Raw genomic sequence first — 72,089 nt, 5'->3', positions numbered from 1 at the left:
TGGGTCATATGATCAATCACCAATGTGAACTCACTCTTTGATAGATAGTAATTTAAAAGACAATTATATAGATTATATTGTTACAGACTGCCACTTTAGGTGTCAAACTTTCAGTGTGTTATTGTTGATTAATGAACATGAAAGCAACATGTTCATGTGGTAGCTGATGGATGAGGAACGACTTTCTACACATTTTATATGAGTATAAAGCAGCAATGCACATCAAGTCTCCATTACCTGGCAACTGTCTACTGTAAGCCCTGCAACCTCCACACACTGCACTGACTCAAGATAAAGAGATGCGTAACTAGGACACACCACACTCTTCATTTACTCACCATCATACAGAGAGAGATGGAACAATCTCACTAATGTAGGAGTCCTAGTGGAGGGGAGTGGTGGGGCTGGACATGTACCTATGCAGGACTACCTTGTCGCTAAGTCCACTGGTCTCGCTCATATCTGTCTATATATAAGATGTGAACTATTAGTTTATGGACTACGGTTTTGAAGCCTCGAATTAGGTTGGCCGTCACCATTTTGTATTTTGGCCATCGCCATCTTGGAATTATTGCAATCAGTGGTAGGAAGCGACAGTATTGAGACTGCAGTGGCGGCCTGTCAATCACAAAGGAGCCACGCCCTAAAGCATACCCTGCTTTATGCTCTATTTGATTCTTATTGGGACCATAGTTTACTTAACGAACATTATGCTCTATGTCAGACATCAGGGGTCCGTTTCACAAAGCAGGTTTAGTGAAAACCTTGAGTTGGTTTACCCTGAGATGAGTGAAACTCTGGTTTTTCGGTTTCACAAAGCCAGTTCAGCATAAATCTGAATGCTGTCAGTTACCCGGGAAAATACTCCGTGAACCTAACCTGCTCGCTAGCAGGTTTGCTTCAACAAACCGTGAGTTTCTCCCTACATGTCTCTGCCTTTTTCCGGAATCTAAACCAACTCTGAAAAAATGTGCTGTCCTTTCCTCGTCAACCTAATCGATATGGAAATAAAAGTGATTCTAGCAGCTTTGCGTCAGGAGAGAATTTTGATTACCTTTCCTTCCAATCAGAGTAGATATTATCTAAACAATATTTGCCGACATTTTCAACATTTCATAGCGCGGACATAATCCGCAACCAGATTCTTTGCAGAGCTAGTTTTTTTGCGAACAGGAGATTTATGAAATGTTTAAGTACATTTCTGTGTTGAAATACCTGCTAATATTTACTGTTTAATATGTGAAATATGATTAAAATCATATGACTTCATCAACGTATTTGCGCAATATTCTTATGCTTAATTTTCAACTGAAGCCACTTTCTTTCTGTGCCTGGGGGCATTACACCCAATGAAAATGTGTTTGTTCATTGCACTACTTTGTGAACTACGGGAGCTGAACCACTGTCGCCTGCACCGTGGGCGGCATTGCTAACCATTACACCACAGTGTTGCGTTGCAAAGCCAAAAATAAAGAGTTATTACCTTTAGATCAATCGACTATTTCATTCAGTTATACACATTAGATCAGGCAGTAATTGTCTGCCACGCCAACTATCGCTACTTTGCTGCAGTTACGTTGCTCCGCTTCCTCAGAATGAGCTCGTTTTCTCCATAAACACCCAATAATATCTAATAACGCTCTCCCGGTTGCCACCATGGTGAATCGTAGTATCAGAGCTCCATTGATGATGGCTTTGTAGAGTCGTCAGGGACGCGCGTAACTCAGAGTTTACATACTCAGAGTTGACTGAACTAATTCAAAACCACTGTTCTGAAACCGAAAACACAGAGTTGCCCATCTCAGAGTTGGTCAACTCAGAGTTCAGGGGCCTGTACTACGAAGCAGGATTTGTGCTTAGCGAGGTAACTTAAGCGTTAACTCTGGGTTTTCCATCCTACGACGCTGGTTCACTTCTTACCGGGGTAGATCGCCATGGTAACTTACGCTGTGGAGCTAACCTGCTCCGGAGCAGGTTATGTTCCTGATAAGAGATCAACGTGGAGAAACACACCGCCTACTGACCAATCAGCTGTCTTGGTGCGCGTATATAAAAAAAAAAAGAAGCTCGTGGATCGTGAGAGGGTCTCGTAGGAGAACTATAGAGTGTACAGAGACCGGCAAAACCCTTTTTCTATCCCTGACGATGTTTTATATGAGAGATACAGATTCTCATTGGAGGGAAAGACTTTTCTGTGTCAGCGTACAGCCTACTTACCACTTTGAATTATGTTTTTATATTTATTTGATTTGCTCCCAAGTCCGTTTTACACCGCCGGGATTACAGCTGAAAGAATGAGGCTGATATTGTCATAAACCACGTTATAAGAATACATCCAAGCAACCCATTCATCATTTTAAAGTTATATGTTTGGCCTTTTATTGCGGAAGGACATCGTAAGAGTTAAAGGGACGAGAGAGAGCGACGACATGATTTAAAAGACGGCCACAGGGCAGATTCGAACCAGGGAGCCTGCAGGGAGCCTCATCACACGGGGCGGTAACTCTACCACTAAGCTATCAGCGAAGTTATTATTTTATCAGTCAGATCTAGTAGTGTCCTTATGATGGGGCAGTCATATTATACTACTACTAATACTATTAATACGACTTCCGCATTCACACAGTCGGCGAGTTTTTGCCAGCTGTCCTTCCTGCATTTGGCAGATGAAACTGTTGCCTTTTGCCTGTATTATATGTTTAACTTCTTCGTATTTCTGTAAGATTATGGTTTGCTCCTCGTACGTGAAATACGCCGCTCTGCTGCCGTAGACTGATCCATGTATGTGATTGGTCAAATGCTTCCAACGCCTCTTTCATGTGCACGCGCTCATAGCTGGACAGGTAAACCCTGGGTTGAGTTAACGAGTTGATAACCAGCTTTGTGTGACCGCTTATCTCCGATTGCCTTTGTTAGGGTTACTTAAGCTGGATCTCTGAAAGATACCCTGGGTATGTTGAACTCGCTTCATAGTACAGGCCCCAGGGTTAGGTTCAGAGTTTGTTGAACCTGCTTTGTGAAACGGGCCCCAGATCTTCCTGTCGAGTTCATGGTGTGTTCTTCTGCTGGACTGATAACTGGATGGTTGGAGCCCATTGCTTTCACTCAGTCAGGATGTGGCTTGAGAACTGACATGTCTTCTGCTAGAGGATTTGAATGCATGCACTCATTTAGTCTTTTCATTTGTTTGAAGTAAACATCCTGTGTTGACAAACCACAGCTCATGGCAACGAGTTGCCGGAAGAGCACCTGTGTCAACGGTTTATTTCAAAAAGGGCTTGATTTTGACCTTGTGCGAGTATTCATCCATCTATGTCTCAGTTTGACTGAATATAATTTCCAAATGTAAATTTGTCAAATTTGTCATTTGTGTTATGAAGGCTAACAGCAAATTTGTTCATGTAATTTGCAATGTATCTCAACAATGTCTTTTCACAACAGATACACATATAAAAAGGCACTAAAATACATAATTGACTCTCTAACCCTCACCCTTCTCTATAGCTGCTCCCTCCCACCGGATCTCTCTCCTTAAACACATCCCAAACTGTCCACACACCAAGCTGTCCATGTTCATACACAAAACAGAGATAACTGTTCTACTGCTTTGAAAGTGTGATTAATGTTGTCAGGGTCGCAGGGGGGCTGGAGCCGATCCCAGCTGTCATTGGGCGAAGGCGGGGTACACCCTGGACAGGTCGCCAATCTATCACAGGGCTAACATATAGAGACAAACAACCATTCACGCTCACATTCACACCTACGGGCAATTTAGAGTCATCAATGAACCTATCCCCATCCTGCATGTCTTTGGACTGTGGGAGGAAGCCGGAGAACCTGGAGAGAACCCACGCTCACACGGGGAGAACATGCAAACTCCACACAGAAGGAATCTGAACCTACCCAGGCACGGACGTAATTTAGGGGGGGGACACAGGGGACATGTCCCCTGCACTTTTTCAAAAGGCCGTTTTGGTCCCCTGCACTTTTTACCGTCCAAAAACAATGTTACGCTATATTATACAGAGACGCGTCAAGCACTAGGACCAAGCGGAAAATGGCCACTCAAACTGAAGCCTGTTTCCCTTAGTCTAGACCGCCCACAAGCTCCTCGATTGGCTCTGCCGTTTCTTGTGTGATTGGCCGTCCCCGCTGTCACGCCATCTTGCTTGCACACCGACGGTCTGCTAGTCTGCGGTCAGGAGTCCTACAGGAGTCCGCTACTGGAAGTTGGGAGTTTGTTCTGCCTGGTTCACGTCTGCTAGAAGGATTGTAATATCAGAGGTTTTATTTACATTAACGTTTGAATCGGTGTCCATGTGCGTATGTGCGCGCGTGCGTGTGTGTTTGGTAAAAAGACGCAGCCGGGATGTCTAAAAAAAGAAAAGTGGACATAAGAGACTTCTTTAGAAGTCAAAGTGTAAGTTACTCAAATGCGTTACACCCATCCTGCAACACCTTCAATGGCTCCAAATAAAGCAGCATATCCACTTCAAGATCCTCCTCATCATCTACAAAGCTCTCAATAATCTGATCAATAAATGTATTATTATTATTGTTGTTACTATTGGATTCGAATTTGGTGATAATGTTTTGCTACATGATTTACAACCAGTCAAACCAAAAAAGGGAACAGTAAACTTAAAACTAGAAAATTCCCCCGCCGGGAAATTTTGAAAGGGCCACGGGGGCTACTGCCGGAGTGTATATACATTACGATGAGATTATTCGAGATTTCAAACGAGACGGAGTTGTTTTAGAGGCAAATACAGAGACTGCTTGCTGACTGAGCTGTCAGAGTAGTCCGTTTTGAGTATTGTGATGTACTTCAAAAACTGTCCACCAATCAGAGCACACCACTCGTGTCTCCATTTTAAAGTTTAAATGGAGTTTCTAGGTGAAAGTATGACTGAGCAGAAGACGTTTGACTAAAAAAAACTACATTTCCCACCGACTGCTCCTTCCTGTCCACCAATCAGAGCCCACCACTCGTGTCTCCATTTTAAAGTTTAAATGGGGTTTCTAGGTGAAAGTATGACTGAGCAGAAGACGTTTGACTAAAAAAACTACATTTCCCACTGACTGCTCCTTCCTGTCCACCAATCAGAGCCCACCATTTGTGTCTCCATTTTAAAGTTTAAATGGAGTTTCTAGGTGAAAGTATAGGCTTGTTCGGGATGGTCTTGGCCTGACTTGACTTGACTTATCACGCCGACGAGAGCTGCAGGTGTCTGAGGGGGCGGGCTCTAAAAGAGACGGCAGCCAAACGCCGTCAAGTCGGACAACAAAGTCAACGTGACTATAGTGCTCAAGCGATAGAACACAGCAGCAAACCAAAGAGGATATGTTTTATTTATATATATATATATATATATATATATATATATATAACACACACACACACATACATATATACATAAATACATACACACACACACACACACGCAAGGCAACATGTGGAAGGCATTATTTTTTCCCAGTATATTTGTATTATCATTCTATGTTTGTATTAACCAGACCTCACATATAATAGGCCTATACTCACAACACAATCCACGGAACTTTAGATCAAGCCATGAGATCAATGCGACCAAAATAAAAAGTATCATTTCACCACAAGGTGGCCGCCGAGTGCGGACCTGAACACACGTCATTGAACTTTTAACCAATGAGAACCATTCCACTGTAGCGGAGGTGTGGACAAGCCAGTTGCAGCCACCGTGGACCGCGCTGCCAAGCGCTGCAAGAAGCGCCTCTTAAAAACTTGTTCCTGCGATGTTTTGGGTCACGTGATATGGTCGCGACCCTGTGACGTCTTTGCAGTCGGCTGCTAAGTCGGACACAATTCTAGCCATCATGCATCGCTTTCAACCCACAATACATCACGTTAGGTAGCGCGCTGCAGGCGGCTACATCAAGTTGAATTCGCCTTATGACTGAGCAGAAGAAATTGACTAAAAAAACTACATTTCCCACTGACTGCTCCTTCCTGTCCACCAATCAGAGCCCACCACTCGTATCTCCATTTTAAAGTTTAAATGGAGTTTCTAGGTGAAAGTATGGCTGAGCTGAAGACGTTTGACTAAAAAAACTACATTTCCCACTACTAAATGTAGTTTTTAGTACATTCCTGTCCACCAATCAGAGCACACCACTCGTCTCTCCATTTTAAAGTTTAAATGGAGTTTCTAGGTGAAAGTATGGCTGAGCTGAAGACGTTTGACTAAAAAAAACTACATTTCCCACTACTAAATGTAGTTTTTAGTACATTCCTGTCCACCAATCAGAGCACACCACTCGTGTCTCCATTTTAAAGTTTAAATGGAGTTTCTAGGTGAAAGTATGGCTGAGCTGAAGACGTTTGACTAAAAAAACTACATTTCCCACTTTTTAGTACATTCCTGTCCACCAATCAGAGCACACCTGCTGTCAGTTATGAAGATTAGAGCTCCAGAGTGCTGTCACCATAGCAACGGCCCTTGGTGCGTGTGTGTAACTGTCTTTAAGCCTCTCTCTGCCTCTCACTATCGCTCCATTCCGGCTTTGCGGTCGCTCCGAACAAAAGCTTGCCACGCTCACATCGAAACTCCTATCGCCAAGATTTTCGCACCGTTAGCGCCACGAGACTCTGATGAAGACACTGATGACTTTTATTTTTTCCTAGTCTCAGAAATGTGGACGCTAGGGCGAGTTAGAAATGGAGCTGCTTTCAGGTTTCTTTGAAAATCTGCTTCTCGATTTGCATTGGAGCGGATGAGGAGAAAAACAGACTTGGCCGCGCTTAGAGGTTGCTAGTTCAAATTCTGTAAATCTCACAGAGTTTTTGAGCACATTGTGAGAGACAGGACAAGTTTGTCTACAAAATTGGAAAATATTACGTCTGTAGAGTGAAGATTGTGGCCGGGAGGAGTTTGGAAAGGAAAAAAATCTGAGAAGCCCTCACACTCTAAGCGATGATGTCATCCACTCTAGCCCAGAAGGTTCCGCGCAATACACACCCATTATAAACTCATGATTTCTCCCAAAACGATCATGGTCGTTGAACAGTGATTGGTCAAAAACTATATGACCTATTGAAACGTGGATTGACACACCAGGACACAAGTTTAAATGGGGTTTCTAGGTGAAAGTATGCCTGAGTAGCAGGCGTTTGAAAAGCTACGATTTCTGCTTTTTTTTTTTCGCTCGTCCCATTCAAGTCAATGGGAAAATTTTGTTGGTTTTTCGTGACTTACGTCGCGAAAAATTCGTGTTCGGCTAAGAAAAGTAATGGCACGTCGATCCCGATGGAACTTTCAATCAATGACATAACGTTGGCGAGTGTCCGTTGGAGAGAGAGAGAGAGAGTGTGACGGTGAGTATGAAGTCAGCATCTCCTTACAGAGAGCAGCTGTGACGGCGTTACAGCTGTGAATGTAGCAGTTAGCCCCTACATTATCAACAGAGAGAGTTTAAGGATGTTAAAACAGTGCATGTAGTAGTTAGCCCCGACATTAATAACTGCCTCAGGGATAGTTTTTTTTTTTTATTCAAAAACTCTGGCTCAGCAACACTTAAGGTTGGCTGACCTTTGAAGCTGGGCTGACATTTAAGGTGGACCAGCACTATTCTCCTTTCAGTGACAAGCTGCTCCTCTGAATGGCTGAGCTTTTTGAGCTTTAATATTTATTTTAACTGTGTCACTGACAGCAGGTTAAACAGTTAATTATTAATATCCCTACTGCAAAATCTGCAGTGTCTATCTCAGGAAAACACAAAGCTGAATGTTTTATTTATTGATCGGGCAGTTTGGCTAAGATGCTAGCGGTAGTTTTCACTTGTTAGCCCAACCGCCCTATCAATAAACATCCATAAGATGACAATTTGGCCAATATAAATATAACTAACATAACCACCAACAGCCATCACCCTAAGGACCTTAACGAGGCTTTATCACATGATATGATGTATTATTTAGACAAATAAATGCGTAGATTCATGGGAAGGTAGCTAGCTGTTGTTAGCATTATAATAAACTTGCAAATTTGCGACTTTTTTCTCTGAATATTGCCCTCCTCTCAGATCAGTTTTTTTTCTTCAGTGCCCCTAATATGCCATCGTAAAAAAGACTAACTAAAATATATTATTAGTAGTCTCAGCACTGTAGCTGACACTCTTATGGAACATAGCCTATTTGTGTCAAAGTTCAGTTGAACCCAATTATGTGCGTACATGTTCAGTGCTCCTTGATGTCTGACAACGACATTTGTTTGTGATGCATCCAACCACTGTAGTCCATAAAGTGAGGGAGGGAGGGAGAGGAGGTGGAAAAGACATTATGCACATGTCACTGACACCTCACCCTGGAGGGGAACATAGTCTGACATAGTTTGAAGCTTTGGAGCTCTGACCAAGCTTTGTAATGTGAACTGGTGGCAAATATACTGATCGAAGTGGTTCCACAGAAGTTGCTTGATATGCACTGTGCCTTAGAGATCTTAACTGAAAATAAATGTTTAGGTTAATAGCCGTTTAATAGCACATTGAAATAAATGTTTAGGTTAATAGCCGTTTAATAGCACATTGATTATATCAAACAACCAAACCTTCAATGGTGAATACCTCACACAGGCTATTATCTATACGTGCTTGTGCACATGGGGCTGGAGCATATCCCAGTTGATATGAATTAGCATACATCCAGAAGTCACTAGTCTTTCACTGAAAGAGAGATAATAAAAATATTTACACCTATCGGCAGATTTATCATTGCAAGTGGCTAGCAGCCTGCATGTCTATGGATTATGTAAGGAAACTGCAAACATATCTGAACAACTGTATTGGCTGCCTACTTGATTCACTTATAACACCTGTATCGGAAACCAAACCATATGACTCCAATTGCTGCAGATGAAAATGTAAATCTTCATTTGACCTGAGGTTCAACAGACTTCTCTGAAAACTCCTCACCTGTTTTGACACAACGATAATCCAAATGAGACATAAATAATCCTCATACGATTAATGACGCTGAACGTGAAAGAATAGTGAGGCAGCTCTAACTCACATATCAGCTTGTGCTCATCCAGCCCTCTCTGGTATTTACTATATGCAAATGACACATCCAATAAATCCATCAGCTGATCATCTCCATGCACTGCATTGTGGCTCGATGAAGTTCCTCTATAAAACTTTGTGTGTAACCTAAGGAAACAGCTAGCTGGCTGCTGATGTTCTGGAATGAATTTCATGATAAAGCCTCGCTAATCTTCCATTCCAATCTGATTCTCAGTAGGATATATCTCTTATTTCTATACTTAGGTGACCCAAGCCGCTTCCTTTGTGGATGTTCGGTTCCGCTGGATCAGTGGGAAATTGGAAAGAGATGTAGTGTGCGTGTGCCACCTCAAATTGGATTGCATAGCGTCTTAAATGAAAGCAAATCATTTCACGGCTAATGGGCTTAATTTCAGGAAATAATTCCACGTTTCCACAGTTGGTTATTTTGCATGTGATTTCTGCAGAGGGCTTGCCACTTTTGGAGATGCTGCAGTGGAAGGGGGGTTGGGTGTGTGTGTGTGTGTTCATAGAATGTACAGGAATTAGAGAGCAGAATAACGTTCTGATCAGTTTTGGTGCATCCAAAGTTGATCAAATGTCTACCACTTTCCTTTGAGCTGCCACCAGTTGTAGGTGGTGACAGGAGCAGCACTGCTGTTTTCTCCCCGCTTTCATTCACTGAGGACAGAACAGACGGACAAAGTTGTTACTAAAAAAAAGGATAAAAGAATGGGAAAAAAACCCTGACATAAACAAGAAGTAAAAATGTGATTGCCAACAAAGACGTGATTAAGCCTCACAAAAAAAGTCTTCAGTGGTTAAATAAATAAAGAAATTGCGGTTATTTAATAATGAATGAAGGAATCAGTCCATAAAGTGTTGATTGATGTCCAGGAAAGACGGTCTTTCTAATGGTGGCTGGCTGACAGTGATTGCGAAGGCCCATTTACCAGCTGATGTTTTGTTATGATTGGACATGTCACTCTTCCTCCTCTGATTAAAAAGAGAGGGGGAGGGGGGATGCCCAAAAGTGTCCCGCATCCCTTCCTTTATGCTTTTGTTTTTGTGCTTTTTTCCCCCTTGTTTCTCTATTCTCTTTCCATCTGCAGGAATGAAGCCATGGGTGCATATTATTTTGTCAATCTGCTGAAACTGGTGACATTCAGGGGTTTGTAAAGATCCAACTGCCCTTTACCTTGCGTTACCTTGAAGATGCCAGATTCTCAGAAGAACTTAGTCATGTAATAGGTGTTTGTGCTGTTCAGAGAATACGGGTGATATTATGTCAGCGACCCTCAGCGACCCTCATGCGGGCCGTTTTGCACTAGTTTCGCTTCATTCCGTTTAATCGCATATTATTTTAAATGCGTCTGCGTCTTATTACACATCATTTGAAAGCTACGAGTCTTGCGAATCGAACAAAGTAAGCCGTTTTAGGCTCACGGAAAACACATCAAAAGCAAACACAGCATGTGTGCAAGGAGTGCACAGAAACAAGACCAGCGTTCCCTACCTTTCGAGCTGTCTGGAAGTCCAAAAACAACATGTAGCATGCTAATCCTTATATCCAGAGAACGGTAAGAGTCCAACGAACAAAAGTAGCCACTTTGTTTAGTCCCACGAGCACGCTAACTCCGGTAGTCATCCATAACACGTCATGTGTTGACGTTGTGAGTTTCTGAACAAAATATTGTTTATAGCTAGTTATCGCTCTTCGATGACGGGCGAACAACAAAGCTTCAATATCCCCGTACAGCGGCTTCTTGGCGACAAAACAAGCCCCCTTCCACGATTCTGCGATCCGAATTGGCTGAACAATCTGTCCATCAAGAGAGCCAGTGCTTCACTGGCTCTCGGCTGACCAACCACGAGAATCCCCAGGCAGAGAGCCAATAGGCAGAGGAGTACATTTTCTCCTCCAGACTCCAACAGGTCTTATAGCCAATGAGCTTACGATTCCAGCGGTATGTTACATGGGGGGAGGGGGCTTGAGGGTGAGAGCGCAGCAGCTCAGAAAGGTCAGACTGTGACCTGCAGATATGATAGTTATGCAGCGTCTCATTACAGAAGGCTGTTATGTAAAAAAACATTAAAAAAATGTTCGTTTTATTAGTAGTAGTTGTAGAACTGGTGGAATAAACAAAAAAAAGTAGAATTATATACCTAAAAATACCCATAATCTCATCTGGAACACTTGTTCCAGATGCAGCTCCGTCTGACATTGCCCTACAACACTGCACTTGCAAAGCTCATTTTTGGGTGTCTTTTTATCTACTTTCTACCAGTTGTTGGTCAGGCTTGTGGCTGTGTCTTCATTCAACTTTTAGGCCTATATATAACAGCCACAGCTAACTTGTTTCATTCAAAAAGAAAAATAATTTAGGCGAGGCAAATTGCAATTTCCACTATGTTTGAGCTGCAGTAACTCAGTGTCAGTAACACTTAGAGTAAATCTGACACTTGCAGAAGAAAAGTCAAAGGGTTATCTTTCAGTAATGCTCAGCTTTGTGCCTGTAGTCATATGGGTTCAAAAACAGTAACCATTTTACTTTGGGTATGTCGTTTTCAGCCTTTTCTTCAAAAATAGGACGGCCAAGTAACAATGGATTGTCTTGTTTTCATACTCAACATATTGAACAGCTTCCTGTGAACAGGTTTTTGTAGTATAGTGTAAAGTGTCCTGAGATAACTTCTGTTGTGATGATACTATATATAAAAATTATATTTATTTAAATGTATCAATTTTGTCCTTTTGACACATGACAAGTTATTGAGACATTGACATTTGTTGTGGTAATGTGGTATACACACCACTATTGGTTGGGGAGATTTAGCTCAGGAAAGAGCGGGTTGGCTGGTAACCGCAAGATTGCCGGTTCGATCCCCGGCTCCTCCTAGCTGAGTGCCTGGTGTCCCTGAGCAAGACACCTCATCCCAATTGCTCCTGATGAGCTGGCTGTTGCCCTGTGTGGTTGACTCCGCCGTCAGTGTGTGAATGTGTGTATGTACATTTACATTTTCCATAAATTTCACCAGAATGCGAAATATCCCTAACTTTTTGTATCCATCCATCCATCCATCCATCCATCCATCCATCCATCCATGGATCCATCCATCGTCTACTGCTTATCCTGTATTCAGGGTCGTGGGGGGCTGGAGCCGATCCCAGCAGGTGTTGTCCTTCAGGCGTGTATCTATTATAGCAAACTACAGCCAACAACCTGGCTGTTGGAGCCTGCTTCTGCAACAAAGACAAGAATTCCTAGAAACTCCTCCATCCACAAATTCAAGGACAGCAACTTTCCTTCACAGGAACCTGAAGAAAGCAACCTTTCTTCAGAGGAACAAGCAACCCTTCTTCAAGGACTGCTACCAATCTGGGCATAGCTTACTGAAACTGAATGTGATGACAATGTTTCCAAGTGATTTTCTATTTTATGTATTGTTTAGTTAAGTGTGTAAACTTAGTTCATAGTTCTTAGTATATAGAAACCTGTTCTCCAGGCAGGGCCACATGGCCTCCCACAAAGAACTCCCCCACTCTACATGAAATGAAATTAAATAAAATGGACTTTATTGTCACTATACGTTACATACAGCGAACTTGTAATATCACCCCGTCCGTACATATACAGCAGTCAGTCCGAACCTCTATGCACTGACTCGAGACCTTACAGAGAGGACATTGACTTTATGTCTCATGGATCCAAAACGTCATAGTCCTGCCTTGAGTGAAACCTCTGGATTAAACTGATTACAGATTTAACATGACTGCACAAAATATTTAGGGATGTTTTTAAGGTGGGGGTGCCACCACTGCTGAGAAATGAGAGCTGTTACTTTTGAGGTCTCACAGTGGCCTCCACTGTGGGCTTATTGGCTTATCACTTACTGCTTTTTGTGTCATTTGTCTATTTACAGTGTATCCTGCTATTGCTTTTGCTGCCATATCTGCTGTATTATTTCCTCTTGCTGTTCTGCCATCTCCTCTTTGATGTCCTCTGCACTTGACTATGGCTACTTGTAGCTCTAATAATGCAAAGTAAAGGTCAAGTAGTTGGTTGAACTGTTTAACAGGGTTGCCAGATGAGGTCACAAAACCTTTCCTTTTCCAGTCATACATGTCATGTATTATGTGTGCTTGTCTTGTTTCTACATTGTCCATTTTTGAGCTGTAGTTCATTAACACTTTTCTGTCTGTTGTACTCCTATTCCCCCCCTTTTGAAAAAGAACAGCGTTTACAATGCCATTCTTTTCATCAACATCCAGATGAACACAATAGTTGGAAGTGTGTAGGCTGCATGCTGTAGATAATGTTGTTTTAACGTCTACAAACACTTTTTCCGCTGTTGCTGTCCATAACAGAGGAGAGTTGTAGTTTTTATCATAGGAGGTGAGCTCTGGGTTGTGTGCGTTGTCTCAGGCTGAATAAATGGACAAGGCGGGAGGATTGTGTGTGTGTGTGTCAGTCTTATCTTTTGCTCAGGTCGCTGTGTGTCTCTGGAGGAGTCAAGGTCTTAACTGGCATTTGATATATCAGTAGCACAGAGGACGGTGATTGTATGGAGAATTTAATTGCCAAAAACTTTCCTGTCTGTTTTACTGCTTTTCTTGCTTTCCTTTTCTGCATTCTTCCTGCCTCTTGTAACTTTGCTGTGGTCTGCTCTCGACTTACTGTAGCTTGCTTCATAAAGGTATTAAAATCACTCAATTTTGGTGGAGCGTTTTCACAACCTCCAAACATCCCCTTTTCCTGCATTTCCCTCGTCCTTTCTCATCCCTTCTTCTCTTCACCTTTTGGAACTTTCTTCTGCCATCTTGCTAATGTTTCAAGTAGCTCTGACCCCGAAGAGCTGGATTTAAACTCCTTCCACCTATCCACAAGTTTCTGCAACATTTTAAACACTATTACACGTGTTATTCAGAGAGGGTGAATGGCACAGCGCCCGACGTGAGGACCAGATCAAGAAGCTTCTACACAGCAGTCCATATTACTCTGTACGCTTGATTGCTGAGGGTTTTCCCAGTCTATTCACTCGTTTTAATTCACCAACTTCTGTAACACCATAACTAAAATATCCCCTTCTAGCTATTCCAATCCCCCGTACACACAACTACTTGAGATCTGTGTCAGTGCAGGAATCTTTGAGCAGTTTTGAGCAGTCTGTACTGTCCGATACACTGACCCATGCACAGTGAAAATATCAATCCCCCCCCCCCCCCCCCCCCCAGCTGTGCTTCAATGTCACTGCCTCTCTAGATAATTGACAGGCGAATGTGGCTCTGTTTCAGACCCTGGGCCTGTGGAGAAGAGGGACAGCACATCAAATATACAGAATATTTGAGTATGATTAATAAAATGATTTAACTAGATTGTCTGGGTGTGTTTTTGTTAGGAATGTGTAGATGTAGATGTATGTTCAGGTTATTGAGTGTTTCACCAAGTGCTGTCCGCAATCAGTGACGAGGTTTGTCACAGGCTCTAAAATGTCATTTAACACATGACATCCATGTCAAAACATGGAAAAGTACAACGGCAGGAGCTGCGTGTCACATTGAAATACCATGTCAGATTGTGTTTTATTCAAAGTTGTTTAGGGGTGGTGGGCTTGTTGGACAATGTGATCACAGCGTCCCTCTTTGATTCCTTCAACCACCTTCTTGAAGAGGTTAGCGTTATGGAATTGTTCATTTCCAAAAACCTGTTGATATCCAAGTCCTTCACAATCTTAAAAGTAAGTATGTTTCACCTTCTTCTCACCATTTCTTTTGTCCTTGAATGTATTCCAGCTTTACAAACTGTTGGCTAGTTGGTTTGTGTGTTTGTATCCAATGCACAGTGCTGGACATAATTAGGAACGAGGCCATGTGTCACAAAGTGATGTAAAAACACAAATTGACACACAAATTGTGAATGTCCAAAGAATGCATAATAACATCTGCAAATTTCCAAAATGTGAATGTAAACATAGTAACATCCAAATTACATTTACTGACAAATAATGGTACAAAACACTTTTCTCTGATCCTGAGTGGATTTAAAAACACAAGTATGTAAACGTGGCTACTAAGAGACAAGTGGGTATTAAACAGCTGGATTGTTTCAACATCACAAACCCAAAAGAGTTTCAAAATCTGACCAAAGTCCCTCTTTCTTTCCACGCACAGCTTTTGATTTGAACTCTGGTGTACTTACTACACCTTCTTACTCCCTGAAGACTTCATGCCAAAGCGCCATCCTGAGCCAAAGTGATATTTTAATTCTAGGTTGCATTGTACTGTGCCAAAGAGCTCCTTCACACAAAGTGCTGCTGGTGTACGGTCCCTCTCTCTTTCAGCGTCGACCCCTTTCAACCTACCATATGGAGGAACGAGGGGTCCATCTTTGTTGTCCCCCCACCTCTGCTGCTCTCTGCAGGCTGGCTAAACAACCTGGCCCAACTCCCAGAAACTAAGTTAAGGCAACTTTAAGTTTAGCAACACTGACTTCTTTTGTGGCCTCTGGAGTTCAGCGCATCAGATGCTGCTGCACCGATGGGAGCAGCACTGCAACTGTGGAGAGATGGGGCAGCAACAGATGGAGGTCTGTGGGGGGTCAATCTTCCTGGACCTCGCCTTAGCTATGCTCTTTGAGGATTTTAGCAGAGCAGAATGGTCCTTAAAGTCTGTCAATGAACATTAAATCAAACATAAACACATGGTGAAACTGTTCTGAGGCTGACAAGTTGAGAGCGGTTAACATATTCAAATGGTGGAGGCTGGAATTTGCTCTGTAATTTGAGGGCTTTGACTTGAAATCACCCTGAGGGTTTCAATACAGGGACCACTGAGAAATTACATTGTGTGGAAGATGGAAGTTTGGTTGAAACAAAGGACGCAAAACAATATTTCATCCCACTGATGTAATTTAACCTTTTGTCAGGCTGCTTAAATCAACCACCACACACAGAGAGTCCCACATTGTTTGCTTTATTTCTAATTTTCTAGAAACACAGCTCTGTTGTCTGTCCTGTTCGGCTGTAAGTAAAAGAAACATTTGAACAGAAGCTGCAATGTAAAAGAACAAAACTATTGATGTTCTACTATTCTTAAGCAAGCACAGCATTTTATAAAGCACAATACAGACACCTCATACTGTCACAATTCACCTCAGGTTCCTATACTGTAACACACAATTCTGTGGAGACATACACGTAAATGTTGGCTTTTGTATCTGTACCATGGTAGCAATGGTATCGAGGACGTGATAGTGAGGCCTTGGTAGAGACCTGCCAATCAGAAGGTAGCCACACCCTAAAACATACCTTGCTTTATGGTATCTTTGACTCTAAATTAACCAACTAGCAGTTGAGACCATAAACTCATGTTAACATTTTTCGTTTTGTTTGAGGTAATGAGATAATTTTCTCATGGAATATCATGTAATTAGACTTCTGTTTGCAACGAGAGGTCACCCCCTGATGGCCATTAGATAAAATACAAGTTTAAGGCACATCAGCATTGGTTTCACTTTTCAGAGGTTGCCACCCGTGGGCGGTTTTGTGTTTTGTGTTGCCGGCCATTAACCGCATTGAAGTCGTCAATGGCTTAGCATTGTATACATACATCATTACAAAGTAGTTATACATGACACTATAGGCTGCACTACACATTGTTATTTGCCCGGTTTAATAATAATTTTATACAATATGTAATAGGGGACTCTCGCGTCACAGCAAGAGGGTCCCGGGTTAGATTCCCGGGTCGGGAATGGCTTCTGTTGTGATATGACACTATAAATAAAATTGAATTGAACCCACTCATGTACAATCACACATAAATGCATACATTTGCTGTTCCTTAATATTGGTTAATTTTGTGTTTTTTGTTGTGCTGCCTGTTCTGTTTTGTATTTTGTATATATATATACTGTATACCCTGTCTAATGTCACTGATAAAGCTACATATCACAATACCCCCCCCCATACACACATACACTCACCATCTCAATGTAAGCTGAGGTCATGAGCAGTGGCCAGATCCATTACAAATGGCTGTAGCACTAAACACATCAACAGTATCAAAAGAGGAAAGAGCATATTAATTCAGGCCAGTCGATACTTGTTAGCAGGACCGGCTAATAAATAACCCAGAGTTTGGTCCTGTGGTTGGCCAATGTCTTCTAGAGTCATCTTAATGTGCTGTTTTAATCAGGGCCAGCGGCTGTTAAAGGGCTTACGCTAGCACATTGCCTGCTACATTTCCCCACACGTTCCAGGGATTTACATAGAGGGCCAGTAAGCCTTCGCCAGAGCCCTTTGTCTTGCCTTGTTATTCCTGTTCTCATTCTCCGTATTGAAACCTCACTGCGGCCTCGGGTAGCTTGTCACACTGAGACTCAACCCCTTTCATTCTATTATTACAAAATCAAAAAGAGAAATGGCTGGTGTTGGGTCAGGGGCAGCATGGAAGGCTTTGATAGGTAATGATGTTGAAAGCCCCACTTTACAAAGTTGCTTTGTGCTGGTCTGAGGTGTACGGCAGGCAGGGGAACAAGCAGCAGAGGGAGAGCCAGGGTAGAAGTTGGATGTTAATACAGATATTGTTCAAAGATTATAGCAGACTCACTGAGGTTCAGCTGGCAGATTTAAGTCATTCCCTTTCTGCGCTGGTAACCATGCCAACTACACTGGGAAACTATCAAAAAAGCTCTGCATCGCAAAGTAGGGACACCCCTACCAAAGACGCAAAATGGCAGTCAGTTGGCCCACAAACCCAGGATAAGCTTCTCATCAGTTTGGGAACAGCAGGCTGCTTATGGGACAAAACATATTGCCAAGGAAGAGGATTTTGACTTTCCGACTCATTTTCATACATATTGTTTTCATGACTTTTGGCGTTGGATAAGCTAATGGCAGCAGTAAAATTTCAAATCACTGTTACTGCAGTGGGCTAGTCTGAATTCCTTTAGTAACAGGACCATCAACGCAACTGTGGCGTGTCATTTCTTACATACATGTGTCATGCCAGATTTACAGGTACAAGTCAACATTGGTCACTGTGATGTCACCCATTGGTTCGTAGTGTATGCTCTGATGCCTCAACTTTAGGGTTTTATCCATTGCCATCTTTCTTCAGCCATTGCCATTTCTTGTTCAGCTGTTGCCAACTTTTTCTTTTGGCTGTTGCCACCTTGTTTTTTTGCAAGAGAAGTGACTCAAGATGACGGAGCTAAGTACAACCAAACGCAACCCAAGACACAACCAGAATGTTCCAAATTAATTTCATAAACAGAAAACACACTATTAAATATTTAATTACAAGACGAAAACAAGTCCCACACATGGTAGCTACATCCTAAAGCAAACCCTGCTGCCTTTCTATTTGACTCTAAATGGGACCATGAGTTATGAAATGAACATCATGCTGGGTTGAAGAAGACTTACTATAATTGAACGGCTCATTCTCATTCCAAAAGCATCAAATACCAGTGCTTTTTCACTTGACACTACATTTGATACCAATGCACAAAATACTGAGTAGATTTACTCAGTGGCGAAGTTTGCACTGCGTTTGTTATTGCAAGTTTGCAAACAGCACACGCAGTGCTTCCTCATTTTGCGTCGTATTTATCAAACCTGACAGCCACCGGGCAAACAGCGCATACTCCGCCCTCCAGCTTAATTAGCACGCCGCTAAAACAGCAATGAATGGGCCCGCATGTAACAGGGATCTTGAAACAACAAAAAAGAAAGCTCTAAAAAGCACATAAAGCGGCGAACAAAGAAAACGGTCGCATACAACAGGGCACAGGCGAGGATTACCGGTTCAGATCCACCAGAAATGAATGTCTAGTAATGTGCAGCAAAACCGTGAAATGAGACGAAATAATGGGCAGATACAATAACTGGTATCATCCAGACCTGCGACATCCATGCCCGTGACCACTCTTGTTCTCAGGAAAAGAAAAATACCTGAACAGTCTCAGATAAACCATTTACTAAAAAATAATAAAAAACACTAAAGCGGGATTTTTCCAGTCTGCATTGATTTTTATTTTCTCACTTTTATTTACAATCTATTTCAACATAACAATGAAGATCAAGTCCAGTAACTGTATTATTGCATGGCTGCTTAATCTGTAATGATGATTTCTGGTTCGCATGATTGATAAAGTATTTGTGTGGCGCTTCCTGGTTTAGACCTGCTTTTAAGAGGCAGAGAACTTCCCCTGCGGAATAGAGGTGCGCTCTCACTCTCATTTTTTGTAAATACCGGGGAATATAGGCTTCACTTCGATTTGATTAACGATACAGTAGTTGGCGATTCGATTCAGGGATGATTTCTTTCTAACGATTCGATTTGATTCTGTAAACCACGATTCGATTCAGTAACTTGTAACCAAAATTCTTTATCCATTAAATGAACATGCAATAATGCGAGTGAGACTATCTGTATTGTTCTGAAAGGTGAAAAAATGACATATTTATTCTATAAAAAAGTAGTCCTGCATATTATTTTATGCTGAATACAAAAATGTAATTAAACATTGCTCAGTTATTTTTAACATTTTCAATAGACTACATGCTGGCAGGGGAGAGAGTGTCTTAAACGGAATAAAACATTAATCATAAGTAAGAATCACGATTCATCCGATTAAATGCATTCATATCGATTATTGGTGAAGCCAAAACGATTCATTCTATTTATTTATTTTAGCAGATCGATTTAGTTGAATCTATAGTGACTGACAATCGATTCATCGATTAATCGAATGACTCGTTACACCTCTAATATATATATATATATATATATATTTATGATTCTTTTGATGTTAGTTAGTTGTTGTCAACCTCCGGTTCTGAAAAGTGAAACTCTGAAGTGCCTTCAACTTGCATTCCCTCTACTGGCCATCAGGGGGTGACCCCTCTGGTTGCAAAAAGAAGTCTGATTGCATGGATATCTATGAGAAAATGAAACCACATTTAACCACATTTATTAGGCTCGTTCAAGATGAGCCAGGCCTGCACAGAATCGAAAAGTATCCTTGGGCCCCCAATTGCCCCCGATGCTGTGCCATTGGCGTGTGAATGAGTATGAACGTGTTAGATCCTGATGTGCAGGCGGCTCCTCTGCCATCAGTGTATGAATGTGTGTGTGAATGGGTAAAAGTGACTGAATGTAGTGTGAAGTGCCTTGAGTAGCTAGTTAGATAGAAGCGCTATATAAATCCAGGTCCATTTACAAGTTATAGTTTCAATTCGCCAAATTCATGCCCCCGGTGAAAAATGTACTTTCATTTGGTGTAAACACAGCATTAGTTAAAAACGCATCACTTCACAACAACACTTTTGCACACACAGTGTCCAAAACTGGTCTGGTGGTTGAAATTCCTGTATTGTTGGACCCATCCACCTGCCGATCCCCCTGCCTTTCTCAACATTTCATAAATGTCACTAGCTCTGGATGTTGCATGTTCATCTGGATGTGTTTAATTCATGTGTACACCATGAAAAAGGATCCTAATAAACTTTACTTTGGCAATGTTTTGGTGCATGAATCAGGCTGGTATAATGTCTGTGCCAGGCATATCAGAGCATTAGTAGACCGGGGATGAGCTACCCACCTGCAATTTAATAGATCATGAGCTTATACAATGAATGAAAATAAAGTAGAAAAATGTATCATAACTTAAAAAAGTAACAAAAAAGTGACAATTTGTGTCCCCGTACACCAAACCAACAGATGACTATTTGACGACCTGCCGTGAGACCATGTTGCCCTGTAATGCTATGCTCCCCAGATCAAAACTGACAGCCAGACGGAGAGAGGAGTGTGTGCTGCAGGGCTGAAGCTGCTCAGCCTGGGAACAGCAACATCAATAGAGGAGAAGGGGGTATTAGCCCTGCCCAGGCATAGGTTACCCAGGAATTAATGAACTTTCAGTCGGACCCCTTATCCTATCGTATTGACAGGATAAAGTGGAAAGCCTCCTTGGTCCTCTGCGCTCTGCTCCCGAGTGGAAGAACAGAAAGGGAGAGTTTCCTGAAATGAAAAAGCAACAGTTCTTATCTCTGAGACAGGTTGTAAGAAGGGCCAGCGAACAAGGCAGAGGGCGCACACACACACGCACAGTGAAATCTCTAAGCGAGAAAGCGCTCGGCAGGTCTGACCACATCGTGTAGAACACTTGGCTCAGTTCAGATAAAAACAGTCTGGAATGAATCATTCTCTCACTGCTGCATGGGTGATGGCAGTGTGTGGGTGTGTGTGTGTGTACATGTGTGTGGTGGGGGTTGGAGGCCCCACCATCCACATGTCTGTGTGTTCGTGTAGCATGAAGCCCAGGTACGAGGGTCTAGGAGCCACACAAAGCCAGCTTACCATATCAACATCTCGGTTTGTAAAGTGTCCAGCCCGACAAAAAATCCACACAAATCAATCAAATATATGAAAGGGTCCAGACGACGACATGACTTAATGCCCTGTTAAACTCCCAGAACATATGAGGAAATGTAAAACAGGGCATGATGTCCTATTGCTCAATTCCAGCTGCCATGATTTTACAGATTGGAAATCTGAGTCTTAGCCCGACATGTTACATTGCATGAAGCATTTAGCTAAATTCAGTTTGCTCAAGTTCAGGAAGTGTTCCATGGTCCAGGATTTCTATTATGTTCATTGTATGATTTAGCAGTGCCGATGCAGCAAGTAGTGTGTGGAGTTTCCATGCTGTCATAGAACAATACACAGTTAATTTATTGCCTTTTAAAACCATCTATCCTCAACAGTAGCAAAGTGTTTATGACCTTAGTGTACTTTAAAATGTTATCCATGAACATATTGTCTTGTTTTAATATTACTCCCAACACCAAATGCAGATGGAGCCTGCTCTGCTCAAGAAAGTCTTTTCTCGCCACTGTCGCACAGTAACGCTTGTTCTTAGGTGATGAACTGAAATTCATTGAATTGAAAAGCATGACCTAGTCCTGCTCTGTGAAAAGTGTCCTGAGATAACTTTTCTCGTGATACGACACCATAAAGAAAATGGAATTGAATTGAAATTCAACTATATCACTGTTTTTTTCCAGAGTTGTCACACGATTTGGACTTGAATTTGACTTCAGTCGTGAATCCAATTATTTCAAAACTTGAGTTGACAAAAGACTTTTCACTGGGAATCAACCTTGATATTACCAAAAAGCCAAAAGATTAAACATTGTATTATAAAATAGTGCATAGAGAATCAACTCTTCATTTTCCATACAATAGATATACACTATATTTCCAAAAGTAATCGCTCACCTGCCTTGACTCGCATATGAACTTAAATGACATCCCATTCTTAATCCATAGGGTTTAATTTGACGTCAGTTCACCCTTTGCAGCTATAACAGCTTAAACTCTTCTGGGAAGGCTTTCCACAAGGTTTAGGAGTGTGTTTTATGGGAATTTTTGACCATTCTTCCAGAAGGGTATTTGTGAGGTCACACACTGATGTTGGAGAGGAAGGCCTGGCTCTCAGTCTCCACTCTAATTCATCCCAAAGGTGTTCTATCGGGTTGAGGTCAGGACTCTGTGCAGGCCAGTCAAGTTCATCCACACCAAACTCTCTCATCCATGTCTTTATGGACCTTGCTTTGTGCACTGGTGCACAGTCATGTGGAGCATGGAATTGTCCAACATCTCTTGGTATGCTGAAGCATTCAGAGTTCCTTTCACTGGAACTAAGGGGCCAAGCCCAGCTCCTGAAAAACAACCATACACCATAATCCCCCCTCCACCAAACTTTGCAGTCAGACAAGTACTGTTCTCCTGGCAACCGCCAAACCAAGACTCGTCAATCAGATTACCAGATGGAGAAGCGTGATCAGTCACTCCAGAGAACGTGTCTCCACTGCTAGAGTCTACGAGACTGTTAAGTATCCGGGTTGACATAATTCAACCTTGTGAAACACTTCTTTAATTACATAACAAAACTTAAACAAATAAAATAAGTCATGTTTCGGTTTCACATGTCAGCCTAACCATCCACCCTGACCTCCTCGCTAACCATGAACTTTATCCAAGTTAGCTGCTCTAAGCATCTAAAAATGTGGATGGGTTTACATTGGTGCAGACTCCGACACCAAACTTGGTTAGGTTTAGTAAAACATATCATGGTTTGACTTAAAATGACTATGAAATGGAAACAAAACAAAACAAAATACCTTAAATAACTTGGTTTTAGCGGAACACTAACATCAGTCATAACATTTCACTACTTAAAAATTGCAAGTACACTTTGTGCAAGTGTGCATAATGCAGATAATTACTTTCTTTTTACAACTTCTCAGAGAATAGATGAAGTGTCTGGTGGTGATAATTTAAGCAGGTTTGAACTGTCAACAAACTGTATAATCATTATTACCAGTGAATACACTACATACAATGTATGAACCCCCATCGCCCAGCCACACACTCTCACTGCTTTACTGAACTCAACAGTGGTTTTGTTGCATTTTGACTGTCTTCCTAATAGAAAATTGACATTTGTGAAGCTTTTGTGAAAAAAAATCTAATCTCTAACCTTTTTTTAATGAAGCCAAAAAAGAAAAAAAAATCTTGAGTGGCAGGGAAAATGCTAAGCATGTGTTGTGTGATCCTTCGCCCGCTCCACAGATATTAAGACTTTTGAATGAATAAATTAGCAGAGGGAAGCAGACGCCAAATCCTTTCCTTTGTGATTAAAGAAACTCCATCAGATTCCTTGCTTTTTATTAGACAGGGTGTTGCAAAGAAGAGAAAATGGCATTCTTTTGGCCTCCCTGAACACATGCACGCACACACACACACACACACACACACACACACACACACACACACACACACAATCCTCCCGCCTTGTCCATTTATTTAACACATTTCTCCGGGGCACTATTGCTATTCTGTCTGTGGCTGCACAAAGATTAGCCCTCTGCTGTGATTTACAAAAACCCCCCCCCAAAAAACAGACAAAGTAAAAGAGGAAAAAAGGGTAATCATTCTTCAATTCTTGAATCATTTCTGAAAAGAGAATTTCCTCTAATTCTCCACATAATAATGGGTTTATAGCCTTCATTTGTAAGTGGATGGGTCGACTTTAATTACAGTCAATGGAGACCCTACATTCTGGTTTTGTAATCTCAGACACATCAGCACTTGATGAGATTACTGTTTAATAGGTGGTAATATTTCACTTTTCAAAACGATTAAAAAGATTACCCTTTGTTGATATTAATTTCCATACAATTCAGCTTCTTTCGATTTGGCAAAAATTGTCTTGTAATGAACTTACAATTTAATATCCAAATTATGACGACACATGCTCTATTCTTTTATTGCTGCGTGGGGTCACCATGACCGCAGCAGCTTTGTGTGAGGAAACTAATAAAGACGAGTTAATGCGTGCTGAGTGAACAGCAGAGGCCTGGGACTGTGTGAGGGATGGAGATGAAAATCAAAGTTACAAGTAAACTGACCCTTTACATTTACATGCATGTAGTCACACACTCGCACCTTGAACTCACTTGTTTACACTGTGGAGTTGTGAAGGCTCTGTGCATGCTGGGGTAGTTCAAATCATGAAAGGAATTGATACATCAGTTAAATGAAAGGGATGAGTGTAGAAAGAAGACAGCATACAGAGAGATTAAAAAAAATAATGGGTGAATGAATGAGTGAGCATTTCCATGTGTACCAAATACACACAGGGACAAAGAAAACACTTAGAGAATTTGAATGTATGTATGAATTGTTTAAAAAGAAGGAAATAATTAATAAAGACAAATTAGTGGATGGGTGAATAAATGAAATTAATAAAGGATTGAATGAACACTATGCATGGATTAAAGAATGCATCAATAAATTAAGGATTCTGGTGGCAACAGTGGCAACTGTGACTGTCTCTCATCTGTGTGATGCCTTCAAATGCAACACACTGTCTGTCATTTTCCCTCGTTCGCAGTCACTTTGTTTCTTGATTACTTGCCCTTCTTCACTTCCATTAGGTTTTTGTTTCTTTTTCATCAGACTGGAAGTTGAATGGTCTTCTTTCTCTGGCTGTTGATCCTCCATTATGAGTCAGCAGTAATGAAATGCACCTGGCTGCGCCGGTCAAACATTTTAGACTAGAGGGAGCCTGACTCAGCAGATGGAAGTTACAGATTCACAATGACAAAGAAACGCAGCATACGCTTCCGTGATTAGCTCACCTGGGCAGACCAACCACTGCTGACTGACTTAAAAAGCGCCACTAATTTTGAATTTTGAGCAGGAAAGTTGCCACAGACACAGAGATTCTATTTCTGGGCAAAGTACAAGCACTTTCATTAGAGGGTCACATGATCAATCACCATTGTTTTAACTCACTCTTTGATAGATAACTTTTCTTAACAATTAAATAGATGAAAATGTTTGGGACTGCCACTTTAATTATAAGAAAAATGACAAACTAAGTAATCAGAAAGGAAATAAATAGAGGCAAACAAAAAAAGATGAATGAATGTTCAAAGATTGTTAGAAGAAAAGATAGAAGTTTCTTTATTTAACAAAAGAGTGGAAATGAATGAATGAAGCAATGCAATAAAAGCAATAAAATGTATAAAATGAATGGGTGAATGAATATGAATGAACAATATGAACTAATTTTAGGATGAATGAGTCAATCAAGTATCCCTTCATGTAATAATGTATTTAATAAAACATTGAAAGTAACCGTATGAGGGGAAATATTTCTAAATGGATGGGTGAACCCGCGACCCTGAATACAGGATAAGCGGTAGACAATGGATGGATGGATGGATGGATGGGTGAATAAATATGTATGTAATAAAAATGAGGCAAATGAATACTGGCAGAGCAACACTAAAACTTATATTTATGCAATTCAATGTTGCATTCCAAAGCTTTTAATGCATTATCACTTGCCATTTTCACTCATATAAAATGTTGTATACTTCTGTTTCCCTACTCTGTGATGAAGGGGTGATGTCTCTGAAACACCAGCTTCATTCCTTTGTATAATGTTTTGTATGTTTTTTTTTAAATCCATGAGTCTTTTTTTATTCTTACATTTTGTTATGCAGCATGTGTCTATGATGCAGAATTATTCAAATCCCACGTTGCTTTACTGCTTTATCCACCATCCACCACTGGCCTCAATGAAAGCAATGTGACTTTACTCTGAGGCCCTTGGCAGTTAGCGTCATGGAACTGTGTGTGTGTGTGTGTGCGTGCATGTGCTCATCCTCTACACAGCTCCACCTTGAAGCCTTCCTCACTGTCTCGTCTTCAGAGCTAAGACCTGGAGAGGAGGAGGTGGAGGAAGCCTTCATCCTGCTTCCTTCTGCGTTGCCTTCTTCTATCTGCATATGAAACAGGAAAGCCCCTGGTCCTCCCCGACCAAACAGGTCACTTTGCATCCTCAAGAAAAACACTAGTGAACAACGGGAGCGTCTGAACAACCCGCAGCCATTTTTCCAACAGTAGCACTGAAACTCAAACCAAAGCAGACTGTATGTTCATTTTCATTTGGAATGATGCTCACTGGAACAAATCACCTTTCCATACGGAACAAAAGAATAGTCATACCTACTATTAAACAGGAAAATATCATGGCAAAATAAAGTAATTCTGATAGAATCGCTGCAATCAGTAAATCTGCACACAAGTCTGCAAGTTCAACTTTGGTGACAGGGTTCTTACACCTTTTCCAATTTCAAATTCAAGCACTTTACTTTTCAAGCTTTTCCAGCACCTTACAGCGGGTAAATTACATATTTCTATTCACTTTCTTTTATCATTTTAAAAGAGATGGTATGATTCTGTAAACAACCAAACACTGTGTATCGTAAAATAGAATTTGCTTGCTATCTAACCTGGCTGAGTCAAAATAAAACAGTCATCCCCCAAAAAATAAATTATTTTATAAATTCATATCCTCCTCCATTCTCCCCTTTTTGGCTTTTATCTCATTTATCTCCTCAGCCGTTTCCTCTTCTGTGCTTTCTGCTCACCTTGCTTTTGACGTCGTTGGTCATCAAGATACATGTGATATTTGAAAGCAGCTGCTTGTGTAGACTATATTGAACAGCCCTCCAACATGGTTCACATGGTCACGAATGATCTGCTGAGCAATCAGTGAATGCTCTTTAATTTTCTCCTCTTTGTTAACTGAAAAACCCTCTCTTAACAGAGGCCCACATGAGTTTTACTAAATCTCATAGATGGTGAAAGGGATAAGTGCTCATGGTAAAAATTCATCCAAACTTCCATTATGTGGGTTGAAATTCCTGAAGGAATCTGATTCTTCTTCAGTGTGGCCAGTTTCCACAGGAAGAAGAGTGTTGAGTTTCCGGGTGCCTACCTCTTTGCTCTTGAGGAGCACCCTTGGATCCAGAACAGACAGGCTTATCACACGAGGATAATAAGGTGGTGCCTTTCCAAAAAACTTGGAGACCATCTTCAGCAGAAAAAGTTTGCCTGAACTTCAGCCTTAGCTTCTCAACTTCTAAATTCGTCTTCATGTGTTCCTCCAGTTCTCAGTTTGGTTACATCCATGTGGTTAACTGGGTCAGCATAATCAGCTTGAAGGTGCTTTTCAGGGGTAGTTGCATTCTTCTTGACCTGGGCTTGATAAACTTCTCCATAAGATTCCTCAGCATAATTTGTGAGATTACTGCACATAAACGGCAGGATGGGTTTTCCCGAGCCAAGATTAGAAAGAAGTTGAACTTTGCTGGGAAGAGGTCATCTTGCACAATAATCTGAGCCGTCTTGAAAGACTTGGTCAATGGTGCTGTTACAGTATTCATTTTAGCAGAACTGATGTGCTTTTTCAGAGGGCAAAATCGCGAGGGCACGCTTAGCCACCTCCACATTTTCCAGTCATAGATGATTACAGAAGTCAAGAGGGAAGGAGTCTCTGGATTTCCCAGTCTGTGGATGCACACCCTGCTCTGAAGGAATTGTGTTGTATATGCAAACCACGTCTTCCAACATTTCAAATGTTCTTGCCTGAGCTTTCAATTCACATTTGGGCCATCCATCGACAGACAAATCCGGTTCTGGGAGACCACTTCTGAACACTTTTTCAATCTTCTCATTTATTATTTCTGCATGGTGATGCCCCATGAAAAGATCCCTATTTAGACGTTCATCAAACAGAAGCACATATCCAGACTCTTTCTTGACTTTGGGGTTCATTAGAAAATAGAAATTAGGTGCAATCCCAAATGTGTTGAGGTACGCCACTTTACTCTCCCACCAAGTAAACTGCTTTGCTATGTCACTGTCAAGAAACGTACCTCTGAAAATATCCCCTACATTCTCACATGATTTATAGGATATTATTGCCCAGCATATTTCTGATTTGTTGTGTTGAATTAGAGCTAACAAATGATTTTATGGTGCTTGCTAGCTAATTCTCTGATATGAATTAGAGGACCCTGTGGATGGTAGAGGGGCAACTCCTGTCGCTACTCCACTGGCTGCTTACACTGCACTGTCACTTTTTACCTTGCTGGTTACTTATGTAGATGTAGCTGTGCTATTTGATGCATTGCTTGTCTGTTGGAAAAAATCCCCCACTGCAGTGGCTCCATATGTTATTTTAGATGTCCTTAATTGTCACCTTAAAAGTGTTTGATCTCTTAAAACAGGCATGGAGAGCAAAATGGCATCTGAAGCTATTTCATTTAAGGTCAGAAGACGTTGACAGTGCACAAGCACCTTCCTGATATTCTTCTAAAAGAGAAATTGTGGGTTTTTCTCCATTTATTTTATCTATTATACCACCAAGTATCATTGCTGTCAGGGCCCCCTAGGGTTGTTTATGTTAGCTCCTGTCTCGTTTATTTCCTGTTTTATTTTGGTGACCTGATTATCACCCCCCCCCCCCCCCCCTCGTCCTGTTGAGTTTCCTGTCTGTAATTACTTTGATGTCCCTCACCTGTGTGTCATTGTCTCCCCACCCCGTGTGTTCTTAAGCTGTGCTCCCCCACCCCTCTGTGCCAGATTGTCTTGTCTGTTTCAGTGAGCGTTCCAGCGATTTTCTCCGTGTGTGTTTACAGTTTCCTCGAGCCCTCCATCCCGTTTTTGCCTAGCTTCTTTGATACCTCTGCCTGTACGGACTGATTTACTGGTTTCGACCCCTGGAAATAAACTTACCTCCCCTTTCCCACTCACTTGTCTGTGCCTCTGCTTTGTGGGTCCTCCTGCTCTGATCGTCACAGTACGATCTGGCCAACATGGACCCCGCGGAGCCAGATCAGGTCGGCTTGCTTGCTGTCCTGAGAGCCCAGGGACAGAAGCTCCACCAGCAGGACGAACAGCTGGCTGGTGTACACCGGGAAGTGGCCGACGCTGCCAGGCAGAGTGAGTCCAACTGCGCCACCCTGACCCAGCTGGACTACGTCATCAACCGGCTTCAAGGCCTCGAGCACGCCCTGGCAGCACATTCGCCGGTTCCTGGTGCCTCCGCTGCGGCCGCAGCCGAGGAACCAGCAGCTCCTCCTCCACAACCTCCGGAGCCCCAGTGTCTGCGTTTATCTAGCCCGGAACGCTTCTCCGGTGAGTCCGGTGACTGTCGCCCCTTTTTGGCTCAGTGCGACCTACAGTTTGAATTCCAAACCGTGGCTTTTCCCTCCGACAGGGCAAAAGTCGCGTACATCATCTCCTTTCTGTCTGGTCGGGCTAAGGCTTGGGCGACAGCGGAGTGGAGCCGCAGGTCTGCCATATGTAACTCATTGCCGCAATTTGTAGACACTTTTAAGACAATTTTCCAGTCCGCCACCCCCGGACGTGAGGCTGCTAAGGCACTGGTGGCATTAAAACAAGGCAGACGGCCCTAGTAGATGCCTTTTTACAACGGATTGACGGAGGATCACCTGGCACCACTGGACCTACCCCCTGAGCTGGATGCCCTCGTCGCCCTAGCGTCCAGGATTGACAAGCGTCTGACGGAGCGCCACCGAGCTTCGTTCTCCTCGTCCCGACACCTTCCAGGTCAGCGCCCAGCGCCTCCTCAGGGGCCTCCACCACCCGGCTATCCTCACTTACCTTCTGTGCTGCCGTTGTTGCCCGAAGCTCCCGAGCCGATGCAGATCGGTCACACCCGGCGGATGAATGAGGGCAGATGTATCTATTGTGCTCAGTTTGGCCACTTCATCGCCTCCTGCCCCGTGAAGCTGTCTCCCCCCGGTGATTCAACTCAGCCAAGGGTGAGTCCCTCCAGTTCCTCCCTTGCTTCTAAGAGACAATCATCCCAAGTGGTGCTAAGTTCAGAGACATTGACTTTTAATTACCCTGTCTTAGTGGACTCTGGAGCAGATGCTAACCTGATGAGCTATAAGCTAGCGGAGCAGCTTCAGCTAGATAGCGATCCCGTTTCCCAGCCACTCTCAGCGACGGCCCTAGTTGGCCGCCTCGTGTGTTACGTTACTCATCAAACCCTTCCAGTGACGTTAAGCTTTAGAGATGGTCATACAGAGTTGCTGAGTTTTTACCTTTATCACTCGACTCACCACCCTCTCATTTTAGGGTGCCCTTGGCTGAGACTCCATAACCCTCACATTGACTGGTCCACAGGGAGGATGCTGAGCTGGGGGAAAGATTGTCGGGAGAATTGTGTTCCTCAGCATTGCAACACGTGCTTCCACAGACAAGTCCAGCATCCCTGGAAACCCCGACCTTGTTGGGGTCCCAGAGTGTTACTGGGAGCTAAGAGAGGTTTTTAGTAAGTCCAGAGCAACCTCTCTACCTCCTCATAGACCATATGACTGTGCCATTGATCTGCTTCCAGGAGCTGCGGTTCCCAAGGGAAGATTATTCTCCCTATCCAGGCCGGAACAGCAGGCTATGGAGGAGTATATCACCTCCTCCCTCAAGGCGGGAATCATAAGGCCCTCTTCCTCTCCTGCAGGAGTGGGTTTCTTCTTTGTGGGAAAGAAAGATAAGTCACTCTGCCTGTGCATAGATTACACTGGCCTTAATAACATCACAGTCAAGAACAGGTACCCCCTCCCTTTAATCGCCTCAGCCTTCGACCAGTTACAGGGAGCTAAGGTTTTTACTAAGTTCGAACTAAGGAATGCCTACCATCTTGTAAGAATAAGGGAGGGGGACGAATGGAAGACTGCATTTAACACTCCCGTAGGTCATTACGAATACGTGGTTATGCCTTTTGGTCTGACAAATGCCCCTGCAGGCTTTCAAGCCTTAATCAACGACGCACGTGCAGTCTCGTGGGAAGTGGAGGCTAGAGTAAAAGAGTCAAACCGAGCTGCCGACATTCCTCCGGGTTGTCCCCCCAACAGACTGTATGTACCTTCAGAGTTGAGGGGTCCAGTGATTCCCTGGGCCCATAGATCCAAGGTATCCTGCCACCCCGGTGTTCGCAGGACGCTTTTCAGGATCCAGGAGAGGTTCTGGTGGCCGGCAGTCCGGAAGGATGTGGAGGACTACGTGGCAGCGTGCTCCACTTGTTCACAGAACAAGCACTCCAACGCGCCCCCAGCGGGTCTCCTCCAGCCACTCCCTGTCCCACGGCACCCCTGGTCAGACATCTCCCTGGACTTTGTGACCGGTCTCCCTCCATCTGAAGGTAACACCACCATCTTAACCGTTGTAGATCGATTCTCCAAGATGGTGAAATTCATCGCTCTACCTAAGTTTCCCTCTGCTAAAGAGACTGCAGAGGTAATTCTTAATCATGTGTTTCGAGTTCATGGATTCCCTAGAAATGTGTTGTCTGACCGGGGGCCCAGTTCGTGGCACGCTTCTGGAAAGCCTTCTGTCAGCTGCTAGGAGCCACAGTGAGCCTGACGTCGGGCTGGGTTTCTTCTAAGGACATTATGGACCGTCAGTTAATAAGAGACTTTCGGCGGGCCCACCCTCACGATCCTGGGCCGTCAGGTGTCGGCCGTAGATGGGGGGGGGGTACTGTCAGGGCCCCCTAGGGTTGTTTATCTTAGCTCCTGTCTCGTTTATTTCCTGTTTTATTTTGGTGACCTGCTTATCACCCCCCCTCGTCCTGTTGAGTTTCCTGTCTGTAATTACTTTGATGTCCCTCACCTGTGTGTCATTGTCTCCCTACCCCGTGTGGTCTTAAGGCTGAATTATGCTTCCGCGTCGACACAACACAAGGGGGCTTGCGGACCCCTTACGTCCTTGCGGACCCCCTTACGTCCAACGCAAGGGCCTGACGTGTACCTCCCAAAAATCCTCGACGCGCGTCGAGGCGACGCAACACCAACACAACAGCAACGCAGCGGCTTTGGCTGTGATTGGTCCGCTAACTACATCCGCTGGAGACCGCTATCCGGTTTCCACTCATAAACACCGCCTTTTAAAAGGCTACTTTTATTGTTTTCACCTCGTTTTATTGTTTGCACCTACTCGCTTTTGCACAAAGAAATAAAACACCAAGTTCTGAAAAAATGTGGACGTTTAAAGCCGGAAAGTAAACAAATACGCTATAACGAGGCTACGACAATATACGTCAAGAGTCTCGGTCGGTCGGTCAGTCTTTACAAAAAACATAGCGCCCTTTCCCGGTGTGGCATTGAATTGCATTTCGACACGTAAACCCAACGCAGAACCATCACGGTCTCCCAGCAACTGCATGGCCGTTGCGTTGCCGTTGCGTTATCACTACGCGGAAGCATAATCAAGCCTTTAAGCTGTGCTCCCCCACCCCTCTGTGCCAGATCGTCTTGTCTGTTTCAGTGAGCGTTCCAGCGATTTTCTCCGTGTGTGTTTACAGTTTCCTCGAGCCATCTATCCCGTTTGTTTTTGACCACTAGTTTTGCCTAGCGTCTTTGATACCTCTGCCTGTACGGACTGATTTACTTGTTTCGACCCCTGGAAATAAAGTGACCTCCCCTTTGCCACTCGCTTGTCTGCGCCTCTGCTTTGTGGGTCCTCCTGCTTTGATCGTCACAATTGCTCATCTCCCTTCTTACCAATATCACTTTGATCATAGCTCTGTTGTACTTAAGGTATCCTTGCTGAACAGCTACTACTTTACTCAGATGAGGAACTAACACTTGTTTTTCTTACTTTATTGGCAATGATATGTTGTGGTTTCTTTCTTTTGACAAATTTAATTATTGTAAGTCGCTTTGGACAAAAGCGTCAGCGTATGCCCTAAATGTAAAAGTCAATGTATACATGTGTCTACTGAAGTAGAGCGCAATGCATATGTTGGTCACATACTTGGTTGGATATGACTTCTGCTAAATACCCATTGGGCTAACGCTTGCTGAATTTTTTAGTTGCGTGAAGGTACTAATGTTACTGTAACTGTTAAAAGGAACCCCGGCTATGAAGACTTGTAGGCCTTAATACGCCACAATTGTTCTCTTGTACTAAACTATGTTGTTAGAAGCACATAAAATATTGCCATTGCTTTAAAAAAAAAGTAATATTTAGTACATATTTTGACCTACGTAGGATGCCATGCTTTCCGCGCGCAATGCACTCTGCTGACGTAGAGTGGTTGCACTTGGTAGAATAGCTATTGACGCTAGTGTTTGTTTACGTGCGTTTGTTAAGTAATTTCAAGTAAAATGCCACATTGTACTGCTTTTGGATGCGATTTCCAGTCAAAAGGCAACAAGGGGAGTGATGTGAGTTTACACTGCTTTTCTACTTACAAGAAGAGGAGAAAGGAGTGGGAAGATGCCTGTGGATGGACACAACTTCCCAAAGATCCGCGGCTGTGTTCTCGACATTTTTCTCCTGATGCATTTGAGGCTTTTAGTCGACCACAACTGCTGAAAGAGCTCACCTGAGCGGCTGGGTATAAACGAAGACTAAAATCAATTGCTTTTCCGACAATTTTCCCACATAAGGAGCCTAAATGCCCTCGGGGAGCGAGTGAAATGCGCGTTAAACATCGATAGGTACCGCTCCGTCGTAAAGCGGTACAAAGCGATAAACAAACAAAAACAATATCTTCTACAGAGACTCGCAAAGTAAAACACATGGCTTGTTATGGATGATTACCGGAGTTAGCGTGCTTGTGGGACTAAATGAAGTGGTTACTTTTGTTCGTTGGACTCTTACCTTTCTCTGGATATCAGGATTATCATGCTGCATGTTGTTTTTGGACTTCCAGACAGCTCGAAAGGTAGGGAACTCCGGTCTTGTTATTGTTTTTTTTTTCTGTGCACTCCTTGCACACACACTGTGTTTGCTTTTGATGTGTGTCCGTGAGCCTAAAACGGCTTGCTTTGTTCGATTCACGAGACTCTCGGCTTTCAAATTATGTATAATAGGACGCAGACGCATTGAAAATAATATGCGATTAAACGGAATGAATGAGAAACTAGTGCAAAACGGCGGCCAGTGCAACAGGCTAATTATCTATAAAGCACACGACAGCTCTGGATGCTAATAATCTCCAAAATTATTGATATTGGAATAAGTTTGATCACACAATAGCTTACCGTGAAAATCTGCTGACAAAAATTGGAGCTCTTGACAACAAACACTCTCCCTCTCGTTTACCATGGAGACGCAGTTGCCGCACATACACCACCGTTTTTTTCCCACTCTCGCCTCATCCCGTCTTTCTTGCTCTTCATTTTGATGCTCGTTTTGTGAAACATTGTCAGTGCTGTCCTCATTAATGTTTCGCTTGGGTTCAAATTGAAAAGGCTGAACAGATGACATGTTTATGTCGCTGAACAGTCACAACAGGGTCCCGAAGCTGGCCAGTGCAACGATTTGACGTCACTACCCAGAGTGTATTGTGACGTTAACAACAATGGCGACCTACAAACTATTTTAACAAATTTTATAAAAACGAAGACATCAAGAAGGTTTTTTATATCACTTTATTATAACTGATACTAACATTTATCTTTTAAGAACTTCATAGCCGGGGTTCCTTTTAAGAAACGGCTATGTTCAATGCATATTCTATAAATAATTGAATTGCAATACTAGCATTACCACATTTTTCCAAACACAATATTACCACATTTTTCCAAACACAATGCCTCTCAATTGTTTAGCCTGCAAATTTGCCAGCTAGCAGTTAGCATAAACAAAATAGAAATAACGGCCCTGTGATTGACTGGCGTCCTGTCCAGGGTGTACCCTGCCTTCGCCCAATGATAGCTGGGATCGGCTCCAGCCCCCCCGCGACCCTGAATACAGGATAAGCGGTAGAAAATGGATGGATGGATGGAAAATAGAAATAACAAATTTAAAGTGAAACGTTAGCCAACTCGAAAGTTCTCTATTATGACTTACATTTCATGAGACTTGTAGTTTTTGCAGCTTTTGTAGGAGGCTCTCTCCATCTAATAAGCTATAAACTTTTCAGTCAGAAAGCTATTTGTTGTGAAAAAAATATGGACACAATTTCAATCATTTTTAAGTAATTCATCCAAAATCCATGCACTTTTTTCAAACCTTGAAAACAGCATTTTAAAGGATTTTCAAGCACCTGTACTGGCAAGCAAATTTGCACTGTTCATCCGTGTCAACAGTGCTGAACTACTACATGAACATAATTAACTATTGTAGATTATCAGCTGTGCTGCATTGGCATTTATGAAAAAAAAATATCATAAAGGAGGCACTTGTGGAGTCCCAAGTGGGAGTATTCCATTGTCACATAATATAGTTGTGACGATCAGAGCAGGAGGACCCACAAAGCAGAGGCGCAGACAAGCGAGTGGCAAAGGGAAGGTCAGTTTATTTCCAGGGTTCGTAACCAGTAAATCAGTCAGCACAGGCAGAGGTATCACAGACGCTATGCAAACTTGTGGTCAAAAACAAACGGGATCGAGGGCTCGAGGAAACTGTGAATATGCACGGAGAAAAACGCTGGAACGCTCACTGGAAACAGACAAGACGATCTGGCACAGAGAGGTGGGGGAGCACAGCTTAAGAACACACGGGGTGGGGAGACGATGACAAACAGGTGAGGGACATCAAAGTAATTACAGACAGGAAACTCAACAGGACAAGGGGGGATGATAATCAGGTCACCAAAATAAAACAGGAAATAAACGAGACAGGAGCTAAAACATATACAACCCTAGGGGGCCCTGACAGTACCCCCCCTCTACAGCCAACACCTGACGGCCCAGGATCTTGAGGGTGGACCCGCCGAAAGTCCCTTTTTAGCTGAGGGTCCATAATGTCCTTGGAAGATACCCAGCACCGTTCTTCAGGTCCGTAGCCCTCCCAGTCGACCAAATACTGCAGTCCCCTGCCCCGCCGCCGGACCGCCAACAGCCGACGCACAGTATAGACCAGACCCCCATCGATGAACTGAGGTTGGGGGGGGGGGGGGGGGGGTTGCTTGGCGGGGGGGGGGCTTGGCGGGTGGGACCAGAACACTCTCCTGAATCGGCTTCACCCGGCTGACATGGAATGTAGGGTGGATGCGGGAGGACCTGGGGAGGGTGAGTCTCACAGCAGAGTCGTTAATAACCTTAGATACAGAGAATGGACCTATGAACCTGGGTGCCAACTTACGAGACTCTGTGTGAAGAGGTAGGTCTTTGGTGGAGAGCCAAACCCTCTGGCCAGGGCTGTAGGCTGGAGCCACTCTGCGACGTCGGTCAGCTGATCTCTTATATGCAGCAGATGAGCGGAGAAGGGCCCGTCTGGCACGGGTCCACATCCGCCGACACTGCCGCACCATAGTAGCGGCGGATGGGACATCTACCTCCTGTTCCAGGTCTGGGAACAGAGGGGGCTGGTAGCCGAAAACACACTGGAAAGGCGTCAGACCAGTGGATGCTGAAGGTAGAGTATTATGGGCGTACTCTATCCAGATGAGCATCCTGGACCAGGAGGAGGGATTCTGGGATGAGAGACACCGGAGGCCAGTCTCCAGCTCCTGGTTGAGTCTTTCCGCCTGACCATTTGTCTGAGGGTGGTAGCCTGATGTCAGGCTCACTGTAGCTCCTAGCAGCTGACAGAAGGCTATGATTAAGAATTACCTCTGCAGTTTCTTTAGCAGAGGGCAACTTAGGTAGAGCGATAAATTTCACCATCTTGGAGAATCGATCTACAACGGTTAAGATGGTGGTGTTACCTTCAGATGGAGGAAGACCAGTCACAAAGTCCAGGGAGATGTCTGACCAGGGGCGCCGTGGGACAGGGAGTGGCTGGAGGAGAACCGCTGGGGGCGCGTTGGAGTGCTTGTTCTGTGAACAAGTGGAGCACGCTGCCACGTAGTCCTCCACATCCCTCTGGATTGCCGGCCACCAGAACCTCTCCTGGATCCTGAAAAGCGTCCTGCGAACACCGGGGTGGCAGGATACCTTGGATGTATGGGCCCAGGGAATCACTGGACCCCTCAACTCTGAAGGTACATACAGTCTGTTGGGGGGACAACCCGGAGGAATGTCGGCAGCTTGGTTCGCCTCTTTTACTCTAGCCTCCACTTCCCACGAGACTGCACCCAAAAAACAGGTGGCTGGCAGGATCGGGCTGGTCCTCTCTATGTCGGTCTCAGGGGCATGAAGGCGGGACAGAATGTCGGGTTTGACTTAGTCCCTGGACAGTAGGACAGAGTGAAATGAAATCTCGAAAAGAACAAGGCCCACCGGGCCTGGCGGGGATTCAGTCTCTTAGCACTCTTTAAATATTCCAAATTTTTATGATCGGTCCATACCACAAATGGTTGCTCTGCTCCCTCCAGCAGGCGGCCTCTAGGGCGGTCTTCACTGCCAGCAACTCCCGATCCCCCACAGCATAGTTGTGTTCTGCAAGAGACAATTTCTTTGACAGAAACGCACAGGGGTGAATCTTATTGTCCTTACCAGAACGTTGAGAAAGGACTGCACCTATCCCAGTGTCGGAAGCGTCAACCTCAACCACGAACTGGCGTGAACGGTCTGGGAGTGTGAGGACGGGAGCCGAGGAGAATCTCTGTTTCAGGCGTTGAAACGCTGTATCCGCCGGAGGGGTCCAGGGGAAGGAGACCTTGGAGGAAGTGAGAGCATGGAGAGAAGCAGCAACAGCACGGAAGTTCCTTATGAACTTCCTGTAAAAGTTGGCAAAACCTAGGAAGCGCTGCACCTCCTTTCGTGATGAGGGGGTTGGCCAATCAGACACTGCCTGAACCTTCCCCGGGTCCATCTCTAATCGGCCCTCTGAGATTATATAGCCCAGGAAGGACACTGAGGGGAGGTATCACATTTTTCTGCTTTCACGAAGAGCTTGCACTCTAGGAGCCTGAGGAGGACCTTCCTTACGGTCTGTACATGGGAGTGGAGATCGGGGGAAAAAATCAGTATGTCATCTAAATAGACAAAGACAGTTCGGTTCAGCATGTCTTTCAGTACGTCGTTGATTAAGGCTTGAAAGACTGCAGGGGCATTTGTCAGACCGAAAGGCATAACCAGGTATTTGTAATGACCTACGGGAGTGTTAAATGCAGTCTTCCATTCGTCCCCCTCCCTTATTCTTACCAGATGGTAGGCATTCCTTAGATCGAGCTTAGTGAAAACCTTAGCTCCCTGTAACTGGTCGAAGGCTGAGGCGATTAAAGGGAGGGGGTACCTGTTCTTGACTGTAATGCTATTAAGGCCGGTGTAATCTATGCACGGGCGGAGTGACTTATCTTTCTTTCCCACAAAGAAGAAACCCGCTCCTGCAGGAGAGGAAGAGGGTCTTATGATTCCCGCCTTGAGGGAGGAGGTGATATACTCCTCCATAGCCTGCTGTTCTGGCCTGGATAGGGAGAATAATCTTCCCTTGGGAACCACAGCTCCTGGAAGCAGATCAATGGCACAGTCATATGGTCTATGCGGAGGTAGAGAGGTCGCTCTGGACTTACTAAAAACCTCTCTTAGCTCCCAGTAACACTCTGGGACCCCAACAAGGTCGGGGTTTCCAGGGATGCTGGACTTGTCTGTGGGAGCAATTATGTTGCGATGCTGAGGAACACAATTCTCCCGACAATCTTTCCCCCAGCTCAGCATCCTCCCTGTGGACCAGTCAATGTGAGGGTTATGGAGTCTCAGCCAAGGGTACCCTAAAATGAGAGGGTGGTGAGTCGAGTGGTAAAGGTAAAAACTCAGCAACTCTGTATGACCATCTCTAAAGCTTAACGTCACTGGAAGGGTTTGATGAGTAACGTAACACATGAGGCGGCCATCTAGGGCCGTCGCTGAGAGTGGCTGGGAAACGGGCTCGCTATCTAGCTGAAGCTGGTCCGCTAGCTTATAGCTCATCAGGTTAGCATCTGCTCCAGAGTCCACTAAGACAGGATGATTAATAGTCAATGTCTCTGAACTTAGTACCACTTGGGATAATTGTCTCTTAGAAGCAGGGGAGGAACTGGAGGGACTCACCCTTGGCTGAGTTGAATCACCGGGGGGAGACAGCTTCACGGGGCAGGAGGCGATGAAGTAGCCGAACTGAGCACAATAGATACATCTGCCCTCATTCATTCACCGCTGGCGTTCCGCTGGTGACAGGCGGGTGTGACCGATCTGCATCAGCTCGGGAGCTTCGGGCAGCGACGGCAGCACAGCATGTGACTGAGGATAGCCGGGTGGTGGAGGCCCCCGAGGAGGGGCTGGGCGCTGACCGGGAAGGTGTCGGGACGAGGAGAACGAAGCTCGGTGGCGCTCCGTCTGACGCTTGTCAATCCTGGATGCTAGGGCGACGAGGGCATCCAGCTCAGGGGGTAGGTCCAGTGGTGCCAGGTGATCCTTGATCGTCTCCGTCAATCCGTTGTAAAAGGCATCTACTAGCGCCGGCTGGTTCCAGCCGCTGTCCGCGGCTAGTGTGCGGAATTCTATGGCGTAATCTAATACGGGCCGTCTGCCTTGTTTTAATGCCACCAGTGCCTTAGCAGCCTCACGTCCGGGGGTAGCGGACTGGAAAATTGTCTTAAAAGTGTCTACGAATTGCGGCAATGAGTTACATATCGTTAGCCTAATAGCATAATTGCCTAAGTCATTTTTTGGCCAAATTGAGATATCTGCCTAACCTTCCTCTCCTACCACTGCTGCATCACCTTGCCTTATTGGCTATGTCCTCAACCTATCAGAACACTTTTTAGAGTCCAAAATCACTATCTGCCCAAGTCATCTTTTTGACTTAGGCATGTTTGCCGGTATAAACAAACATGGCTGATCGCATAAGAAAGTTTAACAGAAGTGAAGCATTAGATCTTCTCTTCAATTCATTTGGTAAGCTGGTTTATTCCTTCAACTTTCTAGACAGTAAATGTACTCTCAGTCAATCAAGGAGATTGACTGAGAGTACATTTGACTTGCAGGCAATGAAACCAGTACTACCAAGAGTGGCCCACCAGTACTATGATGACCTCCCTCATCATTAGACAGCTGAAAAGGAGTTCAAGGCAAGGTTAAAACAACTTAGGTGAGTGTAAAAAAAACCTAGTTGAGGTTAAAACAACTTAGTTAAGGTTAAAAGAACTTAGTTAAGGTTAAAAGAACTGAGGTAAGGTTAAAACAACTTAGTTAAGGTTAAAAGAACTTAGTTAAGGTGAAAACAACTTAGGTAAGGTTAAAAGAACTTAGTTAAGGTGAAAACAACTTAGTTAAGGTTAAAACAACTTAGTTAAGGTTAAAACAACTTAGTTAAGGTGAAAACAACTTAGGTAAGGTTAAAACAACTTAGGCAAGGTTAAACTTTAAAACAACTTTGTTAAGATTATACTTTAAAACACCTTAGATAAGGTTAGACTTGGTTATGTTATCATTATATACATATACTGTAAGAGAAAAAAATGCCTAAGTCATGACATATTCTGCCTAAGTCACTTTTATTTGTTATGGAGTTGATGTTGTGTCTTTTTTTTTTTTTTCAAACTTGTTCACAGGTCTGGTTGAACTTGCTGTTACATTATCAATAAAAAATACCAATCTGCTTGCTAGAAATTGTGTTTTTTCTCTTTTTCCGAAAACGTTCAAATATGACTTAGGCAATTATGCTATTAGGCTAACGATATGGCAGACCTGCGGCTCCACTCCGCTGTCGCCCATCCCTTAGCCCGACCAGACAGAAAGGAAATGATGTACGCGACTTTTGCTCTGTCAGAGGGAAAAGCCGCGGTGTGGAACTCGAACTGTAGGTCGCACTGAGCCAAAAAGGGGCGACAGTCACCGGACTCACCGGAGAAGCATACCGGGCTGGATAAACGCAGACACTGGGGCTCCGGAGGTTGTGGAGGAGGAGCTGCTGGTTCCACGGCTGCGGCCGCAGCGGAGGCACAGGAACCGGAGAATGCGCTGCCAGGGCGTGCTCGAGGCCTTGAAGCCGGTTGATGACATAGTCCAGCTGGGCGGTCAGAGTGGCGCAGGTGGACTCACTCTGCCTGGCAGCGTCGGCCACTTCCCGGCGTACACCAGCCAGCTGTTCGTCCTGCTGGTGGAGCTTCTGTCCCTGGGCTCTCAGGACATCAAGCTAGCCGACCTGATCTGGCTCCGCGGGGTCCATGTTGGCCAGATCGTACTGTGACGATCAGAGCAGGAGGACCCACAAAGCAGAGGCGCAGACAAGCGAGTGGCAAAGTGAAGGTCAGTATATTTCCAGGGTTCGTAACCAGTAAATCAGTCAGTACAGGCAGAGGTATCAAAGACGCTAGGCAAACTCGTGGTCAAAAACAAACGGGATCGAGGGCTCGAGGAAACTGTGAATATGCACGGAGAAAAACGCTGGAACGCTCACTGGAAACAGACAAGACGATCTGGCACAGAGGGGTGGGGGAGCACAGCTTAAGAACACACGGGGTGGAGAGACGATGACAAACAGGTGAGGGACATCAAAGTAATTACAGACAGAAAACTCAACAGGACAAGGGGGGATGATAATCAGGTCACCAAAATAAAACAGGAAATAAACGAGACAGGAGCTAAAACATAAACAACCCTAGGGGGCCCTGACAATAGTATGGGATAGGTAAACTAACATAATGTATAGTACAAGAATAGAACAATGATTATCAAATATAAAATAGTATAGTATGGGTATAGTTTAGCATGGTATATTATAGTGTGGTATGGTTTGTTATTGTATGTTATAAGCACAGTAAAGTATATTATAGTGTGGTGTGGTATAGTATGTTTTAGTACGGTACATTTTTGTTTAGTATAGTACATATGGTGTGGTGTGTTATAGTACAGTATATTAAAGTATAGTATGGGATAGTTTATTATAGTATAGTGTGGTATGTTATCATAAGTTATAGTTCAGTATATTATAGTATACTGTAGTATGGTATAGTAAAAAATATGTGATGACCCTTCCCACTTTGCCTGCTTGTTTGCTTGCTTTGCTGCTGCTTTTGCAGATTTAGTGAGAAGTTGGTTGGGGGAGCTGGAAGGGTCATCTGTTTTTTTGTACCTGCGCATCTGGGACTCAGACTGCCAGCATGTATCTTGCTCCCTAGTTTTTGGCCACGTATTGTTCATTTATGTTTTCCTGAACTGCCAGTAAGATGTGAGGGCTGTTAAGTTATTTGGATCCTTTACATTTTACAGAATGGCCTAAATGCTAACCTGGAGATAATTGGTTTCCTCTGGGTGCTCCAGTCCTTCCTGTTCTGCATAGTCTCTGATACAGTATTCAGACCTCATCTTCCTCCTCTTTGCCCTGGCCATACTACAGTTACTCCCATGGGCCTCATCGTTCTCACATCCTCCTGGTCTCAATGTTTTCTTGACTCAATGTTTTCTTGACTCGGAGTTCTCCAAAATTAGTGCATATGTGAACGTTTTTAAACGCAGGGAAAATCACAATAAAATAGAGGATAGACTCCTTTCTGATTGCCAGTAGATTACTATGCATTTCTGGGAGGTTTTCCTGGTCTGTCCAGGCAGCAATCTCTGGGTCTGACAAGTGAAGGTAACCACTAAGCCTTAAACTTTAATCATTTCTATTGGCTGTCTGAGAAAACCTGAATTAAACCCATTATAAACCCTGGACAGTTTTTGTCCCTATTTATTGGCATTGGCAGTCAAAGTGATCAAATGTGTGAAGTCATAAAGTCCATGCAAACAGTACTGTTGTGTTAAACATATGATACACAGATAGTTGTGTTATTTATTATTATCTTATTTTTATTTATCAAAATACACCATGCAGATGGAACCCAAAAGTCTGGTCTGCTCGAGATTTCTGCTTAAAGTCTGTTATGGAAGTTTTTCTTGCTGCTGTCGTGCTGTAACGATTTCTCCTGGGGATGTTGGGACTCTGAAATTGAAATTGACCTCTGAAACCATGCCATTGCTATGACAACAAGTGAAAGCTTTCTTTGAACCCAACCACCCGATCAATAAACACCCATAAGATGACAATTTGGCCCATATAAAACAAACAAACTTTAACCATCACTGGCCATCACCCTAAGGACCTTAGGAAGGCATGGTCATAAGTTGTGATGTAATAATTTAAAAAAAGAAATGCGAAATTCATAGGAAGTTAGTTAGCATAGATGCCGGTTGTTAGCATTGTAGTGATGTAGCAACTTTATAAAGTAGCAAATTTGCCACTTTTTTCTATGAATATTACCCACCTCTCTCTGCTGTTTTTTTACACATTGGCCCTAATACGGCGTTGTCGTACATGTGACTTGTATCATATAAATAATAATCTTCTGAATAACAGCAACCATCCCGCTGATCCAGTCAGTGCTGCATTCTACAGGTGTGATGATGCCTCTGCACTGCAGGTCCAGCAGTTCTTCCTTCAACGGCTTTATCATGGTGACTGGAACACTTCTCTTTGGCAGTGGCACAGGCTTCACAGTGTTGCCTACCTCAATATTGTATTCACCTTTGAGTCAGCCATCGCCAGTGAACACATCAGCATACTCTGCTTTTATTTGTCCCATTGTCCACTTGTGGCTCCTTGCTGTCTATTGCCACAATGTTCTCATAGTGCACCTTAATGAGATTCATAGCCTCACTGGCTTTTTTTACCCAGCAGTGGCGCTGTACAGTCTTTGTCCACCACCTGAAACTCTTAACTGGTAAAGTTTATGGTTTCTGGGGTTTCTTAATTTGATTTTACATGTCCCCAGTGGCGGGCTGCACAGTGGTTTAGTGGGTAGCAAGGTAGCCTCACAGTAAGAGGGTCCTGGGTTCAATTCCAGGGTCGGATTCAGGTTCATTCACTGTGTGGAGTTTGCATGTTCTCCCCGGGTTCTCCTGCTTCCTGTCTCTACATGTCGGCTCTGCTATAGACTGGCGACCTGTCCAGGGTGTACCATGGCCAAGCAGCTGCATCCAAGCCATACATCAGCAAGTGCAATGTAAAGTTTGGTGGAGGGGGGTAGTTTTTCAGGAGCTGGGCTTGGCCCCTTAGTTCCAGTGAAAGGAACTCTGAATGCTTCAGCATACCAAGAGATGTTGGACAATTCCATGCTCCCAACTAGTGTTGTTTTTGGCGGCCTGATTTACTTTACGTTTTAGTCTAGTCTTTGTCTCAAGCTTCCATTTTAGTTTTTATTAGTTTTAGTCATGTTCATCCCATTTTAAGTCTAGTCAAGTTTCAGTCGACTTAAAGTCTGAGCATTTTGTCTTATTTTTGTCAGAAATGTCCGTGACTATTTTAGTCTAGTTTTAGTCGACGAAAACTGATGAAATTTTAGTCTAGTTTTAGACAAAGATTGTATTTAGCCAAACCCATTTCACAATTCAAACAAGGTTATCTTATTATATAATAATGTATATATATATATATATATATATATCCATCCATCCATCCATTTTCTTGCGCTTATCCGGGACCGGGTCGCGGGGGCAGCTGCCTGAGCAGGGACGCCCAGATTTCCCTCTCCCCGGACACTTCCCCTAGCTCCTCCGGGAGGACCCCAAGGTGTTCCCAGGCCAGCCGGGTGACATAGTCACTCCAGCGTGTCCTGGGTCTTCCTTGGGGTCTCCTCCCGGTGGGGCATGCCTGGAACACCTCCCGAGGGAGGCGTCCAGGGGGCATCCGATACAGATGCCCGAGCCACCTCAACTGGCTCCTCTCGATGTGGAGGAGCAGCGCCTCTACTCGGAGCTCCTCCCGTGTGACGGAGCTCCTCACCCTATCTCTAAGGGAGCGCCCCGCCACCCTGCGGAGAAAGCTCATTTCGGCTGCTTGTATCCGGGATGTTATTCTTTCTGTCACGACCCAAAGTTCATGACCATAGGTGAGGGTAGGAACGTAGATGGACCGGTAAATCGAGAGCTTCGCCTTTCGGCTCAGCTCTCTCTTCACCACGACGGACCGTTACAACGACCGCATTACTGCAGCCGCTGCACCGATCCGCCTGTCAATCTCACGTTCCATCCTTCCCTCACTCGTAAACAAGACCCCAAGATACTTAAACTCCTCCACTTGAGGCAGGAACTCCCCCCCCCCGACCTGGAGGGAGCAAGCCACCTTTTTCCGGTCGAGAACCATGGCCTCAGATTTGGAGGTGCTAATCCTCATCCCGGCTGCTTCACACTCGGCTGAAAACCGCCCCAGGACATGCTGGAGGTCCTGGCTCGAAGGAGCCAACAAGACCACATCGTCCGCAAAGAGCAGGGAGGAAATCCAGTGGCTCCCGAACCAGATCCCCTCCGGCCCACAGCTGCGCCTAGAAATCCTGTCCATAAAAATAATGAACAGAACCGGTGACAAAGGGCAGCCCTGTCTGAGTCCAACATGCACCTGGAACAGGTCTGTCACTAACTGCCGGCAATGCGAACCAAGCTCCTGCTCCGGTCATACAGGGACCGAACAGCCCTTAGCAGAGGGCCCCCGACCCCGTACTCCCGACGTACCTCCCACAGAATGCCACGAGGGACACGGTCGAATGCCTTCTCCAAGTCCACAAAACACATGTGGACTGGTTGGGCAAACTCCCATGAACCCTCGAGCACCCTGCTGAGGGTATAGAGCTGGTCCAGTGTTCCACGGCCAGGACGAAAACCGCATTGTTCCTCCTGAATCCGAGGTTCGACTATCGGTCGAATTCTCCTCTCCAGTACCCTGGAATAGACTTTCCCGGGGAGGCTGAGAAGTGTGATCCCCCGATAGTTGGAACACACCCTCCGGTCCCCCTTTTTGAATAGAGGGACCACCACCCAGGTCTGCCAGTCCAGAGGCACTGTCCCCGACTGCCACGCGATGTTGCAGAGACGTGTCAACCAAGACAGCCCCACAACATCCAGAGACTTGAGGTACTCAGGGCGGATCTCATCCCCGGTGCCTTGCCACCGGGGAGCTTCTTAACTACCTCGGTGACTTCAGCCTGGGTAATGGGTGGATGAACCTCCGAGTCTCCAGCCTCTGCTTCCGCAATGGAAAACGTGTCAGTGGGATTGAGGAGATCCTCGAAGTATTCCTTCCACCGCCCGACGATATCCCCAGTCGAAGTCAACAGCTCCCCACCTCCACCGTAACCAGTGTTGGTGGAGGGCTGCTTCCCCTTCCTAAGACGCCAGATGGTTTGCCAGAATTTCCTCGAGGCCAACCGATAGTCCTCCTCCATGGCCTCCCCGAACTCTTCCCAGACCCGAACCTTTGCTTCAGCGACCGCCCGCGCTGCAGCACGCTTGGCCTGCCGGTACCTGTCAGCTGCCTCAGGAGTCCCCCGAGCCAACCAGGTTCGGTAGGACTCCTTCTTCAGCTTGACAGCATCCCTTACTTCCGGTGTCCACTAGGGATGTCCCGATCCAGCGTTTTGCACTTCCGATCCGATACCGATATTGTAGCTTTTAGTATTGGCCGATCCAAGCATGTATTAAAGATTAAAAATGCCGGTTGATGGAAATGATCCAAAATTAGAGGCTGGAAAAATATGGCTGTAGCTATTAATGTGATGCTCATCATTTTCCAGATACTGTAAAACACTACAACGACATGAGTGCATATATTGTCTTATTTTATCAAGTAAAATATAAGTTATAGGTTTACTCAACAGCCTAATAGTTCATAGAAATTCAGGTAGAAATAGGTTAACTCAGAGTTCCACATCTTATCAAAAACAATCCTCCCCCCACACGGAGTCCCTTGCTTTGCATTCACACTGCTCCAGCCCAAACGGGCTTTAGTCCGTACACACGTCATCACGTCCTAATACTACACACACAATATGGCTTGATGTTGTTTTGAAGGAGTGCATATATTTGTCGACAACACTCGACCTGCATCAGCGCATGTGCGCACGAGCGGATCTGTGCGAGCAGGCAGCGCGGAAGCCGGTCCGGTTCCGGTACCGGTCCGGTTCTGCTCACACCACGAGTCTGAAGAGTGCAACAGCTTATCAAAATACAGTGTCAACTCCATGTTTTCAAAGTAGAAAGCGACATCGTGGTGGTTTAACGAGGCGGAATGGCATCAGAACAACATCAAGCGTGTAAAGTACACGAAGAAGAACGTAGCGGGAGCGCACGGCGAGGATTGTTGTGGCTGCGCGTCTTGCGGAGCAAGTCTACTGTGCTGCGCGGAGGCACTCCTAATGTAAATGATTAGTGATTTATGAATGAATTGATAGGTGGCTTATTTTTGGCATATTGATTTTATGGCCTGTACAATGGTAGGGGAAACACTGGACATGCACAGACAAGTCCGTCTTGTTGTTGTTTGGTGGATGCTGGACAGGTCGCGAGGTGTGCGCTAGGTGTGCTGGAAAACGCGGACCGGACTTTGGGGAAAAACAGAAAAAAACTGGAATGGATTACCTACATCGGTGCGCTGGAAAACACGGACCGGAGTTTTGAAAAAAAAAACTGGATCGGGAGTCCGGATCGGGATTTTCCCGTGCAGGCCGATCCGATATCGATATGCATTTTTTGCTAATATCGGCGACATCCCTAGTGTCCACCACCGGGTTAGGGGATTGCCACCACGACAGGCACCGGAGAACTTACGGCCACAGCTTCGAACAGCCGCGTCCACAATGGAAGCGGAGAACAAGGTCCATTCAGACTCAACATCCCCAGCTTCCCTCGGGATCTGGTCAAAGCTCTCCCGGAGGTGGGAGTTGAAGACCTCCCTGACAGAGGGTTCCACCAGACGTTCCCTGCAGACCTTCACAACACGTTTAGGTCTGCCAAGTCTGTCCAGCTTCCTCCCCTGCCAGCGGATCCAACTCACCACCAGGTGGTGATCAGTTGACAGCTCAGCCCCTCTCTTCACCCGAGTGTCCAAGACATACGGCCGGAGCGCTCTACCTCCCGCACTAGCTTAGGCTCTTTCCCCCCCAGTGAGGTGACATTCCATGTCCCCATGGCTAGTGTCACATCCGGGGGTTGGGTCGCCGGGGCACCCGCCCAGGACAGCCACCCAAATCGCACCGCACCCACCCCTTCTGAACGGGGCCCACGTCGCTCCTTCGGGCTGCGCCCAGCCGGGTCCCGTGGTCCCGGTGACGCCATTCCGGGCGACGTAAACATCCTTGTATGTTTCTTCTTCATAGGGGGCTTTGGGGTGGGCATAGGTGAGCATGTGCGAGCGGCTGGGTGTTTGGGGGTTGTGTTGTTATGTGATGTGCTATTTTGTGATGTTGTTTATGTCTTTATGTATTTGCACACATGCATACAGTGCGCTGCTCATGTGATCTGAATCTGTAAAATGTGATTTTGACATCTGCTGCATGACTGTGTAACTCACACTATGTAGTTTGTAAATGTGAATAACTAGACAATATTTGAATTATATTTTAAAAAGGCCTGACCAGGGACTGGGGTTGCAAATTAGCCAACTGGCTAGAAACCTTTTATGCAACACATCTGTACACATTGTTGTGGCATTGAGTGAGATAACTATGTATGTAATAATGTGCGCTGCATTGTCCCTGACAAATAAACAAATAAATAAATAAAATAAATAGGGCCGGGACTTTAACGCGTTAATTAAGATTAATTAATTACACAAAAATGAACGCACTTAGTTTTGCATCGAGGAACATTTCTCGCTGGATGAGTTTCAGGCGGACCGATTATACTGGAGCACCAACTAGCGTTCATGACTTCAGACAACAACAAACCACAATGAACATGAACGAAGAAGCTGATAAGACCGCTTTGGTTAGCCCCGTGGATGGGAAATTTTGTTATGAAAAACGAACGGATGGAAGCTTCGAGAAGAGCATGGTTGTGTGCAAGCTATGCAACAAGGAATTCGCACATCACCGCAGCACATCGAGCCTCAAGTATCACCTCAGTGCATCAGGTAATATCACCTAGCACTTATAAGTTACCGGTTCTATAACAGTTTGTTTACCTGCTGTCATTGCTACAGACGCAGAGTAGCCTGCAGTGCTAGTTTCTTCAATCTCACAGAAATGGCCACTTTTGGAGAATATACTGAAACTTTTGAAGACTCTGATGAGGAGTTTTTTTTCCACCCAAACCCAACCGTACCTGTACGAGCCTGAATATACAGAGGAAGGATTGCGCGAGAGGGATGCTCAAAGGGCAGAATGTGAACGAGCATCTGTGGAGACCGATGTTGGGACCTAACCATTAGGACTACACAATGCGGCCTACAGAAGCCTACACATGCGGCCAGGACAACGGGACAAAGGGGATTAAAAACTACACCGCCATTTTAGTTTCACATCTCACCCAGGTGAGAGATGCGACGCCACACAACCATCCTATTGGCTGACATCTTCAGGGAACCCCGGGGGGTCCCCTGGAGCGGCCTGAGCTTTATAAACCGAAGCCGCCCGGAGAACATGCTCTCATTCACTCTTACTCCGACTCCTACTCTGGCCTCTTCCTACAACCGGCGCAACACCACGTTGCAACGGGAGGCGACCCCCTCCCGCAGCGCACCGCTGCAACAAGAGGAACCAAGCCGGTTCCTGCCTTCCAGCTACCAGACGCTCTCTGAAGTAAGCTGACTAAATCGCCAAGCCGCGATTATATCGCCGTCCGTGGAAGAAAGAAACACGGACTGTTTTCTTTATTTGAGTTTGATCAACGAGAGGAAACCCGCTCCGCTCTCGTCTGGACGAAGCCGACTCATCACGTCCCCCGCTGACGCCGGGGACTCACGAACCACCGCCGTTACGGAACGCCGTCATCGTCTTACGCAACGATACCAGTAAGAGGCTATCAGTCTGGGCAGAGACATAAGTGATAGTGTAGGATATGCTTGTAATTCTTGTTAATGTGTTTTAAGTTCTGATCGCGGACCGCCGAGTCCGTTGGTTCATGTGCTGCTGTATTTGAATGCTGATCGTGATCGCCGCTGGGTTGATTTCTGTAACAGTGTTTTCGACTAACCTCCGCCATATTCGCGAGCTCAGAAAGCCTCTACTATCAGTTAAAAGACCGGTCTCACGGAATAAACGCCAGTTCATTCACGCGAGCCCGTGTGGTAACGGCACGCTTTCTGTCCCTCCGAATATCGCTCGCGCATCCTCTCTCTCTTTGTTTGTGACCCGCTAACACACACACACATACACGTGTCCTAAGCCAGCTGTTCCCGGCGGGCGCTAGGGACATAGCTACATCTGGTGGCTACATACGGCTATCTCTCTCTCTCTCTCTCTCTCTCTCGCTACTCCGTCAGACCTCAGTGGCTCCGCCCCTGACCGCTGCGAGGAATAGCTCCACCTCTCTCTCTCTCTCGCTACCCCATCGAACCTCAGTGGCTCCGCCCCTGAACGCTGCGAGGAAGAGCTCCATCCGGTGGCCGCCCATAGCCATCTCTCCCTCTCTCTCTCTCCCTCTCTCCCTCTCGACACGCACGCACACACACACGCACACGCACGCACACACACACATACGCACACACACACACTCCACGTGTGTCTCTCCCTTTGTTAGCTTAGCTTTGTGTGTTAGGTAGTTAGGTAATAAGGCTTTGTTAATTGCAGTGTTATTGATTGTGATCATTATTACTGATTTTATTAAATCTTATTATATTATAACTAGCGGTCTCTTGTGCTTGTTGTGTATATGTCACTGGATAACAGCAGGTTGTGAAGGCTAGTGCTTGAATTTCACGCCTTTTAATTGTTCGATTGGTTTTGTACTCCTATGCCAATGATCACGATGATAGGCAGGTGACTATAAAACCTTCATATTGAGACTGAATACAGTTTTAGGTTATCTTTTCCCTGATCCCAGGGTGGTGCCCCGTTTATTCATGATTATATCATGATAATATATTAAATATAATTATTAATACCGATAATCATATTGATATTGATAGTTAACTGTTGATAACCAAATCTGCTCCTGCTACAACCCTAACATAAATGTCGCCCCGTGTGAGGCCTTCTTAAACCAGCTTTATCCAGAGATTTATGCACAATAACCTGAGAATTATAGTAATAATAACAATAATGGGAATTGTTGTTATTGATATCATTGTTTAGAAATCGATGTTCAAGGATCGATTTGTTTGCTCCCTGTTACTATTTGCCAAGCAAATACAGTTGAGGGTTGCATATGCATGTTGTGATTAGCCATTTATTGTTTGACAACAATACTAACAAACACAGGGTTAGGGATACTAAGACGCGTTATAACACTGTTATTACTCACCAGAGGTGCTAGAGACACCTCATTGACAGTCCACAGGCTGTAGAAGAGTACTAACATCTCCATTGTAAGTCACAGGTCGACGCAGCTCACCTGTGCACCCACATCAGTATAACAACAAATACATTCTTTTTTCTTGCGATTAGCACCGAACAAGTAAAGCCACCGTATTCTCCCTTTACTAGAAGTAGAGCAGAGAATAGAGCCACAGAGTGCACCGACTCTGTGAACGTTGAAATTGTACCTTGCTATTTCCACCACGGGTTCTAGCTCGAGTTAAAATTTCAAAATAATTCCCTAACTGTTCCTGCCGTACCATTTCAGTTAGCGTGCCTTTGGCAAAGAATTAAGTAAGCAGCCTACAGTAAGTCTGAGTTGCTGTATAGAATCATTAGAGCGTGAAGCTGACCTCTCTAAAAGAGAACCGCCAGTCACCTTATCAGGTGATTTGCATAACCCCCCTCCTTTCTCTCCAGACACAATGGAGAACTTTTGTGAACAGTTCATCTCATCTGTGGCACAGAGCCTTCAGACAGGCTACTCTGAGTTTTTGCAGAAACTAAATCTCAGTGAGTGCCAAGAGGAGATCAACGTGTTACTAAACAGCAGATCTGATGAAGTAACATCATCCAAGGGTCCATTATTAAAATGCTTGCTACTGACTTTCTACAAACAAACCTGTCTCTTGGTTCAGAGTAAATCTGCCCTAGAGAAAAAAGTGGTAGTACTAGAGGAGCAAAGTGCTTGTCGCCTCCACGACGCTCAAGCAGCAGACATGAGAGCCATGCGTTATTTAGATGTCCTGCACACCACAGAGTCCCAGTTTTTGTCCTACAAGAACAGGTGGTCGAAGTCTAAACCAGAATGTCCTCCCTCAGCCGACTCGGCCAGTCAGTGTGATTCAGGCTTCTCCGACTCCCACTCTTTTTGTAGTGAAAATACGACTCCCCCGCCATGCAGAAAATGGGAACAGTTACCAGCGGACACAAAGTCCTTAAGACAAACTCCACTGAGAGACAGCGGTAACGGCTACGCAGCTTCCCATTGCTCCGACACAGACAGCGAAGAAACCAGCAGTGGAACTTACACAAGTTCTCCTCCAAAATCTTCCTATCTTTGGAACAAACCTGTAATTTGCGACGCGCCTCCTCAACCTAGCTTAGTCTCTCCTTCACCAGAAAGGATGCCACAGCGCTTCCGCTTTGAAGAGCTAGAGAGCATGGCTAAAGATATTCAACATTTTGATCCCGACAACTCGAACCATAATATTGACGAATATTTGAGAGAGTTAGACAGACTCCTGATTGACCTCCCCCATGCCTCCTCACGGGAGAAGCTCAGACTAGTCGGGAAGACCACAACCAGACATGTCCGCAGTTTCATAGGAACACTTGCACCCAGAACCCAGGACCGATACCCCAGACTTTGTGCAGCACTCCGGAAGGAGTATAGCCGGGACTGGGATCCCGCCGCCGCTACGATCAGTGCCCTCGCCGTCGTACATGAGGGGCAGGAATCACCCACGGAGTACTATTGGCGCTTCAGAGCCGCCTATGCTCAGGGCCGTAACTCCCCAGGAGTGGAGGAAGAGCCTGCCTTCAAGGCCCTCTTCCTGCATAACCTACACGAAAGTGTGCGCTACGATGCCACCATACACTTCAGGACACATCGACTCTCCATGCAAGAGATTCGTAATTACGCACAGATGGCTTGGGAAACCCACTTAGCGCGCAAACTTAAAAGCCAGCCCGCTAACTTCGACACATCTGCGTCCGAAACGTCTGCCGCCTTAAAGCATAGCCCTCGTAACAGCGCGAAAGGGGGTGAGCGGCCAGCACGCCCCAGGAATCAGACAAAACCAAGGAACGAGAGTAACTCCCAAACATCCGCCGCCTTAAAGCAGAGCCCTCATAACAGCGCAAAAGGGGGTGAGCGGCCAGCACGCACCTGGAATCAGACAAACTCCCAAACTGACGAAGATAGGGATCCGTGCGACCCGATCGAGAAGCTGATAAAAACGATAGCGCTATGGCGTGACTCGACCCAACCATCACTAAACTCCCCCCAGAAGCCTGGTAAGAGACGGCGTGGGGATACTGAGCATCACCGACATGCCCACCAACTGCGTCGAGATGGGCATTCACACAGAAGTAGTAGGAAGCCCTACTCCGAAATTCTGTCCCAGTCACGTGAACCAGCAGTGTACAAACATGACAACTCAGATAATGACAGCGCCTCTGACATTTCCTCTGTTTCTGGCTACATGGAGCGTTACAGCCCTGAGCCACAACATAGTAAATATGGCTAACTTATATCTTCTCCAGGAGTAAACCAAACGACCACTAACCCCTTCTCCTTTTTCTTCACTTTCCTTTTCCTCCTTCGTTCCGTTTCATAGTTGGGGTGTGTCCTGTTTGAAACTACCTGAGTGTAATGACAATGTTGATGTTTGTGAAAATTGTGTCTTAGCAGATGTTTGATATAGGTTAGCTGGATAGAAATCTCTGCCCAGACCTTGCCTCAATCTCTGCCCAGACAATGCCTCCATCAAAGTCATGGACTTTAACCTGAATGAACTGTTTAACTTCTTTTCCATGGAATATACAGACTGTTTGGACTCCCACATGTTTCAAGGAATACATGGACGGTTCGGCCCTTATGTTGCTCCGAAGGTTGCGTCCCACACCTCAACCTTCAGACCAAAAGGGGGACTGTTGGGACCTAACCGTTAGGACTACACAATGCGGCCTACAGAAGCCTACACATGCGGCCAGGACAAAGGGACAAAGGGGATTAAAAACTACACCGCCATTTTAGTTTCACATCTCACCCAGGTGAGAGATGCGACGCCACACAACCATCCTATTGGCTGACATCTTCAGGGAACCCCGGGGGGTCCCCTGGAGCGGCCTGAGCTTTATAAACCGAAGCCGCCCGGAGAACATGCTCTCATTCACTCTTACTCCGACTCCTACTCTGGCCTCTTCCTACAACCGGCGCAACACCACGTTGCAACGGGAGGCGACCCCCTCCCGCAGCGCACCGCTGCAACAAGAGGAACCAAGCCGGTTCCTGCCTTCCAGCTACCAGACGCTCTCTGAAGTAAGCTGACTAAATCGCCAAGCCGCGATTATATCGCCGTCCGTGGAAGAAAGAAACACGGACTGTTTTCTTTATTTGAGTTTGATCAACGAGAGGAAACCCGCTCCGCTCTCGTCTGGACGAAGCCGACTCATCACGTCCCCCGCTGACGCCGGGGACTCACGAACCACCGCCGTTACGGAACGCCGTCATCGTCTTACACAACGATACCAGTAAGAGGCTATCAGTCTGGGCAGAGACATAAGTGATAGTGTAGGATATGCTTGTAATTCTTGTTAATGTGTTTTAAGTTCTGATCGCGGACCGCCGAGTCCGTTGGTTCATGTGCTGCTGTATTTGAATGCTGATCGTGATCGCCGCTGGGTTGATTTCTGTAACAGTGTTTTCGACTAACCTCCGCCATATTCGCGAGCTCAGAAAGCCTCTACTATCAGTTAAAAGACCGGTCTCGCGGAATAAACGCCAGTTCATTCACGCGAGCCCGTGTGGTAACGGCACGCTTTCTGTCCCTCCGAATATCGCTCGCGCATCCTCTCTCTCTTTGTTTGTGACCCGCTAACACACACACACATACACGTGTCCTAAGCCAGCTGTTCCCGGCGGGCGCTAGGGACATAGCTACATCTGGTGGCTACATACGGCTATCTCTCTCTCTCTCTCTCTCTCTCTCGCTACTCCGTCAGACCTCAGTGGCTCCGCCCCTGACCGCTGCGAGGAATAGCTCCACCTCTCTCTCTCTCTCGCTACCCCATCGAACCTCAGTGGCTCCGCCCCTGAACGCTGCGAGGAAGAGCTCCATCCGGTGGCCGCCCATAGCCATCTCTCCCTCTCTCTCTCTCCCTCTCTCTCTCTCGACACGCACGCACACACACACGCACACGCACGCACACACACACATACGCACACACACACACTCCACGTGTGTCTCTCCCTTTGTTAGCTTAGCTTTGTGTGTTAGGTAGTTAGGTAATAAGGCTTTGTTAATTGCAGTGTTATTGATTGTGATCATTATTACTGATTTTAATAAATCTTATTATATTATAACTAGCGGTCTCTTGTGCTTGTTGTGTATATGTCACTGGATAACAGCAGGTTGTGAAGGCTAGTGCTTGAATTTCACGCCTTTTAATTGTTCGATTGGTTTTGTACTCCTATGCCAATGATCACGATGATTGGCAGGTGAGTATAAAACCTTCATATTGAGACTGAATACAGTTTTAGGTTATCTTTTCCCTGATCCCAGGGTGGTGCCCCGTTTATTCATGATTATATCATGATAATATATTAAATATAATTATTAATACCGATAATCATATTGATATTGATAGTTAACTGTTGATAACCAAATCTGCTCCTGCTACAACCCCAACACCGAGATATCCCCCGCTGGAGCTGAGAACCGGGACCGAACAAACGGAGACTGGTGGTGCCAGGAGGGAATCCCCCGCAACGCGTCCGAGGGTTTACGGGTCTACGGACGGAGCAGAGGTCCGAGTTTGCGGTGCGTAATTGTGGGTTCGCGTGGCCTGGTGTTTGCGTGAGGTCCAAGCGCTTTTCACCCAGGTCTGAGGGCATGAGTCCCGACAATTTGTCCCGGTTCGATTGCCTATTTACGGGCAGTATTTCGGGCGGCGCGTCTTACAGTTTTGAGTCCGATGGAGAGTCCGCATGTGTGGATTTGCGGAGCCGCCCGCTGCCTGGTGTTGGTCTGCGGTCTGTAATGGGAATTTTGGATGTTTGTACTTTATAATCAGAATATTTGTCAGGCTGACTCGATCCGCATCTCCTCATCTGACTGTTATGCTATGACGAAAATGAATGCCTGTTTGTAGATGATATGAACATGAGTGCCACATTGACATAAGATAATTTCAGGACTATGACGCCTGTGTTCTGTAAATCTTGACCTTGCCTGTACATCTTGTCTTTGTAAGATAGGACATGATCCGTCCTTTGGTTCCTCCTCCTTAAAAGGGAGATTGTTGTTGGACTCAGGGTCGTTCCTGCGGATTCTGAACCTTTGCATCAGAAGGCAGGGGTGAACCTCCTCTGCAGATGAGAATACTTAGTGGAATAAACCTCAGAGAAAAAGCTGATCCTGGTTGTTGATCTTTATTGGGCAGATTCATTTTTCCACAACAGGTCCAAGGGCTTTTCCCCCAGCTCTGAGGGCACGTGGCCCGAATATTCGGCGGTGTTCATGTGTCTATTTACCGGAGGAATAGGGTTTACGGTTCTCCGGAAGGAGCAGTGGTCCGGGTTCGCGGTGCGTAATTGTGGCTTTGCGTGGCCGTGGGCTGCCCGGTGTTTGGGTGAGCTCCGAGGGCTTTTCAGACAGCCATGGTTGTATAAGTGTCGACAGTTTGGCCCGGTTCAATTGCCTATTTACAGGCAGTATTTCGGGTGGCGCGTCTTAGAGTTTTGAGTCCGACGGAGCAAAGTAAAATTCCGCTGCTGCTGAGAAACTAGTTCCTCAAAAAATGGATGATTCATGCGATGCAAGGTTATTTTTGTTTCAAATATTATTCTATCAACACAGATATGTACATCAACAGTCTAGTGTTTTAATTGATTTGCCTCGGGTGCACTGTGGAGTGGGCAAGACTGTTTTTAATGCCATGCTAGCTAGAACGATTGACTTGCGCTAGCCATAGCATAAGCGAACTCGGCATCTAGAAGAACTGAATGAAATTTCTTGAAAACGTCTCCAGACGTCTCGAACACACCGGCTCACTTGGAAAATAGGTCTTATGTCCAAAATTCCGGACTATCCCTTTAACCCTCGCCAACAGAGAGATGTTTTCTAATAGTCAGGGTTTCCAATGTTCTGAATGTACTTGAAAGTATTGTCTTTTACTTAAAAAAACAAAGTGTTATAGTTTACAGAAGATCTACCTACCAATAGGCTACCTGAATTTCTGAAATGTACTATATTTCTAAATATGCTATTGCTACACTTAATGGCAAAAAATGCACTGGTCTGTTGGACTTGGTTGAACAAAAATAAACAATATTTTGTTGCTTAAGCTTATGTATTCTGTCATTATTCAATGGTATACTAAAAATCCATGTGAAAAAAATTACTTCTCACTGTTCTCAGGTCAAATATTTATATGCGATGAAAATGTGATTCATTTCGATTAATTAATTACAAAGCCTCTAATTAATTCGATTAATTTTTTTAATCCCGGCCCTAAAAATAAAATAAAGAGTGCACCAACATCATATTAAACCCTATGGGACAAGAAACATGTTAGATGGTGTGCCACTGCTGTATGAACTAAACTAAATTAACTATTTAGTTTGGTGATTTAAAAAAGTCTGAAGTCATGCTTTGTTAAGTCTGTCTGCAAGACGACAAGCAAACAACTTTTAAAAAAGCTGTTTCCTGAATGGAGTTTGGATGAATTGGTGCTAGGCTATGCAAACATTGTGGCAACGTTGTTTGTACCATAGCCAATCTATGGTTTATACCATGGGTTCCCAAACTCTATCAATGTGGGCCTCCCCTCTGAAAACAGTGACACCATTCTTGGCAACTCCGCATTTGCCAAGAATGTTTTCATTAATCAAGAACGAAAGTCGGAGGTTCGAAGACGGTCAGATACCGTTGTAGTTCCGACCATAAACGATGCCAACTAGCGATCCGGCGGCGTTATTCCCATGACCCTCCGGGCAGCGTCCGGGAAACCAAAGTCTTTGGTGAAATAAATGAAATAAACGTTTCTCCTTCTTATTTGAATCAACCTTCCGCACCTCCCTTCAAATTATTTTTAGCGCCCCCCAGGGGAGGCGCGCCTCACAGTTTGGGAACCTCTGGTTTATACATTTCTGCACGTAGTTTGGTTCAGTCTCTGTACTGATATACGCACCCAGAGCTCAGTATCTCAGAGCTCTGGATGACACACATACAATATTAGCTTCCAAAATGTCTGATTCAGCAATGTCGACAGGAGGAGAATCTCAAGGCTGATTGGCTTTCGCAGCACAACCCTTTTTCACTTGAGTTGAAATATTTATATATATTATAATATCTCGTCTTGCATTGTTCACAATCATTTGCTTGCTATTTGGTGTTAACACAGCATAAGGGTTGCTGATTTGATCAATATTAAACTTCAATATGATCTGAGTGCTGGGCTGCATGGTGGTGTAGTGGGTAGCATTGTCGCCTCACAGCGAGAGGATCCCGGGTTCGATCCCTGGGTCGGCCCAGGTTCCTTCTGTGTGGAGTTTGCATGTTCTCCCCGTGTAAGCGTGGGTTCTCTCTGGGTTCTCCGGCTTCCTCCCACAGTCCAAAGACATGCAGGATGGGGATAGGTTAATTGATTACTCTAAACTTCCCATAGGTGTGAATGTGAGTGCGAATGGTTGTTTGTCTCTACATGTCGGCCCTGTGATAGACTGGCGACCTGTCCAGGGTGTACCCTGCCTTTGCCCAATGACAGCTGGAATTGGCTCCCCCCCCCCCCCCCCCCCCCCCCCGCGACCCTGAATACAGGATAAGCGGTAGACAATGGATGGATGATCTGAGTGCTGCACAATAAATGTCCGTGCTTGAGAACAAGAGTTCACAACATTTCCTTCCATTTTGCCCACATGTCACACATACACCAACCAGACGCAGTATTGAAGCTGGATGATTCTGTGGAACCTGGATTATGTTCTCATTCCCAGGGGCCTTTCGGCATCTCATACACCTGTTAACTCACGAGACACCTTTTGGCCCTGATCTCAACGAGACGTGGTGCTACAACAGCATTGGTAGTTTGTTGCAATTACGATAACAAGTTGTACTTTTCTGACAACCGCTTATGTGAATAATCTTCAGAAGATAAAGGTGGACGTAGTATTAAAACAGGCACAGCAATATACATCTGTGCAGCCTTGCAAAATAAGTGCTAAATAAATGATAACTGGCTTGATTTTTTTTAAAGAGAGGTTCATACCATTGACTCCTGTCTCTCTTTACTCAATCACTCACTTTATTAAGCAGTTCATAGTCCAGTGGAGAGTGGTTGTAGACATGGATGGTCTGCTAATAGGCTGATAGTTTCCTCTGTTTTAGAATCTCCGACCCTCCAAATTCAGTCAAATGCAAATCTCCTGCACTGACAAGAGAGCTTGCTATCAGTTAACGTTAGAAATGATCAGTTTTTTTCAATGCTAGTGGTAGTGAGCCTTCAGGAGAGAGTTCAGAGTTCAAGTGCCTGAAGGATACTTTTGGCTGTGATAACAGTACACATCCTGCCAGCACTCAATGATGGCTTCTTTTTTACCTTGACTACCATTGTTGCCGATCCTTACGAGGTGGTAAACCAGGTAAATTGTTATTTTTGAAATAATAGTTTTTTGTACTTGAACCCTAACCTGTTTGATAGACTGATAACTGTTTTCACAAAATAATATGATGACAGGGCAGCGCATGAATATATTTGTCAATTATTCATCTTGTGAAGGCCAATTACTGGCTGAATAGATTTTTAACGGGAGCCAACTTCATTGTAGTGGTGCTGCAGTGGGCCGACAGAGACCCTCAATTGTTTCTAATGTAGAGCAGCCGTTATTTTTATTCCTCTTCCATTCAGCAGCGCATCGAAGGCTGTCAGCTGGTTGTGGTTTGGATGGGACAGCTCCAGTTTGGCCACACTCGCCTCTCTCTGTGGCCAGCTTTTACAAGCTTTGGTTAAGCAGAACAGAGGAACAGAATGAATAAAAGGAGGAAATAAATGGATTTTAATTAATTGTCCATACAAAGGGCAAAACCCCCATTGTGGTTATATTTTTTTCATTTCTCTTTTTCTCTCTGTTCAGCATCTCTTCAGGGAGGCCCTGAGTGCTCAGTCGTTGGCCGACCAGCCAAGGCCTTGCAGAAACACATAGCATATGCCAATCCCATAATCCACCCTGCTCGATAAGGTCCCTTTCTCTCTCCCTTTCCCTCTGCCTCTCCATCTCTTTCGGCCACCCAGCAGTGGCATGAGGCTTGAATCTGCCACTCATTAAGGTGAACTGTGCCAAGGTCTGCCCTGCTCGCTGCCAAGGCTTTAGTGGCTGTGTGTGATGGGTAAATCATTGACTACATGTGTGTGTGTGTGTGTGTGTGTGTGTGTGTGAGCTGCTTCCAGGAGTTTCCAGGGCGGAGGGAGATCGTGGTGTCTCGTGGTGGAGGAGGAGGAGGAGGGTGTCGGCCCTTGGTTCACCTGCTCCTCCTCCTGGGACTCCTCAGTAGTGGCTCCAGTGGGGATGGAGAGATGGATGTGAAGGAGGACGAATTGGCTGCAGTGTGTGAGACAAGGAGACAAGAATTGGCAAAACTCAATCTCAATATCCATCACGAGTGCCCTGTTAGTAACGCTACTGGGAATCAAAGTTCAACAGAGCAACGAACCAAAGCAAAGACATATTTGGGGGGGCAATAAAACAGGTGGTGAGGGACAGGAATGTCAGTTGAATGTTCATTTAATCCTTGAAAAAGCTTAAATCATATTAATCGTACATTCATTTGGAACGAGTCTTTGCCCAAAATGCTTTATAATAAGTCAACGGAAAACTGGAAAAAAAGAGCTAGATGTCATTCAAAATTAAAGAGAGTGTTTGGCGATATAATACAGGTACAGGAGGAGCATCCCCACATCTGACATTAAATGTGTATCTCCAGAATTAGGAAAAGAATGTTGACAAACACACTAAAACATGTGAAATCAATGTCTAGTAGTTGTCATTAATAACATTGGTGGTATCTATGCAGGTTATCAGTCCTCCGGGTCACAGTAATCCTTAAACACTTCATCGTAAGCTACTGGACTTGTTCTAGATGTTTGAAGATGTTTCACTTCTCATCCAAGAGGCTTCAGTTATTGGAGGGAAGTTGCCATTCCTCTCATGTCGGTATCAGACCAGTGAGCTGTTGCAGCGCTGCATGTTGAAAGCTGAAGACTACATTCAGTTTATTTCTTTTCATAGAAATATTTCTTTTTCAACATTATATAGTCAAACATTTTGTAAAGTGAGACTTTTAACTTTAGTTTGGTTAATTTAGTCCCAACCAAAGATCAAATGATCCATTGTAGTATTTAGGTTCTGGTCTGGTCCTTTTTACTAATGGTACTAGTGTTAGTAATCGTATTAGTCATGATACCTATTCAGTGTTTCCCACACATTGAATGGACTTAACTAGGTTTGGTTCGGTTCATCAACGTTCGGTTTTCCCCCGTCGCCATGGCAAGGCGTCCCCCGCGCCAACCCTCCTTAGCTGCGCGAGTTTGACAGTGCATGCGTGTATGTCAAAACCAAAACACCAAGGAAGGCTGAGGAATAGTCACCCACTTATATTAATAATAATAATAGTCATGATAAACTAATAGTATAAAGCAGCCATCCCCAATTAGCGGCCTGCGGGCCAGATTCGGCCCGCAAGAGCAAAGTGTCCGGTAGGAATGGGCGATATTTTACCGTTTGCGATATACCGTCAAAAAATTTCCACACGGTAAGAATTTGTCATCTCGCGGTAATAACGATAAATTCCGGTTGATGACTTTTTCCCCCCAACTTTATTGTATTCAGATTTACTCTCGTTTGATGACGTTGTATGCGACCACGCACTCGCAGCCCAACTCACGTGACAGGCACCTGCCTCCTGCCTGTAGACCTGATCTCTCGGCTCACGTGAAGAACAATAACAAACATGGCGGAAGGCGGAGCTGAGAGCTCGTTGCTCGTTGCTAAACAAGGCTCCAGCTCGATTATCTGGAACTGGTTTGGTTATTATAAGTCTGACATGGAGCAAAACACTGTTATATGCAGAGTTTGTAAAAAAACGGTGATTGCAAAGGGTAGTAACACCACCAATTTGTACCACCACCTCAAACACCAGCACAAACCAGAATATGACGAGAGCCAGAAAATGCGCACAGATGCAGCAAAAGCAACAGCGTCAACTTCACTTTTTTATCGTCACTTTTATCGTTACCGGGATAAATGCCAGAAATTATCGTGATACATTTTTTAGTCCATATCGCCCATCCCTAGTGTCCGGCCCATGCGGACCCAGTGACACTATGCAATAACCTGCCATAAGGTGAAATAAAGAGTTCTGTAAAGTTGGAAATATATTCACAGATTCAGGATCAATAAATCTGAAGTGAAACGTTTTCAAACACAAATGATGCCTCTTTCCCACCGTAATATCATAGACTATGAGCTACAAGGACCAAAACCCAGATTTTTTACATAAATAAGCCGTCCGGTCTGGACGGAGAACATTGATCTCTATGTGCAGCCGGCAGCCAGGCGAGTGCGCAGGGACCGTCTGCAATTTACAAGACAAAAGCAAGACACTGCAAACAAAAATCATTAACTTCACTGTTATAGGCTACAATATTTTTTTCCTCTTGTGCACCACTTGCTGTAGTGCTGTTGTTTTTTTGTTGTTGATCAAAATATTCTCCAGGGGCATTCAAATAAATAAATCGTTGATATTGGACTTATTTTCTTTCAAGTGTACATTTTTTATCTGTCCCTCAACACAGGCTATGACTACTACTACTACTATCTGCTACTACAACCAACTACCACTGGTAGTACTAATCATTACAATAATAATACTTCAAATAACAGCAGCAACAATAATAACATTTTCACATAAAACAATGTTTAATGGAAAAAAACCAGACAATTTGGCCCTCGACTTGGCAACCTGGACATAATTTGGCCCTCAGTGAAAACTAATTGGGGAACCCTGGAAGGCTCAGCACTGTGTTTTAGTCATTTTTGTTTTCATCTTTTCTTGAATGCTTAAACTCCTCAACCCCATTTAGTATGTCAACATTTTGGGCCCTAGTTTCGTAGACTAGGCGTAGTCAGCGCGCAGCGCACGTGCGCCACGCCGACGGGGTGTGTCCGCCTGGACTTGCAAGTTTTGTGCACCGCGCAGGCTCGCGCAGGCACACCTCCCGTCTCGCCCACCCGCGCAAGTGGGAAAGAGGGAGGAGAAGAAGGCGTGAGTGGGAGACGAGGAGGAGACGAGGCGTGGACTGGGATTAATACAGCCGATTCAGATCTTCACCAATCAAATGAGCTCCTCTCCTCACCTTTAATGCGTTAGGGGAGGTTCACTGCAAGTTCCGTCACTTGACAACCCGATGAGAGAAGCAGCGCCGCCGCTCCCACCACGCACATCACGTGCTGTGCGTGCGTATCATAATAATAACAATGCCGATATTATAAAAAAACAGGAGAGAGAGAGGGAGATGTTTTGGTCCGAGAGGCTGAGTTTCCATTACGCGTGCCATCCGCCTTTGATCTGACGTCAGATGTGACGGGACGATCTATATAGATATAAATTCACGTGTTGATTCAATTAGTTGCATTAAATAGTGTTTGTTGTGATTATTTATTGCATTTAAATGTGCCTGGAACTGTGGAAACCTGCCTGTGAGGTCTCGGTGACATGTGCGCACTGTGCGCCGGTCAGTCAAACTTCCACTCCGCCAGCTGTAATTCGCCTTGAATGGATGGACTTTATTTGCGCCTTGCGCCTTACGCCAAGAGTAGACTAGGTTGGAGCTGGCGGGCTTTCGGCGAAGTCTCGGCGAGGCTTTTTGTCACGAAACTTCCGCTACGCGAAGCTGAATCTGTGACGCCTCCCCCTGCTGTGCCGCCACACCCATCTTGGCGCAGGCGATCCACCAAACTGACAAACTGACCGTGCGCAAGGCTGCGCGGGGCGAAACTTGCATTACGCTGGCTCCGCCACCCTGTACCGCCCTGCGCTGCGCCACGAAACTAGGGCCCTTTGTATTAGTACCAGCAGTTTGTAAGAAATTGGTCAGTAATTGATGTCATATTTTGGTTCTCAAAATAAACCAAAATGATGCATTAAAATGAAATCTATTAAAAATGTTCTCCCTGGGGGGCATGCCCCCAAACCCGCCTAGAAGATCGCGAGACCCCCCACGATAGTCTCCAAAAGTCCTGTGGGAAACACTGCTATTAGTACACAAAACTGGTAGATCGGCCCCTTAGTCATGATTGATTCTGGGCTGGACCAATTACAGCCGAGGGGCGATGCCCAGCAGTGTACAAGCATTGTCGCAAAAAGGTTTGTTTTCATTCATAGGCTTCATTGTCTTTCCATCGATAACTGGTGGGCCGGTCTCGGCTGAAAATGCCCGGGCTGATTTTTGGTCCCAGTCCAGCCCTGTTCATAATGACTTGTTACAAATGAAGGAGTCATATGAACTAACAGGTTGCTCATTCATTGGATGATTTTTGTCATTCGACATTTCTTATAAGATTGCTTCCTTAGCAGTTCATGATCGTTAGAAGGATCTAATAGAAGTTAAATTTTTTCAGTCATACTCAAATCATATACATTAAATTTAATTTTATACAATAATAGTATTGTACAAAATTACAACTAAACTGTACCCTCAGTTACGTTTTAGAGGAAAATTATTTTCTGGACTGAACAGTTTGAAAGTTTGAAACACGTGGTTGACGAACCAATTAGAATTGCGGCCAATATCAGATTCCAATGTGAACTGGTCACAGTCCTGACCAGACCCCTGTGCAAAAAACAATCATGAAGACATCAAATCCAGCACATTGTCATTCAGAAGGTAAAAATGGAGGCCTCTGTTGTCCATTTTAATGAGGATGAGCAGAAAGAGATTTTTAATTATGGCTTTTAAGAGTGGTGGGATCATGACATGAATGGCTTCATAGTGCAGAATTGTAAGGAATGTCGATTTAAAAAAAAAAGTGTATGTGATTTAGGACCACATCTAAAAATGGCAAGACCCTCCTTTTCAGACAGTCACAGCCTACTTAATAAATCCCCACCAGAGTTCTACTGAAAGCTTTTCCACGAGTCCAAGTTAGTGGTGGAGGCACTTGACAGAATTATCATGCCTGCAGCACTAACTTGAACATTGCTCAGATTTTTTTTCAACTCATTGCTAAATTAAAAGCTCAATTAAACAGGTTAATTGAAGAAAGGAATTGCATGATAATGACGTATGTCTAGTAATGGAAAATTCCCATCAACAATCTATCACATCTGTACATCAAACCACAAAATGATTGAGACCATAAACTCATGTTCACAATGGTTACTGAGATAATAAACACATTGAGAAATAGGGTCATTTACTCATAGACTTCCATACAATAAGAGATGTGTCGCCCCCTGGTGGCCATTATAAAGAAAGCTGGTTTAATTTTGTTTCGCCTGGCTTCACTTTTCAGGCATGGAGGTTGCTGCCTAGAGTGGAAGCCCCCATCGTTTAAACTAATATGTTGAATGTTGATGACCTTTCAATGTGCAACCAATGAGACGACATCTGTTTCCAGGATAAACTGTGACCTGTGACGGAAAAGGAGAACTAAGCGTCTTTATGATTGAAACTGAATTCACAAACACCTGCTGTTTAACCTGGTTTGTTGTCTTTTTCCTACTACCGAGCAGACACTGATGATGTGAACCTATGCTACACTGTGATGCAAGTTACCTCTGCACTGTAGCCTGCTGCCCAGCTTGCAGTGAGCCCAAATCTTCTTGTTAAAATCCACCCTTGCATTGTACATCATTGTCAAAGACGGATAAGGACGGAGAAGACGGTGGTATGATCACAGGTTTATGTATTTGCATTACTTCATTAGGATGTATGAGTATGTTTGTGTGCAGAGGCCTTAATGCGTGTGTGTGTGTGAGTGCGTGGGTGGTGTCGCATGGCAAGCTTTAAGTGTGTCAGTGGGGTGCAAAGCAGATAAAATAGTCCGACTTCATCATTACACACCAGATTCCCTTTAAAAAGACGCTGAGCCTCCACATGAATATTTCATTCTGTGATATCTGGGCCAATTAGGTGCTCATACACACCCACACCTTACACTTATCTGTCATATTTAGGACACACGCACACACAGAGACACCCTTAACACCCCTCTATATTTTTCTCTGCCCCGCATTACTGTCTGTTTTTTTATTCCAGTTGAATCTTTCTTATGGTCTCACAGTTACGAAAAGATCTCTCCAAGAAAACAGACCCACATGAACCCAACACACTGTGTTGTGTTATTGGATGGAAGTGTTTCTCCACTGTATGAACAGCAGGGTCTTAAACAGCAGAACAGGGAAATAAATTGACTGTAAAGAATTATTGAGTCAATATTTCTAGTCAAATTATTTTTAAAGAAGGAAAGGAAAGTTGGCACATTTTTTTATCAAAAACATTTTCTTTAAACAAGTGACAGTTCAATTAAAGTGAGTGCATTTATGTGCAGCATAAACAGGAAAATAATGAAAAATATCTTAAAGCCAGCTAAAAAAATAAAATCCAGTACTACGCACATCCCCTTATACACGCACACAATCCACTATTTTGCATGTGTGTACTAAAAGGCTAAGACATGCCATGTTACCTGCACACATATGTTGTCAAACATTTATATGATTATGTGCATCTCAAATGCACATAATCATATAAAAAGCTATATAAGCTAGATATTTTATGATGTGAAAAGCCAACCAAAATCCGTTGAATTCCATCCATCGTCTACCACTTATCCTGTATTCAGGGTCGCAGGGGAGCTGGACCCGATCCCAGCTGTCATTGGGCGAAGGCAGGGTACACCCTAGACAGGACGCCAGTCCATCACAGGGCCGACATCTAGAGACAAACAACCATTCACACTCACATTCACACCTACGGGCAATTTAGAGTCATCAATGATCCTATCACCATCCTGCATGTCTTTGGACTGTGGGAGGAAGCCGGAGAACCCAGAGAGAACCCACACTCACACGGGGAGAACATGCAAACTCCACACAGAAGGAACCCGAACCAAACCCGGGAATTGAACGCAGGACCCTCTCGTTGTGAGGCGAAAGTGGTACCCACTACACCACTGTGCAGCCCAAGTCCATTGAAGTGTTATGTTTTATTCTGTCTTTTATGCTTCTCTGTGATTCAGATTAATTACAATTTCTTTAGCTGCTGTCATGTTGTCGTCGTAATTTCATCAACAAATGTATCAATAGTGAGAAATGTCACTATAAAGTTCACCCAGTATTGAAGCCATATTGCAGCAATATTCCGCTGGGACATAAATAACACAATAATAGATCTGCAGTGTTGGTCACGTCTTTAAATGTTATACAGAGGGGAAAGCAGCAGAAAAGAGCGATGCAGCAACTTTGTTAGGAAAGTCAGGAATCTTCTCTTTTTTTATTTTCAAAATTGAGTACAAGCGTTGCTAATTCATGGAGTGGAACTTTTTTTTTCTTAATTAGCAGCATTGTCTTCTCCAGAAAGAAAATAAGATGCATTCTGAATTAAGTGCAAACGCATGTGGGTTCATGAATGAACAGTAGATTCAATAAACAAATATACTGCAGCCATTTTGCAAATGCTATTTCTTTGTTTGGAAGTATGTATCATGCTAATGTGCTTTTCAATACAGACACTGAAATAGAGAAATCAGCTGCATTGTGCAAATGTATCATCGACATACTGTTGCTAGAAGGCAGCTTTGTTTAGACTTTGTTCATATTGCAGCTTCAAGTACAAATGTACAGATTGGTGTTCCTCCTCAACTATGTGAAGTAGTAAAAAAGTAAAGAGTTATTTATGTTTTAATAGTCACATGATCAGTTGCTGTAAATGACAGAGAGAGAGAGAGAATAGCCCCTTTTGACTGCCCGTTTCGTTGAGCGAGTATTCTGTTATTCAGCCCCTTCGTCAGTCTAAACGCTCGCTGAGGCGGAAAGGCGTAACAGAATATTACGCCTATGAGATAGCAACGGAGGTTGTCACAGAGCCGCATCAGAGGTGAGGCGAGGCGATGCGGCGTTCTAGCTAAACGCTCAGAGCACCCGAGGCGGAAAATACATGACGTAGTGAAGATGCGTTACCAGGACGGCAGATTTAAGAGCTCAAAGCAGAGATCCGAAGTAAATAAAACGCCGGTAGTTGCTTGTACGAGGCCGCCGTTATACGCATCGACATGTCTATGAGTCGGATAAATATGTGATGAGCAAAAGTTCACCATTCGTACTTGTTTTGATGCCTCAGGCTAATCAGCCCGCGGCCGCCCTAGTGAAGTCTTACTCGTTCCACACAATCTGGGTGCTATCTAAACGCAGACACCGTTGCGGTGTTATGGCGCAAACAAAGTTCTATCAAAATGCTCTGGTTCGCAGCATATTTTGACTCGCCTTTCCGCCATTACGGCGGAATTGTCTGTCTAAAAGGGGCTACAGAGAGTGCAGCAGTTGTCAAGCGAGCTAGAGGGTGAATGAGGAGAGGGACGGTCATTAGTGCGGACAAAGCCATGAATCAGAAGAAACAAATATTATTTTCTGATTTGTTTCACGGTGGTTACGTTCTAAAGCACTAATTAACACAACACAAACCTTCATCCTTCTGTGGCCTGTTTGTAAGGACCTACACCGAGGGGTGGGACAAAGTGTTTGACCTCTGCTGCACACCCTGCTGTTTGGCTGGAGGTTACACAATATAATATGATATATATATAATTATAATATAATACAATAATGAAGTCCTAACTGCAACTGTGTATACAGACACAGTTGCAGTGGGTCACGGTTAGGTATGTACCTTAGTTTTTGCGTCATGGTTTGGTACCTCGGTTTTTGGGTCACAATTTGGTATGTTTTCGGTACAATAGGTAAAACAAAGAAAATGTGCGTATTTTTTTGTTTAAACAGTCTTAATTATTATTTAAAAAGTTAAGGCACTCAAATAGTGGCATATTGTTTTTAATGAATTTAATGAAACAGAAATGACTGTGATGTAAATGTAACCCAATCACACACAGGGATCAATAAAGTATTTCTGATTACATTCTGTCCATGTAATTCTTCATCATAAGGCTTGTTGATAATTCTTGAACTGGGCTGTAATGTATACTTACAGCTACTAGTCTCTCTTTCCCAGCCCCTTCTCCACAGTAGAAGGGTCTGGATACAGTATATCGCATCTCCGTGATCGGGGAAAAAAAACGCCTGGCTTGTTGTTTTCTTTCAACCAATCACAATGGTCTTGGGCAGTGCTAAGCTTCCGAAGCCGCTGTGGCAGGCGCGGCGCTACTATTGGGCCTGGTGGGCCTGGGCCCACCCATTTTAGGCCTGGGCCCGCCCATTTTGACTCATGCCTACTGATTAGTGAGTGATTTTCTTTCTAGCTGTTCATCCAATAAGCAGCCTGAGGAAAGCTTTGAGTGAAGGCTTCTCAGCCAATCTTCTACCCCGTGTGGACTACTAAGCCCGCCCACAGGCTGCATCGTCACCAGCAAGTGATCCAATAAAATGAATGACTTTGGCGCGCAAGCTTTGAGATGAGAAATGAAGGTGCGTGTCCACAGGGGCGATTTTAAACGCGTGTGGACGCGCCGCTTCCCAGTATCGCACGCTTGGTGGGCTGCCACTAGAGGATGATTGACAGGCGCTGTCCTTTAAACAACAGATTTTTGCGAGCGTTCGCGAGCGTTCCCGAGGATGCGAGTCGAGCCCGGCGCCTCTGATTAGCATAAAGTAGATTCGATCTCAACTTTAGGCAAATGAGGTGCGGCCAACTCGCGCGCCGTCTCTCGACATTCGCCGCAACGCTACCAGAATGCATTGCACGGCTTTTCACATAGACAATGAATGGGACGCGGGGAAAAACCGCTGCCTGTGGACACGCACCTTCAGACAGAACAGACCCCGTTTTTTTTTTGTTTTTTTTGGCTTATTTTAATTGGCCCATCCACTTTTCTTGTGGCCCACCCACAATCAAAATCCTGGCGCCGCTAGTGCGCTGTGGTGCAGCAATTTAATCGTCGTTGACCCGGCGGTGAAACCTGTCTATACTTTTAGCTCTAATTAGAAACACAGACAATTTGCTAGCTGTTTGTAGCTCTTGCAAAAAATTATTAAACCAATATCACCAAAGCTTGTGTTAAGTGGAACAGATCAGTACGTTTGTCAAGTCAATGTCACTGGCACATGCCGCTGCCAGAGTTAAGAGATGTACCAAAGCAACTCCGACTGATTATGGCTGTGTCGGAAAACAGATCAACATCGGGACATAAGTGTAAGTTGATAGCTCTGACCTTCACTTCCTGTTAGCCAGACTAACTTCTTGCTGACTTAAATGCTCATGTGAAGGCACATTGAACTTGAAGCAGCTCAACTTTAATTCTCTATTGTTTACGAACAACTGTGGTCACTTAATCACATCAATAAACGCTCTATAACATTAGTTACTTTGTCTCGGGTGAATCTGCAGTGGGAGGAGCCGGAAAGCTGTGGGGAGATGGACTAGCCGTCCTGTCCGTTTATGTTTCATTCTGCTAATCGATAAATTCAGGTGTATCTACAGATGAACGCAACTTCAGTTTAATAATGTCAGCATATCGTTTGACACAAATTGTGGTCTACTGAGCTGATTAACCCAGTTAAATGGGCTAAACCAAAGAACATGCTACAGCTGATATCAACTGGACCACTGCCAAAACATTCTGGCTAAAACTCATGCTCAAGAATTTCTGTTTACCGTGCAAGTCGTGACAGCTGTTTGGGTCAAGTACTGAGGGCGTCACATACCGAACAGAACGACCTGTAATTTGTTGAAAAAAAACCTGCCAACGAGCAGGTTAGCTTCACAGAGTTACGGTTAATTTCACTCTCGTTCTGGAATGGAAAACTCAAAGGATTCCTTTTCTCAGAATTAACAAACTCAGAGTTTCAGCAAAACCTGCTTTCTGGAATACACCCCATGTGGATGAACACTGAATAGACCAAGAATCAGTGGACAATTGGAAAAAGGATTGCAGCCAATTCTAAAATGGATAATTATGCGGCCATGTCATCTACATTAAGCCCTTTTAGCATGACACATGAGCCATCGAGCAAACAACTACATATAAAGGTTACTGTCTCAGAGAGACTGCCCTCACTGGGAAACTGACAGCATGTGTCAAATGCTCTAAATGGCCTGTTTACATTTACATGACTAAACTTTTCCTATACTCTCCACTTACAATAGTGCTCTGTTCTTTCAGCATGCTGACACTGAGCCACTGATTGCTCAGGTAATACAGTAAGTCTGTTGTCTCTTTAAGTCCAGACAGAACAATAGGTGTGAGTTATGTCAGTGGGCAGTGTTGGAGGTGTAATCCAAAAGGCATGCACACACCTCTGATGTGGTTTCAACAGTACAGTCTGCTCTTTGGAAGAGGGCAGTGTTGTTGTGGAAATTAAACAGGACAGGTTGAACAGGACGTTTATCGTTCACATGATGGTTTGGGAAGACACTGTGAGAAGACCATAGAGAGAGGTCTCTAGACCCTCAACTCTAGCATATTGGCCATCGTTATCTTGGATTTTGGCCATTAGCATCTTGGAACTTGCTGTTAACATTGACTTCACTTTTCAGAAGCAGAGGTTGCCACCT

The sequence above is a fragment of the Eutrigla gurnardus genome (genome assembly GCF_963514095.1).
Source record: "Eutrigla gurnardus genome assembly, chromosome: 7".
In the NCBI taxonomy this organism is placed as follows: Eukaryota; Metazoa; Chordata; class Actinopteri; order Perciformes; family Triglidae; genus Eutrigla; species Eutrigla gurnardus.
The sequence above is the reverse complement of the archived record's forward strand: the minus strand, read 5'-3'. Positions refer to the sequence as shown.